The sequence below is a fragment of the Gouania willdenowi genome, chromosome 9 (assembly GCF_900634775.1).
Source record: "Gouania willdenowi chromosome 9, fGouWil2.1, whole genome shotgun sequence".
In the NCBI taxonomy this organism is placed as follows: domain Eukaryota; kingdom Metazoa; phylum Chordata; class Actinopteri; order Blenniiformes; family Gobiesocidae; genus Gouania; species Gouania willdenowi.
The window spans coordinates 40,305,888-40,377,976 of record NC_041052.1 but is presented as its reverse complement, the minus strand read 5'-3'; the positions used below and the strand labels follow the sequence as shown (position 1 = coordinate 40,377,976).

At 36.4% G+C, this 72,089-nt stretch overlaps 2 protein-coding genes across 2 annotated transcripts in view; both read left to right on the top strand.

Annotated features, from left to right (window-relative positions):
* LOC114469224 (putative defense protein 3) overlaps positions 1 to 5,335 on the top strand; it is a 6,495-nt gene extending 1,160 nt beyond the window's left edge. The window contains exons 2-6 of the mRNA XM_028456499.1: positions 1,163 to 1,275; positions 2,719 to 2,828; positions 2,912 to 2,976; positions 4,681 to 4,725; positions 4,765 to 5,335. Coding sequence (XP_028312300.1) covers positions 1,163 to 1,275; positions 2,719 to 2,828; positions 2,912 to 2,976; positions 4,681 to 4,725; positions 4,765 to 4,904 — 473 coding nt within the window. The 3' untranslated portion in view covers positions 4,905 to 5,335. The remainder of the gene's footprint in view (positions 1 to 1,162; positions 1,276 to 2,718; positions 2,829 to 2,911; positions 2,977 to 4,680; positions 4,726 to 4,764) is intronic.
* Positions 5,336 to 16,611: 11,276 nt separating this feature from the next.
* Positions 16,612 to 39,123, top strand: LOC114469214 (melanopsin-A-like). The gene is made up of 9 exons (XM_028456490.1): positions 16,612 to 16,778; positions 24,855 to 24,988; positions 25,134 to 25,337; positions 27,647 to 27,818; positions 29,818 to 29,979; positions 31,182 to 31,289; positions 33,158 to 33,329; positions 34,279 to 34,431; positions 38,722 to 39,123. Exons 1-9 carry the CDS (start codon positions 16,612 to 16,614, stop codon positions 39,121 to 39,123), a joined length of 1,674 nt encoding a protein of 557 aa, XP_028312291.1.
* Positions 39,124 to 72,089: the final 32,966 nt, after the last annotated feature.

Genomic DNA, 72,089 nt, shown 5'->3' with positions numbered 1-72,089 from the left:
TGTGTCCTTAAGATTTACTTATGGGCGTGGCCAACCTGAGAGTTCTCTCTGGAGAAGAGAGTCCCAGGTGTTGGAGAGTAAAATGTAGTAGATGCCTCTGAGGAAGACTGACAGTTTGGCAGTCGAAACATGTCAGGAGACCAACCTTAACACATAATTTCAAAAAGAAAACAAAATGAAGTTGCTGGAAAAAAATGACTGTTTTATTCTGTTTGAAAAACACTAAAGAAAGTGAAGTTTGAATGTTTACATTTATTTGTTTTTTTTAAAATAATATTAGATAGTCTTCAAGTGTTATTAAAAGTATGTTCTGCATTGTTTGTTGAAAAGGTGACACTTTATTTCATTGTGTAAAGTCTTCAGCAGAGGCATAAAGAATACTGATATATTTTACTCAAGTACTTTTATCTGATTCAAATTGTACTGAAGTACAAGTAAGTCATTTATAAAATATTCAATTAGAACTAAAAAAAAAAAACTAAAACTATTTTTTTTTAAAATTAAATAGTACTCAAAAGTAAAAGTTACTAGTTACTTTCACCTCCCCACGTTTATCGTTGGTAATAAATCTTGGTACGGGTCCCTCACGTACAGTAAACCTCTCATGTACAAACTTAAAAAGGCAGAAACCAAATCTACCACAATTCGATCTTCATTTATTTTCCACAAAGGCATCTGTAGAAAATTAAAAAAAAACATAAAATAACATCAATGAATTCAATAAAAAAATAAAATAAAATCTCAGACTAAGTATAGATACATTTATCAACTCTAAAACTGAGAAAATAACCTCCATTCAATGTTGTTTTGGTGTCGTATATTACATTTAATCTGATTGGTCGGCTATGATGTGATTGCATTTGATTGTTGTCTGATTATTTAATTTTTTGTAGTTTTAACAATTTTCGTTGATCATTTTAAAACAAAAAAATCATAATAATTACTCAGTAACGGTTTGTGTTAGAAATTGTAACAAGTTACTGTACTTCCTTTTAGTAAAATTAATGATTTAAATATACTAAAAAAGTACAAGTACCCATAAAAGCAACTGGTAAATTACAGTAACGTGTGAACTTGTCATCCATTACTTTCACCTCTGGTGTTCAGTCAGATTTGATTCTATTTGAGTAACTTTCCCTGTTTATTTGTATTTTTCCTCCAGTAACCATCGCTGGTCCTCAGTATAGAGGTTTGCTGCTGCAAGCTCGGAGTCATGAAAGTAACGACGCTTTGGGGAGCTGGCAGCTTCCACCTCCAGACACTAAGTTCCTGAATGTGAGTTTTTATTCATACTCAGATTAAAGCATCATTATATGAAAACAAAAAAAAAAAAAATAGTGTAACACTTTTAACACACAGGTTTTATACATAAGGCTGACATTACACTGTTATTGTCTGTCATTAGAATGAATAAGGTGTCATTAAGTGTCCTTTGCTAAATTACAGGGGTGGACTGTCCATCTGGCATACCGTGCATCGTCAACCTAAAGTGGGCCGTTCTGGTCCGCTACGTTTTTTTTTTTTTTTTTTGAAGAGTGAGGTGGTCAAAAATGGTCCAAAAGTGGCAAAAGTGTTGCAAGAAAACAGCAAAAAGTGACTAAAATGAGCCAAAAGCAGTCAAGAGTGGCCAAAAAAAGAGCAAATAAAAAGAAACCAGGTGTTATGTAATGGCATAGGGTAGCTTAAAAGGGAAACATTTGGCAAATAATTGCGAAAAAGGGCTCAAATGTGCAACAGAAAGTTGCAAAATGTAGGGGAAGAAGGAAACAATTGGTGTTTATTGGGCAAAAGGAGCTTATTTGGATGAAAAGTGTTCCCAAAAAATTAAAGAAAGGACAAAAAATAAGGAAAAAGCTGTATTTATTGGCACGAGGTAGCTAAAGTCTGAAAAAAGGATAATAGTGCAAATTTACAACTTTAAGACAGACATAAATTAGAAAAATAAAATAATAAATGATAAAAAAGTTAAGGTTAGGGGTTAAGGTTAAGGTTAGGGGTAAGGTTAGGGGTTAAGGTTAAGGTTAGGGGTTAAGGTTAAGGTTAAGGTTAGGGGTTAGGGGTTAAGGTTAAGGTTAGGGGTTAAGGTTAAGGTTAGGGGTTAAGGTTAGGGGTTAAGGTTAAGGTTAGGGGTTCAGGTTAAGGTTAGGGGTTAAGGTTAAGGTTAAGGTTAAGGTTAGGGGTTAAGGTTAAGGTTTGGGGTTCAGGTTAGGGGTTAAGGTTAAGGTTAGGGGTTAGGGGTTAAGGTTAAGGTTAAGGTTAAGGTTAAGGTTAGGGGTTAGGGGTTAGGTTAAGGTTAAGGTTATGGGTTAAGGTTAAGGTTATGGGTTAAGGTTAAGGTTAGGGGTTAAGGTTAAGGTTAGGGGTTAAGGTTAAGGTTAAGGTTATGGGTTAAGGTTAAGATTATGGGTTAAGGTTAAGGTTAGGGGTTAAGGTTAAGGTTAAGGTTAAGGTTATGGGTTAAGGTTAAGGTTAAGGTTAAGGTTAAGGTAAAGGTTATGGGTTAAGGTTAAGGTTATGGGTTAAGGTTAAGGTTAAGGTTAGAGGTTCAGGTTAAGGTTAGGGGTTAAGGTAACGAACGACACTTAATGACATCCTTCATGACACCTTATTAATGCTAATGACAGGTGGTCATGTCATAATAATGACAGCGTAATGTCAGCATTTATGAATAAAACTTACCATCAAAAATGCTGATAATTGCTAATTTTATGTCCACAGTGTTCTAATAACCCACACGGCGCTATGACTCACTCCAACCCTAATCTGAAGGGTGTAACCACTGTCTACAGCTGGGTTCCACCAGACTTTCACGGCCCCATTTACTTTATGTAAAGCAAATATTTTATGTTCAGAGCCCGTTTTGGTAAAGAATGGAGAAAATATCACTAAAAATGAATTGTTTGTGTTTCAGGGTCACCGTAGTACAGGAGCGCACCGTCTTCTGGGTTCATCTGTCATCCATCCATGTATTTAGAGGTAAGTACAGTACGACACACTAATAATCTAAAGCAGTGGTTCCCAAATGAGATACGTGTACCCCTAGGGGTACGCAATGGTACTACAGGGGGTACATGAGAGAGAGAGAGAGAGAGAGAGAGAGAGAGAGAGAGAGAGAGAGAGAGAGTGGAAAATTAACAAATATGAGTATGAAATTTATGGGTTTTATTATATATATTTTTAGCTAAAAATGATGATAATTATAAGATGATGGAAATGATTTTTATTAGAATATGAACTGAAAATACAAAGGTCATTGTTGGTCCCACATCAGGTGGGAGATGACAAAAACAAAACACTATAGAAATAAATTTATTCGGGAAGCACTGAATCAGTAATTTTCAACCTTGGGGTCGCGATCCACACCCACCTGAAATATCTCGTAATTTATTTAAAAAAAAAAAAAAAAAAACTGATTAAAAATCTATTCTTTAAACACACAATCTTAACTGTATTCTATACTTTCCCTTTCTCAAATATAAATCTATTTAAAACACAAATACACAACAAATATATCTGAGCTGTACTTGTTGCTATTCCTGGCTGCTCTGTATTTGTAACACAGTTAATAGAAAAACAAAACACTATCGGTTATCTAGAACAGTGGTTCTCAAATGATGGTACGTGTACCCCTGGGGTATTAGATGACATTACAGGGGGTACTTTAGAGAGAGAAAGGAAAATTAACAAATGAAAGCACTAACAATATAAGGTTTTATCATGTTTATTTTTAGTTAAAAATGTGAATCATTCTAAATGTTATCAGCAATTCACAAAACGACAACAAAAACACACAAAATAAGAGAAAAAATATACTGAATAATAAAAAATAATACAAAATGACACCAAAAACACACGCACTAAGAGAAAAAAATACTTACTATTACCAGCAACACACAAAACGACAACAAAGATACAATAAATGAGGGGAAAGTACATAAGATCACCACAAAATACACAAAAATAAGAGAAACATACAAAACGACACAAGAAACAACCAAACGACACCATAAACACACGCACTGAGAGAGAATAGTTTATATAATACCAACAACACACAAAATAAGAGAAAATATACTGAATAATGAAACAAACAACAAAATTACACTAAAAACACAAAATGATGATAGAAATGATCTTGACTAGAACATAACCTGAAAAAACAATACATTTACAAAATGGGATTCTTTAAAATGTGTTATCATCACCCATTTATTCCATTATTATGCTTTATAGTTGTTTTTTCACAGGTCGTCGGACATAAGGGCACAGGCAGAGTTTGAGATTCACAAATAAGGAAAGAAAACAGATGTACCAATCTAACTGTCTTTATTATTATTTCTAATTTCTGTAACATACGTTTCTAAAGCTGTATCATTAGTAAATAGAGAGAGTAGATTATCACAACAACCTCTCAATCCAGCGCTTTATATCCAGACAATCGTACACTCATGGCAGGGTTTGTCCATTCTCTGTTCTCAGTGAATCACTACAAACAACAGATTTATGACTCTATAGAGTAAATGTTATCACTATTACTGGAATTATGAGAAAAATAATGCAGTCAAACAAAGGAGGGACTTAGATTCAGAAATAAGAGAACCAGTTGGGAACTAGAACCAGTAGAGATGAGGAACCCCTGGTTTAAAGTAAAGTAATGAATCTTGTTGCTGTGTTTTTCAGGATCAGGGCCCCCACCTGGTCCAGTTGCTGGTCCTGGTCGTGCTGGTACTGGTGCTGGTCCTGGTCGTGCTGGTGCTGGTACTGGTGCTGGTGCTGGTGCTGGTGCTGGTACTGGTGCTGGTCGTGCTGGTGCTCTGGCCACAGGCGGTCAATCCGGATTGGCTGAACAAACCTCCATCGTTGCTCTCGTCATGTCTTTTCTGCTTTTTGCCATTCTAGGATAAATACTAACCATTTCTACATATTGATCACTTGATATTACAGTGAGGTGAAGGTTTAACCATTACTTATTGATCACCAGAACCAACAGTTTTGTGAATTTCTGTCCATCCATGAATTTATCCTTGCCTTAATTTAAAAAAAAAAAAAAACAATATTTAGCCTCGACATGTACTCAATTTTTAACCTTTCACTGGTGCTAGCTTAAAACCATGTTCTTCTATTATTTTGCTATAAATGTATGAAAGTATTTCAGTAAATTTAACACACTATCGTTTTTTCTGAGGCCTTACATTGATTGTCAACAAGACATTTACCCTTTATTTTAAAATACAACAAAAGGTCAAATAGAAAAAGATTATAAAAGAGCAAAAACCATCAGAAATACAATGTCAAACAGCTTAAATTAAAGGTGAAAATTACACACTTAACCTTAGGAGGTACTGATGTGCTTTTAACAAACCTTTTGTAATTGGAAAAATAGAATATGATTTCCTCAAAACATATATATGTTTTTTTTTGCTTCGTTCAAAATGCTTTTATATATATATATATATATATATATATATATATATATATATATATATATATATATATATATATATATATATATATATATATATATGTATACATTGATATTTATTTAACATTGAAATTAAATTGCCAATAAATATATTTTTGCAAAAGCCAAAAACATAAAGTAATTACTCCCTCCAAAATCTATTGCACTCTTGGTTGAACTCTTAGATATGAAAAAAATTAAAAATGAATCTACTTATTTGATTAGACAATCTCAGTTGTTGTTGGGCCATTTTAAATTGTCATTTTGTATTTTTATCCTGCATTTGTGATGTATGTATGTATGTATGTATGTATGTATGTATGTATGTAACCACGCTAAGCAACAACTATATCAATAAACATTGAAATCAAACGAGTCATGTTTGTTTAATTTATTTAAGAGGACAGATGGAAAAAAACAACAACCTGTGAATGGAGGGAAAATGCATGACGTGCACTGCAGTGTGACCGCTGTTTTTTATCGACTGAAATTCATTCCACTTATTGAAGAGCATGTTATGACCTGCTTTTTCCACACGGTTTGATCTATAACCCAGATTCCCTGCATTACTGTGAACAGAAACAGTAAAGAGGCTTAAGATGTGCATTGCATGTGACACATAAAGCTCTTACTGAACCATATCCATCATTCTCTGCATCATTCTGCACTGCCATGCTCTACATGCTCTGAGACAGTGTTTTTCTACCTTTTAAAGCCAAGGTACAACTTTTCATTGAAAAAAAACCCAAGGCACACGCCAACAAAAAAAATGTAGAAAAAAAAAAAAAACATGAAAAACTTTGTCGCCTATTTAAACAATATACAGTGATTCTAATAAAAGTGTCTTGAATAGGAATCAAATAAACACAAAGAAAAACGTTTTTAATGTTTAATATTTGCACTTTCCAATAAAAAATTAACAATTAACATTCTGCATAAGTGTTTTTAATAAGAATCAAATGAAAATCAGCAACAAAAATAAATAAAAAAAAAAAAAAAAAAAAAAAAAAAAAATATATATATATATATATATATATATATTATCATATTTTATATTTATTTTGCTGGCAGAATATGAATGGATGGATTTACCAGTATTTATTTTCTCTAATAAAAAGTGTAAATAATGATATGAAAACAAAACATCAATTATGATTAAAAACTACTAATTAAACTTTATTCTGTTAAATATTGTTTTGTGTTATACACTGTATTTTTTTACATTATATTATATAATTTTATATTATATTTATATAATTTATTGTTATTGTTATTGTTATTAATAATAAATACATTTTTATAATTCAATTTTGTTCTGTGTTAAACATTAAGAGTGTTAAAATGTAAAATGTTTTTGTAGACGAATTTAGTGAAACTGAATAATTTCACCTGACGATCTGTCACGACACACGAGTGTGCTGTGGCACAAGTGGTTGAAAAACCCTGCTCTGAGTAACTGATGGTCAGCTGTTCTCTAACGCTAAAACAGAGGTGGAAATAGTAAATATAACCAATGGATATGCATGTTTGGTAAAAAATACATCCCTTACACAATGTGCAAATGTGACTTAAACCTATATATATATTATAAAACACATTTTACCCTTGGGCTCAATCTGACCCCAGGGATATTTGCCTGATTTTTAGAAAATTGTTGCCCAAGTTTTTGTGTCACTTACTTTTTTTGCTGAATCTATAAATAAAACCTTTATAATGAAAACTTCACCTGTTCTCTAGCACCACCATCAGGACACACTAGGTTATGAACCCTATTGGTTGTGGTGATGATTTGACCTTTGACCTTTCCTGCAGCGCCACCATCAGGTTAAATGTTCAGTTTAGTGGAAATTTTTCATCCAAATCTTTTCTAATTTGGGGTAAACATTCATAACTCTGAGAGCATGAACGTATCCTCTAATACAAATATCAATTTGCTTATTTTTTTTTATCTCCTTTTTTCTAACATATTTTGGGTTATTCACTGTAAAGTCCTCAGTCTCATTCTCCTCTATGTCACTTTTACTGTGAAAGAGCTGTTCTAAAACCCTCATTGATGGTAAAACCTCACATGAACACCAATATGTGCAATATGTGGCCAGCACATTGAAAAAAAAACATCATCCTGATAATGTTATGCTTAATCAATTGTACTAAAAGTCATGAAATATGAAGCAAAAAGCATAACGTTAACTATCATTTCAAACACTGAATTGGGTCAAATTGACGGAAGGTTAATGAACGTGACGAAAACAGTGTTTTTATTTATTAAAAAAAGATTGCAGTGCTAAAACATAGATTAGGAGAGAAAAACAACTTCCTCTCTCCATTTAAAAAGGAAAAATAGACACATTTCTGATCAAATCAAATCCATTTCTTGATTAACGCTCCAGTTAGCACATGTCTGAAGAAAGATAAAAAACAGAAAATGTGTGAAAAGTAGCACAAGAGAAACCCAACAGGCATGTTTCCAAGGAGGTTTTGATGCTCTGCGTTGTATTCCACTGTGTATCTGGTAGAGCATTGATCTTTAACTGACTCATGTACCAGAGAACCACTCAATAATAATTAGCCTCTTTTCACTGGGAGCCAAAAGCTATTCCATATTACTACTGGTGGATTCAAACACAGTGGTTCAATAGCTACTGGCTCATTGACATGACCTCCGTGTTCCAGGTTGTTCTACACATTCCTCGTGAGTCTGGTTCTGTTCCACTGACACAAGAACACGCGGTTCAGACCACATTGCATTGACTACGTTTACATCAAAGCTTTAATTCTCTTTTAATTCAGAATAAAATGTAATACCTCTTTAAACTGATTTTAATTCTAGACAAAAATGGCCATTCCAAATGTAACTTAACTCCAAATTAAGTGGCTGGTTTATACAGATTTTAATTCTGAATGGAATAATACCTCAATCCTGTATCCATTGAATTTTGCTTTAAATTAATTCCGGTCGTTCGGCGCATGCTCGTCCTGTGGCGCTGGTGACGACATAATCAGAATCAGAATCAGAATCAGAATCAACTTTATTGGCCAAGAGTGTATGAATACACACGAGGAATTTCTTTTGGTGACCTGTGCTCTCTCAGGTAGTGTAACATTAAATAATAACAATCAACTAGAATAAAGAAAAATAAAGAAAATAAATAAAAATAAATAAAAAAGAAGTATAAACATAAATATAAGAGTAGTTAGACTAATATGTGCAAACTAAATAAAAATAATAATAATAATAATAATAATAATAATAATAATAATAATAATAATAATAATAATAATAATAATAATAATAATGAAATAAAATAAAAATACAATAATAATAATAATAAGATAATAGTGCAGTAGTGCATTGATGAGTAGTGCAGGTGAACATTTAAATGAAAAAATTATGTCCATGAACATTTCGCAGTGACAGGTTGATCCAAGGTTGTTATGTTTAGTTCCAGGTTATTTCACAGTAACAGAAACAGGTCTGACACTCTTTGACTGTTTAGTGTTGATCAGAGTGACAGCCTGGGGGAACAAACTGTTTACTGTTTTTATGGCGGGTAGTTTCCAAGATGGCCGCCAGAAGCAAGTGTTGGACTATTTATTTAATAAGGGCCTCAGAACACATAGAAATAATGAAAAGAGTGGATGGACGGAAGCATAAATATGAGGACATTAACTTATTACATACACAAAGACATTGGTAAACAAAACAGGCTACATTGGGGGACATGAAGCCCTGCACCAGGACCATAGGTGGCAAAAGTACGAGTCTTTAGTACTCAAGTAAAAGTATATACTGTATACTAGAATTTAAAAAGAATACTCTGGTAACAGTAAAAGCAAGTTGCTAAAACAGTACATGCTACTGTTACGGCAATTATTATATTCATCATCATATCATCACATGAGTGATGAGTGACATGACGACTGCATTATTCATTGTACTTTTGAACAGAAACGTTGTTCCTTTGCTGAGTCATGTTAGATTAGATTACATACTGGGGTACAGACAGATTGTGCTGTATTCACCAGCTGCCAGCAAAAACCAGTCTCTACTCAAGGTCTCAACAAAGCTTTGATAAGCAGAGCTCAGTAGAAGCAGTCATTTTCCATTAAAAACCTTCCTCCCTCCCCTCCCCTTCCTCAGCTATAAAATATATTGCTTTACTCTTTCAGGGTTCAGCGTGTCGCCCCTTCACCATAGGAGGGTCATTGTATTTATCCTTTGTTCTTTTCTTAATTAAATAGGTTTTTTTATACATTCCCGTCTCAGCGTGGACTTCATCAATACAGAGCAACTGTTACGGGTCTAAATCAGAGGACAGCTGACATTTTGCCTTTACACGACTAAATGTAATTAAGTAAAAAAGTAAAACAAATGTCTCTTCAATTATAAGACAAGGTTTTCAAACCAGCAAATTCCATATTTTTTGAAGAACATGTAGAAAACTGGTACATGGAAACAAGTTAAATCTGTTACCTGTAAACACCTCGATAATTTAGCTTTCATAATAAATACAATTTGTAAATAAAATGTGTCAAGAAAAAAATGCAAATCCTCTAGAACTAGTACATAGAAATAAATTAAATCTATTACCCTTTAAGAACACCTGGATAATTTAGCACCCATTATAGATACAATTTGTAAATAGAATGTTCATTAAATAAAGCTCTACCAAAAGTTTTCATTTAGTCTTAAGAGAACCAGCATGTTCTCCACGTTGAAAAGCCTTTCACAAGCAGCAGAAGTGGGTAGTGAGGTGTTTAGTTGAGGACATTTAATAGAATCTACTTAGAGTTTTCTTAAGAATTTCCTTGATTAATGAGCAAAAATAAATCTTCCTCCTCGGATGACTGTAGTGTCATTTGGACTCACAGAGGAAGCTTCTCCTCCAGCTCCAGTTGTTGGTTCGCGTCTTTTTACGTCGTGATGTGATCATCGAAGGTCTTAAACGTAAAGAATTCATTTTTAAAATATAAGGAGTAGAAAGTACAGATATCTCTTTAAAAAGGAAAGGAGTGAAAGTAAAATGTTGTTCTACTTTAGGTGTGTAGTATAAGTTTTCAGTGAAATGGTCCTAAACTTTTGACTTTAGGTTGGTTTTTCTTCTGTTTGCGCAATTCTTCTTCACAATGTAAATGGTGAAGCGACACTGCACCCAGCAGGTCATGTTTGGTACTGCAGCAAAAATGAGGCATATTATTGTATATGTTACACACATTGTGGTTGGCGCAAATGTTGAGATGGTCTATATATTTAATTCTATTTTTATTTTGCCCCCCGGTAAGAATCTCAAACTCCACCTATAGTTGTTACTGAAAAGAAAAGGTTTGTTGTGTGTTTTTTCCCAATAGAATACGTCACATACACATACTGTCCTTTCAGAACCCTCCCCAACCCCCAGACCTAAAGTGCAATTGAATAAAGCCGAATAAACATGTTTTCCATGCATACTTCAGTTTAAAATAACCATTTCCATGTAAGTACGAAGCAGAACACTTTAATTCAGAATGTGTGACCCATGTGTATTGCAATTTGCATGTTCTCTCTCTCGCTCCCTCTCTCTTGAAAATGTCCTCTAGGAATAGGTCTATGGCATGTTCACACCGAACGCGTCAACAGCGTCAACAGTGATGGACGAGTTTCGAGGAGCTTTACGCGCGGCGGACAATGCGCATTTTGAGATTTCAAGTTTTTGACGTGCATCCAGCGCCTCCAACGCGGCCAACGGTAGAGTTGGGATTGTTTCATCAGTCAGATTGACCCCAAGGGTAAAATGTGTAATATTTAATGATAACAGGAGGGTAAAAAAACATCATGTAACTGTGAAACTATCACTTCAGATAAATATAGGACAGTAAATGTCACATTAAAGAGAGCATTAAACATCTGATCCATGTGATCATGAGTTACCAACAGTAGAAATCTCCATTCTGTAATCCAGACAGGTAGTTTTTATTCCACTGAGCCCATGTGGAAAAATGTGGAAATATGTCGTACAACTACACCATGCAGGTTTTGAATTTTAATGACATGTAAATCCAGATTAAGAGAAAATCTCCATGTGATCGGGTTTCCTACCACCGCCTGTCTCCGTCTCAGACAGATGCCTTGTGCAGCACAAAATAGTTGAGATATAACATGCTTCTCTCATCTCTCTCTAATCCCTCCACCACCAGAGCTGGTTCAAAGTCAACATTATCTCAGCTAAATGCTGTTTTACTGAATAGGCGTACGTTTTCCTTATTTATAAGTGTATTTTGTGGCTTTTTATGTAGATTTTACTAATAAGGAGTTAGATTTATATGTGGATAAATGTACAGGTTTTTTAATGTTTTTTTTTACATAATTTCCTATTATGTACAAGTGCTAATGAGAGAGGATGGATGGTGTACAAGAACCTTTGAATAATACTGACATGTAATTGTAAACATGGCAGTGTTACCTCTTGTATGTAGTGCAGATATAAACACAACAACACTGTAAGACAAGTGTACTTAGACATCAACAATGCTTGCAGACAATCCCCATTGGAAACCAGAGCGTATTGTCTCAAAGATACAAGATAACAAGTGACACACATGCACATTTGAAAACGCATGGATGCAGAATAACACACACACATGCACAGTATGGTAACATCTAACAAGTAGCTATACTTCTATATCCATAATTCAATTTTGACATGTTGTAATTCCAAGTCCACATATTCATATTGTAGTTTTGACTAGTTACAATTCTAGTTATTGATATCAACAATTCCATTTTCACTAGTGGAAATCGCCATTGTAGATATCTGAAACTTCATTACAACTAGTTGAAATGTTCCATTGGCTTCCATTTAAATTTAATTTTAGAAATCTACAATTCAATTAGGACATGTTACAATTCCATGGCCACATATCCTTATTATGATTTTGACTAGCTGCAATGTTAATTGTTGATATCTACAATTCAATTCTCACTAGACATAATGTTAATTGTTAATATCTACAATTGTTCTTAAATGTCAGATATCATAAATTGAATAACAATTGACATTATAAATTTTATGAATTCTAATTTAATTCTGTCAGAATTAAATGTTAAATGTTCATTTTGACAAAAGGCATTTCGGACATGTCATTTTAACTAGTGGAAAGTCTTTTTTTCTTATATCCAAAATCATACGCCGAGTTTGCGGGGGAAGGCGGAGACTTTAGGTTGATTCTTCTTCTATTGCGCAATTCTTCTGGTTTGATTTTATAATGAATTTACAACAAAAAACAACGCGTCAACACATTTAATTTAATGCTGACGAGTGAGAATTAACTAGTCAGAATTACATTTTAGACAGAGGTGGAGTTTGAGATTCTTGTCGGGGGGGCACAAGAAAAAATCTAATTAAATGTGTAGACCGTCTCAAGCTTTGCGCCAACCACAATGTGTGTAACATATACAATAATGCAAAATGATTAGTGGCATAATTAATATTGTTGACGACAAAAAATTGTGTCAACGGGTCGTTTAACGTTGTAAATTCATGATCTTTCGGCTTCATTTTTACTGCAGTACCATACATGAACTGCTGGGTGCAGTGTCGCTTCATCGTTTACATTGTGAAGAAGAATTGCACAACAGAAGAAGAACCAACCTGAAGTCTCAAAAGTTTGGAACCATTTCACTGAAAACTTAAATGACACACATGAGGTAAAACAACAAATGAATTCATACATATTTTGTACAGTCACTGTGTTTTATGGCACTTAAAATATTTGTACATTATATATTTATTTTTTTTTCGAATAAATTTGTGAAATGTGCACATTGCATATTGTCAAAATTGCTTTTCGTATATGTAAATTTTTGACATTACATTTTGAATTGTAATTCCCACCAGTGAAAACTTAAATTACAACTAGTAAACCCTACTGGTTAAATGTTCAAACGGTTTGCCATACGCACGGACAAACATGCATGCACGCGCCTACAGTACATACTACATGCACACGTCCTATAAGTTCCTTTTCCACACAGATCAAACACTGATCCACATGCATGCACAGTGTGCAGATTAAGGCGATCCCCTTGCTGTAGGGGCTTAGTTGACATCTCTGTCTAAGCGGTGCATTCTTCACCTCCCCTCCACTCCCTTCATCTGCTTTTTATCAGCGTGTCCAGCACCATAAAAAGAAAGAAATGACCGAGAGCTGCAGATTGAGATGGGATCATCTGACCCGTGTCCTTCAGGCAGTCATTTGAACATAAGTCATGGCAAAGTCCCGGAATCTTGTCATCGAGGTCACCGTGTGCTTCATATATAGGAAACAGTTAAAGAAAGGATAATACATGTGCAAATAGGAGAATTCACACATTGGATGTAGTTACAGTAATGTCTTGCCACAGAATGCACATCAAACCATGTAATGACTTTATTATTATTGGCATATTTCATATGTGTTGTTTTTCCTTTTGTCCTTATGTCCCCTCGTGATGAGCTACTTAATTTACATTAATATGTATAATATTATTTATAATACAAAATAATATCAATTCATAGGAACTATTTGATAAGTTATTTAATCTACAAACTATATTTTTATAATGATAAAGTAAATATATTAATATGAACTATTTGATCAGCTTCTTGGTCTACAATGATGTGTATAATATTCATACAATAACAATATAAAATATATTAGTATTATGAAATAGATACCTATCTTTTAAATAGCTATGAACAATTTAACAGTGTAATCTTTATAAAATGATGAATATAATAGTATATAATAGTATAAACTATTTGATGAGTCTACAATGATATTTATAAAATGTTTCATAATGATAGATGTAATACAAGTAAAAAGCAGCTCAATTAAATAGGACTCAAAGTAAAAGTTACTAATTATTTTCATCCCAACACCATTTATTTCTGGTAATAGATCATGTCCAGATCTTGTTGCATACAGTAAAACAACTCATGTAAAAACATTAAAAGGAAGAGATGAAATCTTGCACAATTATAACTTAATTTATTTTTTCTGTTTAAAATAAAAAGGTTTGTCAAAATAAAACTTAAAAACCAAATATGATAATTTACTCATTAACGGTTGTGTTTAGAAATGTAATAAATCACTTTACTTCTTTTGAAATGTACTTAAGTACAAGTAAAACTAAAATATTTGTATTTCCTAAAGAAATGCAAGTGATGGCCCTCGTCATTGACCACTGCATTAGCATTAGCCTAACGTTAGCATTAGCATTTTCTAGCATTAGCCGAACATTCAAATTTTAAAGCAGAACTAAGTAACTTGTGCTTCGCGCTCCCCCTAAAGGTCCCTTTGGTTATGTCACTAACGTAAACACTCCCCCCCCCCGTTGCCTGCCCCACCCCACAGCTACATGCACACCTTTGCTCTCCCAAGACAGTAGCAACTGATCACTGAAAAATCCTACTCCAACAGTGACACTAAGGGTGCTTTCACACATATAGTCCCATGTGACCATGTGACCAGTATGAGGAAAAGAGACAAGTAAAATAAATGAATGATGTGGGAGTAATACGTGTGTGTGTGTGTGTGTGTGTGTGTGTGTGCGTGGACAGAGCTGCTCCTACAATGGATGGATGGATAGATAGATGGATATTTGCGTGTGTGCTGCTTGATGTAGCAAGTGTGTGCGCGTGCCTGTTGTGTAATCACACACACTGTCGTCGCAGTGCCGCAACAACAGTGTGTGTGTTGCTGCTGAGCTGTCACTACATGGAGTTGCTTCGTTCCTCAGACAAAGATCTTCTCTGCGTTTTTTTTGCTGGCTCTGCCATGATATAAAAGTTTGAAAAAAGTGAATTTGTAGACAACCGCGTGTCATCATTTAGCATTAGTTTGTATTGGGCTGTTGTAAAGCACTACGTCTTGTCACAGGGTCGGAGGCAGGAAAGTTGCAAGTGTGGTTTTTTGTCCAGAGACAGTAGGGGGAATGAAAGACCCCAAATCACCCCATATAAACTTGTATTATCCTTACAAGGACAATGAGAAGGATTTATTATGGTGAAAAGTTACTTAGTTCTGCTTTAAGGAGCGGCCTGCAGATTTGTGCAATTAGGTCCACTTATGGCTTGCTATTTCAAAAACAAATTAACCTATCACTAAAAATGTGGTATTATTATTGGCTAGATGGATATACCTGCTACTTTTGAAAAAAATAGGACTCTGTGTTGATTATTTTGGAAGTTATGACAATTTGCTTGCAAATATTTTTTGGTAAAGGATGGACCTGCTCTACTTAACGAACTCGACACTATAAAAATGGGATCAGAGCTGAAAAGTCACTGTGGTTGAAAGGCTGTAGGTTCAAAACAGTTGAAGATAGAGAAAAGATTATTACATTTGAAAGGCAAAAGACAGTGGACAGTTGAGGTTTTGTTTATCCAGACAAGGTTTTTAAGGAAATGTTTTATCTCCTGACATGTTTGACAGTTGGAATGACATGTAATCTGTTACTTTCACAGCTACAAGTGAATATTACGTCTGTTATGTAAGAGTCTAGTGGTTAAAGGGTTAGAGCTGGGTCGTATTAAATGAGAGGCGGGCTGGAGGTGGGAGAGAGAATAGAGGATATAGGAGAGAGAGAGTGAGAGAGAGTAGAGTAGTGTGTGCAGGGCTGTGGTGGAAAGGCAACATGGTAAAGTAAGAGAGAAGAAGAAGAAGCGTGTGTGAGAGGATGGTTTGCAAGGTAACGAGAGGCAGAGCATCATCACAGAAGAGACTTCAGGATAGTAGCGATGTTCGAGGCCTGTGGGGTTTAACGAACCGAGGAATGTAATTAACTTAATCCCTCAAGTATCAAAAGGAAATATTTGGAGTCTACAGCTGGAAGACAAGATTAGAAGATGTAAACCAGATGAGGACCACCACCACAAGTCTGGACTACAGCTTACATTTCTACTTTTTTGTATGACTTTTCTTGAATGTATCATGGGTAGTAACAAGGTGTTAATCCAGTAAGAAGAGAAACTTTTTGCGATCTCTGACTCGTTGGTGAAGTGAAATGTGCTAGACCTTTGATCTAAATGGTACAGCTATGTGGACCGGTCGCTCTACGGTCCCAGTGGATTACAAAGTGGGCGACGTGCGACATGTGGCTCGTCTGGCAGCTCTGATGAAGTCCTGGAACCATGTGGTCCACTGAGAGCATGGAGCCAGAGAAAGCACACACTCAGAGCAGCTTCTTCACCAAGGTAGACGTACCTGACCACGCTCACTACGTCGTTGCTCTGTTCGTCCTGGTCATCGGGACGCTGGGCATCACCGGGAACGCCCTCGTTATGTTTGCCATCTATAGGTGGGTTTGTGGCTAAATGTTGCTTTTATAAATATTATTGTTTTAAGTTTGAGTAAGTCAGTCAATGCAGGGGATTTTCAGTTAAACTATTAACATAAATACAAAGTTTTATCACTCTTTTAGCTTTAAGAGTTTATTATCAAGATTCCAGCATGTTCAGTAATATGTTATGGTTCATTTATTCACTTTTTTCCAGGAACTTTAGTTTTGATCTTCTGACACGTTTTGACTGTCCACTGCCAGTCTTCCTCAGAGGCGTCTGCTGATCGCTTTGATGTGTCCAATGCTTGGACGCAGTTTTGTCCATGACCTCAGCGTAATAATTCCAGAGTTATTTTTTATCTTTTTTTTTTAATAATACTTTGAGGTTTCATTTATAAAGAAAAACTTTTTTTCAGGAAGTTTAGTTTGATCTTCTGACATGTTTCGACTGTCAACTGCCAGTCTTCCTCAGAAGCGTCTACCGATTGCTTTGATGTGTCCATGACTTTCCACTAATAATTCCGGGAAGTTAATTGTCTTTTCTTTTTAAGTAACATTTATTCAGAAACCATTTTCTGAATAAATGGTTTCATTTATTCAGAAAACTTTTTTCCAGGAAGGTTACTTAGATCTGCTGACACTTTTCCACTGTCAACTGCCAGTCTTCCTCAGAGGCATCTGCTGATTGCCTTGATGTGTTCAATTCTTGGACACAGTTTTTTTCCATGACTTATGCATAATAATTCCAGCAAGTTCTAGGGCTGGACGATAAATATTTCTTACCAAGAAAACATTTCTGGTTTAAATTTGCTGATGAAAAATGCCATACAAGCACATTTATTAACAAACAGCAGCACAATATGTGCCACAATGGCTTTTACTCCTCTAAGAGACAGCATGTGTGAGTGAGTTCTGTAGTGTGGCTTGTATAGAGGAAGGTCTGGATTAGGACACACTCTGCAACGACTCCTAAAATGAGTATTTTGGTACAAAATAAACTATAAAAGGAAAATATATATCAATAAAGACGATATAGTTTTTTTCCACATCAACAAAATTGAAAACTCGATATATCTTGAATCTCTTTTTCTAAATAAAAATAAGTTTTCTGAATATACTATTTATTTATTTATTTATTTATTCAAAAGAATAAATGAAACCTTAACATGTTTATTATGAAGGTTGAGTTTTCATCTTTTCTCCATTCTGAGCTGAAATAAATGATTTCAGCCAAAGTACGAGACTGAAAGTCAAACTAAAAGCACCTGTTGTGTGATGTCATTCTTTAGTGTTGAAACAATTATTCATAACTTTCACAATCTACATTTAGACAAAACAAAATAGTACAATTTGAGGGCGTTTTTTTAATTAATTAATTAATGAATTTATTTATTTATTTTTTGCTGCAGGATGAATCCATTAATTTAAAAAAAAAAAAAAATGTTGCTAAGAAAGTTAGCTCATTGTTATTTGGAGAAAAATTAAACATCTAAATTTCCTTTTGCTGTGCAACAATATTCAACAGGTTATTGAAAAAAATAAAATAAAATAAAAAAATAAACATATTGTATGTTTTCCATCTATTATATTTTTATTGGGGGTCAAAAATAAACTATGGAAAATGTGGAGGTTGACTTTGAACCTTCAGTCTGCCTCGGTGTGTGTGTGTGTGTGTGTGTGTGGATTGTTCCAGGCTTTTACATTCCCTCCACCCATCATCGTTGATAGATTAGATGAGTTTTCTATTGTGATGACCTGATAATTTAGTTTTTACTGAATCAGAAATGCATATGAGGTTACGCCGCGTTCCAAGAACACACACACACACACACACACACACACACACACACACACACTAACCAGTGATGGGAATGGTGTAAAGAAAGGCTAGGGGGGGCTGTCACCCAATATTATCATGACTTTCCAGGAAAAGGGAACATGCTGAAGTGATGCACGCACACACACACACATTTTTCAGTTACAATTACGTCTTCTATTACATATTTTCAATTACAACTCAATGATGCTCATGTTGAACAGCATTATTTCAAATTACAATTAGGATTACAATTATTATTTTACCTTTGAAATCAATTACACTTACGGTCTCAATTACTAAAGTTCATTTACAATTAATCACAATTACTGAACCAATATAGAACATAACTTTCCTCTTGTGTTAGCTTTCTGTTAGCATCTCTAATGCTAACAGGTCAGTTTGACTCATGTCTTAAATCAGCTATAAAATACACTAAACATTATGATCTATCATCTCATTTGTTTTTTATCCCTTTGTTACCTTGTTCGGCTTCTTAATCAATGAAAATATAGGTTTTTAATGTGCATCTGAGCCTTTTTTGTGTCAGTATACCCCTAGATTTACATTTTTTATCTCTTTAATGGTAAAATGTGGGAAAGTGTGATATGAAACATATTTTAATAATTATTAACTAAATATGTGTAGAAATGTAAAAAATAACTAACATTGTTGCCCACTTTTGCGTTATATTATAATCAACCATTTTTATAGAATGTTCATGGCAATTGCAATTATAAGTCGTGTATCCCAGTGGGATTAAATGGTAAATGGACTTGATTTATATAGCGCCTTATAACCACACTGAAGCAGTCTCAAAGCGCTTTACATATCAGCTCATTCACCCAATCACTCTCACATTCACACACCAGTGGGACAGGACTGCCATGCAAGGCGCTAGTTGACCACTGGGAGCAACTTAGGGTTCAGTGTCTTGCCCAAGGACACTTCGACACATAGTCAGGTACTGGGATCGAACCCCCAACCTCTCGATCAGAGGACGACCCACTACCACCTGAGCCATGGTCGCCCTTAGGGTTTGGTCTGAGCAGATTTGGTGCTAATTGGTGGAAAAACAGCTGAAATATTGCATTTAAAATGCTTTAGTATTAGCCTAGCAATAGCATTAACCTAGCAATAGCATTAGCCTAGCAATAGCAATAATGTAGCTTTAACATTAGCCTAGCATTAACTTTAACTTAGCATTTACATTAGCGAGCAATAGTTTAGCTATAGATTTACAATTTAATTACAATTACAATACATTTTTAAAATTACAATTACAATAATAACTGAAACAGATGGTGAGAAATGTTCAGACTCACACATTTAAAGCCTTAAACTAACCAACCAAAATGGGATTATTTGGCGTTCATCAGTCAGATTCAGGTCTGGGAAGAGTTTAATTTAGAATTTAGGATGCAAGGAAACAAAAGATCAATAATGAGCTGTGGAGGTAGCAGACAGCAAATCAATACGCTGCTTAATCAGGTTCACACAGAGTTGACTCGTTCGACACACACACTACTCATCTCTCATTACTTCTGACAAATAAATGTAGTGCCATGTTTCCTGGGTCTCGCTTCGCAACAAAATTCAATTTGGTTTGTGAGAAGTAGTGAAAGTGGAAATACACAGCAATTACTGCTCAGTGCGTGAGTTTGTATGATCCTCAACAACATGACATTGCACATTTGTTCAAGTATTTACACTTACACAGATTATTTCCATGTTTTCACATATAGGATGCAAAAAAAGCACAATTGAAAAGCTGGAAAGAGAAAAATATGAGTAAAAATGTCAAAGTCATTTTGGTTCAGGGGCCAAATACGGAGCAGTGTGATCTGAAAAGGGCCAAAGATTTTAATTGGGGGGAAAAAACGAGAAATTGTAAGAAAATCATGCTCTCGTTTGTACGTCTGCATATAACTGATTCATTTATATCAGAGGTTGGCAACCCTTCGCACCCATGCCACAGGTGGCAGCACCACGGCATAAACACTTGGCACCGCGTCCAGAGTCAGCGCCAGACAAAATTCATTGGGGGGGCATTAAGAAAACTGCGGGGGGCATACATTTTTGTTTATTCCTGGAGTTATTCTATATATAAATACAGTAAGTTTGCTATTCAAAAACACTGCACCAAACAGATGAAAGTATGGCAGCATATAACTTTTTTGTGAGCGGGTGGGTCCATATCTGTACCAAACGGCTCCACGATGATTATCGTTTGGTCTACGCCAGGGTGAGTGTTTGATGCTAGCAGCTAGCAGTAACGGCTATAATGTAAACACACATGCAAAACATCTTAAGGACGACGTTATCCTGACGGCCCAGGATACAAAAGGTTTGTTTGTCACATACATACATATATACTACTACTGAATAGTACTTTATGACATGTAGTGATATAGTTCAGCTTTGTGTGCACAGTGTGCAGCAGGGGTGAAAGAAAGAAGCTGAATAATATAGTGAAATTAGCATTTAATGACAACCTAATGCTATATAAACACAACCACAAAAACAAAGTTAGCTTGCTAACATACCTCTTACCAAGTGGTCGCGACAGACACGGGTATCAGCAGACTCTGCTCCTCCCGACTGCAGACGTAGGTTTAAAATCCACTCTTTACGGCGTTGTTCTGTGAGCTTTTTACATTTCTCACCTTTGTGAACGACAATCTTTGGTACTCTATAAAATATATTTTTCTTTTCTCGGTTAGAACGATTGGAGCAGCCGTAAACTACACAAAACATGGGCATTCAATGTAACCTCGAATTTAGTGAGCAGCCAATACAGAGGTGTGTTCAATCGCCCAGGAAATACAATATCTAGAAATCTAGACAAGAGAAGTCTCTACTCCCCTCAACTGGTTAGCTCATGTAACTGCACCAGAGAGGCTGTTCTCTGAACGCAAAAAGAGGTGATAAAATTATCACCTGCCATCATCCGCCCATTCGGACCGAGTACAGTATGTAAAAGAATCCTAAAAATAAGTCAATTTATACCAAAACACATGATCCCAGCCAAACTCCTTTTAACTTATATACACATCATTCATTATTCAACAAGGTAGGCTGTGGGAGGTTGTTTTATTCTTCCTAAATCAAGAACATCAGCATCTCAACGCTCAGTAACATACAGAGCCATGCTGGAATGAAACGACCAAGTCAGGTTAAACAACAAAGCATTGTATACAGTTTAAAGAACATTATCTCTGCATTATCTCCATTTTTCCCCCTGCTTGCTCTATTTGTCTTGTTTTAATCTAACAGGTACCTCTGTTTGCATCCCGATCCTAAATCTAGATCATGGAATTGATCTTTCTTAGCTTTTGGTCAAAGACATCTGGCATTTTCCTGATTTGTCACAACATTTGGATTACGTTGGCAGTAACATTGTTTTTTTTTTTTTTTTTTTTTTTTGAACTTTAAGAAGTGTGGAGAGTTTGTCTCAAGGAAATGGCCACATTATTGGATTATTGATTGAATGACCAGGAACAATAGAGCTAGCAGTCATGCTGTGGCTAGCCCATCTGAAAACATCTTCTCTTATCTCATTCGGCCCCCTCTGAGAACAGCCTGTCAAGGTCTGTTTTTTCTCCACACTCTCTATGGATGGATGTTGATTCGACACTCTGACCTTTCCCTTACTTTCAATGAACACCTGCGATCTGGCTCAGCTAACAAACTATTGAGGTCATCTCTACGGCAACGCCAACCCACGTACTCAGCTGGAGGACTATGAGACCCTAACCCAAACTCCGCCCATCTCTACAAGGGCCTAGTCTGCTGTGGCTGCTCCGCAGTACTCCCGTATCTGTCCCCCATGTGATATGTTATTGTCTTTTACATTTCTTGGTTGGGATGTAACTGAAACTGATTTGCCCCTCGAGGACAAATAGTTTTCTGAATTTGAATCTGATTCTCAGAAAAACTTAAGTCAGTACTGATAGGACTATATGCAGTATATATATATATATATATATATATATATATATATATATATATATATATATATATATACCTTTTTTTAGGTAACCATGTTTATCTTTTAGATGCTGAAAATCAGACGGAGCCTTTGTGATTGTTTGTTGTGTTTTTTATATAAAAATGTTCTGTCGTTGTCGATATAATTTATGTTATGGAATGTTTTGCATAATGTGTATATCAATGTGTAAAATGTATTGTCAGTGAAAAACTGCGTACCTCAGTGAGAATAGCTTCTCGCTATGCGGAAGCTAATGGGGATCCATAATAAACACACAAACAAAAGATCGATCAAACAATAGCTACGGATTTCAAACACTTCTCCATTAAGGAGGACAAAGGTTTTACGGGCAATTATAATAAGGCTTCTCCTAAAAACTCTGAACGTAAAACTTTAAATTTTTGCCAAGTCATTGTAAAATATTAGGCCACAAAATGTCCTAAATAAAGAGCGTTCAGGAGTGGAAAGAGTGTGGTACTCACCTGTTAACTGGCTGTTCCCTCAGCCCACACATGGTTTTAGATTGATTGGTTAAAGTGTTTATGTTGAATTGATCAAGTTCACGTAACAAGTTTAATTGTCTGTTTACATCTTTGAAAAGTTGGGGCATCTCTTTTGTTGATATAATACAAATGTACTGGTAGTACTGTTATGGCTCTGTTTTTTTATGATATAACAGATATAGTTGCACTCAGGCCTCGATTTCCAGTGCAATATGTTTGAAATGCATTTCTGAAAGCAGTGTTTTGTGTTATCAATAAGAGAAAAATATCTGTAAAGAGGACATATTATACCCATTTTTACCTTTTAAAACAGTTCCCTGTGCTGGGGTTTGGTCAGAACATAACATGAATCAAGCAACAGGGGAGGTTTATGACCCTGTATAAACCAGCTGCTTCAGAGCGCTCCATTTTGGAGTGGGGGTGTCCCTGGAGTTGCAAAGACCTCCCCCTCCTCCTCGATTACATTCAAAATCAATGTAAATGACGCAACTTCAAGCAAACTCCCTTCAAGCGACCCGACTTGCGTGATTCCAGCGACTATGTCCTGCGCGACCTCGTCGCTCAAAGTTGAAAAATTTGAACTTTTCAAGCGACAACCCCCCCGGCCATCACTGTCTGTAGAGCCAAGGCAGCAGCCCCTCCTACAGTGAGACGGCTGCAGTGGCTGTTCCTCATTTTATGGGGGCAAAATTAAAGTGGTTACCTTCTTGAATAGGCCTACATTCTGAGTGAACTCATCCTTTAGTAACTCTGTAAGATGCTGTAAATGTATGGCCGCAGAAGATTTGATCAGCCCTCTCTCTACCCTGTCACTCGCTCCATACTGGAGTGATGAAGTGACTGCAGTTGCATTCAATGTGAACACACCATCACTCCTTCGCTAGCGAGAAAAGCAATGGCGAACTTTAGCAAGGGGATGGAGTCCATGGGTGGGGATACCAGCGGAGGGGAGGGTATTTTCTTTCCCGATTGAGCTTGTGACGTCACAAACCAAGACATGATCTGAACTGAGCTGTTTTCTCTGTGTTATAAGACTTACACAGATCACAAACAAACTACTGGATGGTTTTATTTCACATTTTGTGTGCTGGTGGACACTCAAGTTCCCTCATATGTGTTCAAAAAGACTGTAAAAGTGGATTTTTCATGATATACTATATGTCCCTTTTAAAATATGATTAGCTGTGCTTTATTTGACTGCAATCAAATTCCCTGTATGTTGGAAATGTTTTTCTATTCTGTCATAAATTTACTTTGCACATATCAGTCCCCGCAGGAACTTTATGTCCTACTGTTTTGACAAATTGTTGTGTAATTAAAGGTACATTTGTGTGGTTATTTGTGAGAAATTACAAGGAGAATTATTTCAACAATGTGGGACTGCAGTAATGTGATAAAAGGCCCTGTAAATACTGTGGAGTTTAATTCAATTCATGACTTTGGAGGGACAGCGATAACTACATTTGTATTGTTTGGTAATTTACACAATTATTTATGTTTTTTCTGTTCATTATTGATGCTCTAAAGGGCTGGATTTGGTCCCTGGGCCTTGAGTTATATAATCCATTCAAATATACCATATTTTGCAAAGAAAAGCTCAACTAACAACTTAAATCTTGCGTTTCAGTGAGTTCATAAAATGTAGGTGATTTTTTTTATATTATTATTATTATTATTATTATTATTATTATTATTATTATTATTATTATTATTATTATTATTATTATTATTATTATTTTATGTTCCTTATGGTTAAGCCTTTGTGTGTATTTGTGTATTTTTAGCAACAAGAAGCTTCGAAACCTGCCAAACTACTTCATCCTGAACTTGGCCGTCAGTGACTTCCTCATGGCTTTCACACAGTCTCCCATCTTCTTCATCAACTGTCTGTACAAGGAGTGGGTGTTTGGAGAAATGGGTACATTTTGTCATCCTTAAAAAACAGAGCTTAGTCTTAGTTTGGTGTGTATATTATAGTAATTACATTAAACAAAAGGTAATTAGTAAAACAAAATGTCTGTTATCATTATTTTTTCATGAGTTTCTTGTATGTTTTATTACAGGGTGTAAGGTGTATGCCTTCTGTGGAGCCTTGTTTGGAATAACCTCCATGATTAACCTTCTGGCCATTTCCATCGACCGTTATCTGGTGATCACCAAACCACTGCAGACCATTCACTGGAGCTCCAAACGGAAAACCACGCTGGCCATCCTGGTGGTCTGGCTCTACTCGTTTGCCTGGAGTCTGGCTCCTCTGATTGGATGGAGTAAGTCACCTCCATCTTTGGCTTCTTGCTCATCATATCTTAATTATGCTGCACATGGTGGAAGATTGTTTTACCAAACTTCATTCTGCACCAACAATTGTTTGTTACAGAAAAATATTTTTAGAGAGAGAAGGGGAATATACTGTACATTTCATGATGCAATATGCCATAAAAACAGTGAAAAGGACGAGCATAACAATAGCAGGGGTTTAATTATGGAAATGAAACAACCATAAAAACATAAACCAGTTTAAAAAGCTTTTTTAATCATATGTTGTTAGTAATATAAGAAAGAAGAGCAACAACTTTACCTCACACAGCAATAATATATAATATGTATATAACTATATAAGAACAGAAACAAGAGGGTCAGAAAATGGATGGATGGATAATGATATATAATATATAATACTTAATAAATATAATAAAATATATGTATTGGAGAATATCATTCATTTAAATTTACATATTTTGTATATACATATGTACATATACTTGTTTTTGTTGTATTAATTATTATTTTAATAACAATTAAAATGGTGAATTAATAATTAGTTTTAATAATAATGTAGCGCTTCAAGATGATTAGTTCAATTGAATAAAGTCTAATTAATTTTTTGCACCTTATCTTTCATTTGCACATTTTCTTTGTGTAGTCTTGCTGCATGTGTATATAATTATTATTATTACTGTTGATTTTAATGTGTCACTCTTTGCAGTTCTACTCACCCCTAATAATAAAGTTATTTTTTCTGATTCTGATATTTAAAATGTAATTGATGAAATGTAAATAAATATAAAATAGTATATTATTGATACTATGCACATATCATGTACATACATGTGTATCTATGTATGTATGTATGTATGTATGTATGTATTTATGTATGTATCAGGGTTGGGGTCAATTACATTTTTCAGTTACAGTTACATTTTCAATTACCCATGTTCAATTACAATTAAATTATGATTGCAGTGACCAGCATTTTTTCCAGTTACAATTAATCACAATAACTGAGCCTGAAATAAATAACCTAATTAAAGGTAGGGTAGGTAATTTTCTTCAGATAAACCTTTTAAGTTTTTGGTTGAAATTGTCTTTATGTCCTGACAAATTAATTATCTTATGTGCTCTGAAAAAGAAACAAAGAAAATCAGTCATCTGTAGCAGCTGTAAATCTGTAAAAACTTTAACAAATGAAAAAGACGGAACGTTTTTTTAATTAACCAATCACGTCTCCCAGCTCGTTCTGCACGAGCCCACACTCAAAGCGTGTCAGTGGTGACAGAGTTAAAACTGAGTTTTTAGTCACATTTTTAAAGATATATAATGATAAAGTTTAGTGTTTACGATGTACAGGTAGTTTCTACACAATACAAGCGATGATGAGCTGAGGTCTACGATTGGAGCAGCGGCGCTCATGCATGTGAGTGAGGGGCGTGGCTTTAGAGGGAGCACAGAGGGGAGAGGGCGGGTAAAAGCGGAGCGCTCAAAGGATGCTACATTCAAAATCATGCTAGTTTTTGAAAATTACTACCCTGCCTTTAACCTTCCTCTTGTGTTAGCTTTCTGTTAGCATCTCTAATGCTAACAGGTTCTAAATCAGCTGTAAAATACATTCAAAACAAAAATCTATCATATAATTTATTTCCTATCTATTGGTTCCTTTGTTAGGCTTCCTAATCAATGAAAATATAGGTTTTTAATATTTTTGATGTGGACGTATGAGCCTTTTTTGTGTCAGTATATCCCTAGATTTGTATTTTTTTAAAGGGTAAAATGTGTGAAAGCTTGATATGAAGCATACTTTAATAATTGTTAAATAGAATATGTGTAGAACTGTACATATAGAACTGTAATATGGTTCCCCAGTGTTGCGGTGAATTATATTTGACAACTTTTATAGAATTTTCATGGCAATTACAATTACAACGTCAATTATCTGAATTCAATTACAATTGCGATAGCAACAGATTTTTAAGATTATAATATCAATTATAATTATCCCATAATTATTTATCAATTACGCAATTACAATTATAATTGACCCCATTCCTGGTGTGTATATGTGTGTATGTCTATATGTTTGATGTGCATGTGTAAACTGTATATATAATGCATATTGAATGTGTATTGTAAAAATAGTAAGATTAATTTCCTATTTGTTATAATGTATATTTTTAATAGTATATAGACAATTTACAGTTGTTTGTTCTGTTTTTTGTTTTCTGAAGACTGCTGAAATGAAATTAAAATTAAAATGTGCTCCTTTATTTAATAAAGTGTTTGTGTTTATTGACTGTTGCAGGCTCCTACATCCCTGAGGGTCTGATGACATCATGTACCTGGGACTACGTCACGTACACAGCAGCCAACAGGAGCTACACCATGATGCTCTGCTGTTTCGTCTTCTTTATTCCACTAGGAATCATCTTTTACTGCTACTTACGGATGTTCCTCTCGATAAGGAAGACAGGCAGGTACTGTGACCTCCTGCATCAGAACATATGTTAACATGTGTTTAAAAAAAAAAAAAAAAAGAAATAGGTAAGTAATCTTGAGAGGTTGTCTTCTGATCGAGAGGTTGGGGGTTCGATCCCAGTCAATACCTGTATGTGTCGAAGTGTCCTTGGGCAAGACACTGAACCCTAAAGTTGCTCCCAGTGGTCGCCTTGCATGGCAGCTCTGTAACTCTCACATCTAGCGAGTCAGGCAGGCCAGCCTCCTTTGTCTTTTGATTGTGTTTGCAGACAGTAGTTCACCTGGTGGTTGAAGAGAGACCATCGACTCACTATTAAAGAAAAGTGAAGTTAGTTTACGTAAGTAGGAATCTGTCGCTTGCATGAAATGCCTGAAGGTGCGTTCACATCGAACGCGACTGAAGTGACTGAAGCGACTAGATTACATTCAAATCAATGTAAATGACGCAACCTCAAGTTTCCCCCCTCAAGCAATGCGACTTGTGTGATTTGAGCGACTAGGTTAAGCACAACCGTGTCGCTTGAAGTTGAAAAATTTGAACTTTTTAAGGACAACTTTACCGTTCTTCACTGTCTGTAGAGCCGAGGCAGCAGCCCCTCCCTCCCACCGCAGTGCAGAGGGCTGAACTACACTTCCTCAATTTATCAGGGCAAAGTTAAAGCGGGTAACTTCTTGAATAACCCTACATTCTGAGTGAACTCATCCTTTAGTAACTCCGTAAGTTGATCATTTGAACTTTAAAATCAGAGCTGTCTATGATAAGTGCTGTAAACGTACGGCTGGAGAAGAAGTGATCAGACCTCTCTCTCACTCCTCTGTCACCGCTTCTACACACACACACACACACACACACACACACACACACACACACACACACACACACACACACACACACACACACACACACACACACACACACACACACACACACACACACACACTGTTCCATAAAGTGATGGAGTGACCAAAAATCACCACTTAGTGTAAAATACTAGCAAAAGTCTTAACTCCATGAGTATATCAGAGCCTGTTGTCACGTAATTGCTGTAAAGTGAAAAGTTCCCCAGGCATTCTCCAGGTCACATGACCTGACCAAAGACGGTCCGTCTTCTCCAAACTTGCATTGAAACTGTGAGCGCTTTATATTGGTCTGAGGAATCATTTAAAATAACTCATATACGTCAACTCTTTAGGTCAAAAATGTGGCTTTAGGGTAAAATTACTCATATAGAAATATACTAAAAAAAGTACCCATAAAAACAACTTAATTATAGTAACGTCATTACTTGAAATCCATTACTTTCACTTCTGGTTACACACAAGTAGTTGATAGTTTTTAAAACATGTTATATATCACATTTTCCTACTACCTGAGTGAATAATTACACCCATACAGGTGGTAAAGGTTAGAAGAGTTAAGGGTTACAGTTACAGAATTTATTTAATTAGAGACGATACAAAGAGTTACAATGCTGTAGCTTACTGATAATTTGTACAAATAATTTACAGTTACCGCTAAATTCTATGACATTATAATAAATGCACTAAAATATAAACATAAAGATGCTAAAACTATAAGATACAAACACAAAAGACACAGTCATCAGAACAGGCCTATAAATGATAAGCATACACAGTATACACCAAAATAAATTCTACATGAGATCATTAGTAAAGCACTGTGGGCTGTTTTTAAGCTCCATATAAATAAAAGTTAATACAATTGTAAATGTACCTCTGTAATTGAGAAAATAATCATTTTAATTCAATTGTAATCGGGAAATAATTATGGTTACCGTAAACGTATTTAAATTCGAATTGAATACGGTTAATTGAAAACGTAATTGTCACTGAAAAGTGTAATCCCAACCCTGGTTAAGGTTTTTTTTCTAAGTATGTTTAAGTAATGCTGAAGTCTGTGAAATGTAATGAAATGGTTTAAAATGAGGCATTTTATTAACTTTATGCTCTGATAACTGTGTTCCATTGGATCCACAGGGAGGTGGAGCGTTTGGGGACCCAGGTGAGGAAATCCACTCTCATCCAGCAGAAGTCCATCAGGAGCGAGTGGAAACTAGCAAAGATTGCGTTTGTGGTCATTGTGGTTTACGTCCTCTCCTGGTCACCATATGCCTGTGTCACACTTATTTCCTGGGCTGGGTAAGAAGAACATCATGATATTTGTGCTCAGTTCACACTGAAATATAACTATTCTGTTCTTGATTCTTATGATTCAATGCAAATAATTACAGTACAAATCTACCTTTATTTTCAGCACTTATAAACCATTTCCACCACTTTTCCACCTAATGTCACATATGTTGACTCATTATTGTAATTTTTAACCTCTTTTCATCATATGTCATGATTATTTTTTTGCCAATTCAACCACATTCACGATTGGTCACGCCCATTATTTGCCAGTTTAAACTAATTGTTCCAATGTTGACACTTTGAACCCTTTTTACCACTTTTTCTCTCTGTTTTTGGCCACTCTAAGTTGCAACTTTGAACCAATTAAAATTTTGTGGTTTTTAAAATCCTTTTTCACCATTTTTGGTCATTTTTAACCCAATTTGTTTCTGATTAAAGCAATAATTTCCATCTTTAAGATGACTATAATAATAATAGTAAACTTCCTGGATAACAGTGGATATTATTCAAATGAATAAATAAATGTGGTTATCACAGATTCATAGAACAATGGACCATCATTTTGCTGACTTTGCTGACACCTTTGTTTAAAATGAGACCCTGTGTTTACCTAACTGGTAAAAGAGTAGATTTGGATTAAAATCCCAAATGCTTTCCTTATATAATGTTTTATCAACTAGAGGCAAAATAATCCCAGACGTTTGCCATTTAACAGATGCCGTAGATGCTCATTTGTCCTCTGTTCATCCATTCGTTGAGACGTGCAGGATGTTGGGATGTATTATGTAACTTTAAAATAGATTTTTTTACACACACACAGCCGCCGCAGGGTAATGGTGGTTGCACACACACACACACACACACACACACACACACACACACACACACACACACACACACACACACACACACACACACACACACACACACACACCAAACAAACACTAACCAGTGGACTTAACCAACCCTCTCCAGCAGCTGCTACATGCCAGCTAATCCCTGACCAAGATGCCCGTCATGATGTTACAAAACAAAGAGGGATGGATGTAATGTAGATTTGTGGAGAGCTTTGTGGACACTGTGTGCAGACAATTAACCATTTTTAAAAGCTGACAAAGAAATTAGGACTATTTAGAATTATGTTGATGAACATCTGTGTTGATATATATACTGTATATACTGTATATTGTTGTCTTCTTTTAAACCAGGCATGCAAACATCCTGTCACCATATTCTAAGGCTGTGCCTGCAATCATTGCCAAAGCCTCTGCTATCTACAACCCTATCATCTATGCTATCATACACAACAAATACAGGTATGGAAATAATAGAAATTCACAAAGATACACGCTTCATTGGCCCTTATTTATCAACCGTTGGTCCATTCAGATCTGAGTTTACGATGTGTGTTCGACCAAATTCACGCAAGCATCTGTATTTTTATTTGTATTTTATTATTTATAATTTGATTTTTGTTTTGTTAATTTGACAGGGACAATGTACATTCATAAATCATACAGTAAATGTACCAGAGTTCGCCTAATGGCTATTTTTCATCTGCTGTCCCTGGACAGATGTTAAAAGTCACCTTAAAAACTAAATCTATCAACATTATTAGGCTACAATAATAAAAACAAAATGTCACATTCTAAAACATTCATACAACTTTAAAATTCACCCTTACTAAAAATGTGTAATTGTGTTTCAATAAATAGATACAATACATATTTTAAATATAAATATAAAATAAAATGCATCAGGGCTGATGATTGCAGTTCTGATTATTCAAAGACATTTTCTTAGCTGAGTTTTAAATGAATTATTTGTGGGAGTGTCCCTAATATTTACAGGTAACACATTCCTGTAATGGACAGATGGAAATGCAAAAGATGACAGGCCAAATGCACTTTTTCTCATTGGTATAGTGCAGTCTTGTGTTACGCTGTGTGACATTTCTAATGTTTACAAATTGATTAAGTGGAGGAGAGGACAGATGCTACGACGAGATCTAACGTCAGGTCTGAGATCCTGTACGATAATCCCAGTGAATCTGTAATAGTGAGTCTGAATAATGTATTAAACAAACCTCAGCTTTCATTTGAGCAATAACAGACACGTTATTACTGATACCACTTTTTTTGGCTTTTCTTCAACCAAACACTTGATAAACCCACTGATAAACCCTGCAAATGGACAGAAGTGCACGGGCTCGTGCTCACCAGCCTGACTCGTCCACTTTTTCTTGACCAAAATGTAAAGAATTGTCTTGATCAAATAGCAGGGATTTACGCTTTAAACCATCATTTGCTGTTATTGAGAGTTTAATTCAAACCTCAGCCCAAGTTTGTTCCAATTAGAGCTGCACAATTAATATAATTTATTCGTGATCATAATTTTGGCCTCCACAATTAAGTTCACCTAATCGTTGTCGATTTTTACATTTAAAATCCGGGCTCTGCTGCACATCTAATCAAGCACTTTCTCAACTACAGTAGTCATCCAACCACCAGGGGGCGAACACACGATTAAGGCTACCTTAATAACTTGCCCAAAACCTGTATGTTCTTAACTTTTCTTCATACGCTGTAATTGTTTTCTAGGAGTTGCACTCTGTAACAGTATATTTACCCCACAGTATATTCTAATGTATCTGGTATTTATCATTATTCTTGTTTAAATCTTTTCTTTTTCACAATAAACTGTTCACATATTGTTTGTTAAAAAGTACAGACATTTTCCCAAACAGGATGAATAATCCTGATTAATAATCGTGATTACAATATTCATCCAAATAATCATGATTATCATTTTGGCCATAATCGTGCAGCCCTGGTTCTGTTACAGAAACGCTGTTCAGTGCCTCTGTTATTTTCTACAGATCGTTTAAAATGAGTTCCTTAAATTTCAGTTTTCTCTGAAACATTTATGTCCTTACCTCAGTGGGCGGGGCCTCCGAAACAGGAATATTTGAGGGTGTGACATGTTAATGACAGTCGAACTCATTTATCAACACCTGATCATTTGTATGCTAGGATTGGTCAGATACCAATGTTTGATGAATCACATGTTGGTCATGTCGCACACAATGTGAACTCAGATTTACACTCGTTTTCAAACATGGTTGATAAATGAGGGCCATGGTGTGAATATTTTTGGTTATTTTGCATGAATCTGTGTGTAACAGGATGACGCTGGCAGAGAAAGTTCCCTGCCTGAGGTTTTTGTCGCCCACTCCTCGAAAAGACTGCATCTCATCCTCCATCAGCGAGTCCTCGTTCAGAGACTCTGTCATCAGTCGACAGTCCACCGTCTCCAGGAATCATTGTATTACTGCTTCCTCACAGTCTTCTGACATGGTCAGCATTCACAAATATCTCCCTCTGGACTCTGCAACTAAATCAACAGTCTATAGACAGTGTGTAGACATTATCATTTATTTTAAATCAAGACAAAACAATGTAATTCTGCGACGCCACAAACCATGGAAAAAAAACATCCTATTTTAAAAAATTGAATAATACACTAATACAATATAACACCTACAGTTATAGTAGAAATGTATGGATGTACAAAAAAAAGTTCTTGTTGCCAAAGTTTTCAGAATTAAATGAAAAATGTGTTTTAAAATTTTGTGTAATAAATTTGTAAATGGACGAGTAAAGCAAGGTTGATGCCTTGCAATAAAGTAACATTTTTCTAGCAGATCATACATTTTTTAACCTTGGCTGGAAATAAAATGGGGTCATCTGAATTGTCTAATAATAATAATAAAGAACAAATATATTTAAAAAACAAAAAAAACCGAATATTAAAATAATATTTTTACGTTTAAATATATTTTGTATTTGTATCTATCCATTTAAAAAACATTACATATAAAAAAGGGCAGAAAGCTAAAAGAGCTTAAATTAATTATTATTCTTTTGCAAATTAAAACACCACAATCTCAAATAACTGTATTCTATAACTTTCTCAAATATGAATCTAGGTAAAATAAAATGCAATATAAACAATATCTGAGCTTTTTGCACTAATGGCTTCACAGTATAACAAACGTGTTTAATTATAGAGAAAAAAGTCCCCGGGGTCACCAGAAATTTGTCATATAAAAATATCGTCATGTAAAGAAAAAGGTTGGGAACCACTGTGTTAAGTGTTTTGTAATTGCATTGAATGTGTTTTTTGCTGCTATAAAGAAAATATTGTTTTATTTGAGGTTGTTCGTATCGTTGTTTGAGATGTAAAGCACAAACTTAACTCTCTGAGTTTTGGTAATATGCCACACATTCTTTCTTTCCCATGCAGCCGTTCAAGGATGTAGAAATGGAGCCGTTGGGCAGAAAATCTGGCGACTCGTTCCGCAGCACATCATCATCATCATCGTACAGTCAGTACTGTAAAGGCCAGAACTACAAGAAACAATTTGATCAACAGAAAAATTGCTATTCAGCAGAAAGGGTATGTGCTTTAAAGTGTACCTGCAGTGAAATGTATATAAAAAAAAAACAGTGTTTATTGTATTACCAAACATTTTTAATTAAAAAAAAAACACATTAAAAGGACTTTTTAGAATGGTTTTGTACCTTAGGGCATAAACTATGGAGAGCCGCCATTTTGGACAGGAAATGACTCACGTTCATTGATTCCTGTTAGCTGTTGGTCTTACAGTTTGTGGACAACGGTGGAGTGTAAAGCCGATGGTTGTTATAACAACAAGAGAAAAACCCCACAGAAACATTTTGATTGTGTCTCTGAGGCAAATAACGACACTAAGTCAGAATTATCCAAACGTTGGCTCCATAATATCAGTACGGGATACACACTTAAAACATTTACGTTCAGACGAAACTCTGTGGTATGTGAGGACTGCTTCATGCTGAGCTGCTATGAGACGGATCTGTGGTCTAAGCTAATGGGCTAAGCTAATAAGCTAAGCTAATGGAGACAAAGCCAAAGTTGTGTCTGAAATCAGACGCAGTTGCGACAGAATTTCTTCACAGAAAGGCGTTGAATGCAGCTTGTAAACGTACTTGTTCAGAGCAGTACTACGTTTCTGCTTACAGGGGTTACTATGGAGGGTGTCATGGCACTAACCACACCCCCACCACATTGTTCTAAGCCTTGTGGATAAATGTTACGGCGCTGATCCTCGGCGCATCCTCCCGTCCATGAACACATATCCTTTCACGCAGCTTTCATCACAGTTTCTGACCATATTTTTGCACTTCCTAACTACTCAGCCATGGCTCATTTCTGCTGCTAACAATTGCTCTATCCGTTAGGCTAATTCTGATGCTGAGTGGGTGCAGGGAGGCTCACGAGGAGCAGGAAGTTGGTGAGAAAGGTGATATTTAACCATTAACAACCAGGATGCTGCACTTTATCAGTGAAGCAGAGGTGACACACTACTGCTTAGCGCAGTTTGCTAACAGAAAAACGACACTTCCCACAATGTAAACGGACCTGTTCCACCTCTATCTCCCACAATGCAACATTTAAAGCAACAGGCCGGGATGATGAAAGAAAATGCGTCATATTCTGTCCAAAATGGCGACTCCCCATAGTTTATGCCCAAAGTTATAAAATCATTCTAAAAAGTCATTTCAATGTGTTTTTTTTTTAACGTTTCCACTACAGGTACCCTTTCTTTGACCGAAATCAACTTTCTAAATAGTGTAATTATTATTGTTTTAATGCATGAGTTTTTATGTCACAGGGTGGTGGTAGACGATGTTACAGATCCCGCTCATCAGCCAATCAGGGAGATCTCCTGCACCTGTAGAGTTGATCATGGCTGTGAGCCGTTGATAATCAACAGGACTGGAGTATATAATGAGTGTTTTCACTCTTAGTTTTCTTTGTTATGTGGAATGGGATTCAGAACGTTCTGCACCATATGATGGCCTTCTTTAACCTCTTCAGCCCCACGGGACCCACCCGTGGGGGCAGCGACTCTCACGGGTCTAAATGTTGTAAAGAATGAATGAAATCACACATTCTGTACCTCTCTGTAATTCTAAGAATTCAACTAAAACTGCAGCCAGCCCAAAGTCAGAACAAAAGACCACAGCACACACACCAGGCGATTATGTTCAAAAAGGGAAAAGTTGACAACTCGGCAAACTCTGCCTTTTTCAGTCATCTGCTTCACAAAATAAACACAGAGCTCTGTACCAAGATACTTCCACCTATACATTTTAGTACAAAAAGTGCATCTTTGGCCTATTAACTATTATCACCAAACTTACTGCAGTTGATGTCCATTAGTTCAATTTGGTTTTTTATTTTTCTTTTGTAGCCTTCCCTAATGAGAATTGTATTTACCTTTGATGTAAATCTTTAAGTATTTTTAGGTGTACTACTAATTTCCGTATTTAAAACATGATTTATTATCACTCAGTATCACATCATTCCAAAATTTCACACCATCTGTAACCACCAGGAGACGTACTTGAAAATTTTAACAAAACAATAGCCATGTAGGTCATGTAGAAACTTTGAAAAATGTTATTGTTATGGGTAAGTGATTACATTGAGGTTCCCTGTGAATGTGTGAAGGCTTGATTCAAATACTTCATTGATGGTTTGTGTTGAACAACTCCCTTCTAGTTTTGCAATAATTCAGGTCCTAATTTTATCTATAATTTTCATAGATTCAGTGGGTGATAATGGAGAACAATTCCCCCGTCAACTTTTAGAGAGCAGAGGCTCATTTTTTTTTTTTTTTTTTTTGGTGTGCAGTTTTTTTTAGCTTCAACCATGACTGACCTTTCTGATCATTTTTGTTGTGCTGAGTTCTGAGGAGGTGAAACGTTACACTTTGGGGCGTGTCCGGGATTTGTAAATTCAGATATGAATCTTGTTTTTACAGGTGTTTTTCAGTTGACCGTTTGTGAATTAATATATATATATATATATATATATATATATTCATAACATTTTGATTTACTGCACAAATAATGGAGTTCACAGTGGTGTCTTTTATTTATTAAACACCACTTGGGAAGTGCTCAATGCTTTAAAGAAGGTCAGCATATGGTACAGAACCTTCTGAGACACCATCATCCTCATTAAATACTCCAGTTTAGCTGATTGCCATGAACACACCTGATTATTTACTGTTCTGAAAGACCTTGAGTTTTTTGTTATAGTTTTACTTGCTCGGAGGTGATGTTTCTCATTATTTCAATAGCTATGTTTCCACTATAGATTTTCACAAGATAAAAGCGATATTTCTAAATGTCCACAAAGTATAATTGTGCTTTGAACGTGTTTCTAGTGAAGGTTGTTGTGGAGTCTGGTAACTCTGGTAAAATCTCATCCCGTGAGACTTCTCTACAGGAAGATGGATACTCCAAACTAACTTAGAACACTCTGCATTCCTTTGTTTTTTCACATCTAATTTAGCACTAATCATTTTTAAGTCTAAAGATGTGTTTACACCGAACACGATTGTAGCGACCGCAGTCACTTCATTTGCCCCTGAGGAGTCCCTTGAACATAGTTGTGATTTTTGGTCACTCCATCACTTCATCGCTCCAGTGACGCGAAGACCAGGGAACAGTGTGTGGGTTTGTGTGTAAAGCTGGTGACGTGGGGGAGAGAGAGAGGTCTGATCACTTCTTCTACGGCCGTATGTTTCCAGCACTTATCATAGACGGCTCCACTTTTACGGTTTAAATGATCATCTTACGAAGTTACTAAAGGATGAGTTCACTCAGAATGTAGACTTATTTAAGAAATTAATCACTTTAATTTTGCCCCAATAAATTGAGGAAGTGTAGTACAGCCCTCCGCAGCAGCCATGTCACTGTAGTGGGAGGGAGGGGCTGCTGCCACGGCTCTACAGACAGTGACGGACGAGAAAGTTGTCGCTTGAAAAGTTCAAATTTTTCAACTTTGAGCGACTACATAGTGCTTGATCTCGTTGCTCAAATCACACGTCATGTCGCTTAAGGGGAGATAACTTGAGGTCGCGTCATTTACATTGATTTGAATGTAATCTAATCGCATCAGTTGCGTTCGGTGTGAACTGTCTCCTCTTCTGTCCACACGTACCGAGCCATGTTTTCTCGGAAAAGAGTGGTCATGTGACCAGGTACGTCACGTTCTGTGATGTGTATTTGCGGAAAAAGTGTTTCCATATTGCTTTTGCGATCAATATAGAAATGTCTGAAAAACCTCCTCATGAAAGCATAAAAACCTTTCAGTGATATTTTTAGGTGTTTCCATTCTCAGTTTTTATTACGCTATTTAGATTTTTGTGCATTTCCAAGAGTAATGGAAACGCAGCCGTTGAGTGAAAGATTTTAAGAAGGCATAGGTGAGACTTTTGAAGGACAGATTGTCAAAGTGCATAACAAAGCCACTGATTTCTGTTTTTTTTTGTCTTTGTTATAAAGAGAAATTCATTTTTAAACCTTATTGACAAAACTAATTTATCTACTGTACTAGATAGTACTTTGAGTATGACGAGGTCAGCCCAAGTGTTTCTGGAAATCAAAATATGGCCACCCTAATTCAGTTCATACTCAAACTGATACATATTTATGTTGAATATGAATGAGCACACAAAATAAAACAAACATTAGGACCTGCTGTCTGAACATTAAAAACCCAACAAGGCTGAAAAAGACAACCCCACATAATGACATCTCCACCTTACATTCATTAATAAATTTAATTTAATTTTGTTTTGTGCATGCTTTTTGCTTATTTTCAATTGTATTATTTTTTATTTATCACCAGCATTTTTCCACCTCGAGTGACCCATTGAGCAGCTGTGACCCCAATATGGTTTCCACTCCTTTGACATTGGCCAATCTTCCTCTGTTAGTTCTTACCAAGAAGCGAAGCCAGAGTCTGACCAATGAGCTATCAGACGCTAACAACTCCATCACCAGCGACAACAGCAGCAGCTACAGGAGCAACTCCCTAAAGTCCCTGAACTATGAACAAACCCCACCCACCGACCCTGGACCAGCGCTGGGCGTTCCAAGCATCGTCGTCATGAGTCCAACGATGGAAAGTCGTCTCCATGACGATGACAGCGTCTGCTTTGAAGAAAGCATCGAGGCAGCAGAGAGGGACATTTTTGTTAGCGTTAGCTTCTCATCTGAGGTATTTGAAGCAGTTCAACTTCTCTCTTAAATCACCAGATTTCATGATTGTGTGTTTTTAATTTTACCCTTCTATTATCCTTGGGGTCAATTTGACCCCATTTAATGTTTATTAGTGAAAAATATCATATTTCATGACTTTTCTCAATTTGATGTCAGAGGTGTAAAGAGTACAAATGTATTTTACTCAAGTAGAAGAACTGTTACTTGATTGAAATTGTTCTCAAATACAAGTAAGTCTTACATAAAATACTCAAATAAAAGTAAAAAGTAGCTCAATTAATGTCTGGTTATTTCATTTTATGTAGTTTCACAATGTCCGTTGATCATTTTAAAACAAAATTTATATAATTTACCCAGTAACGGTTTGGTGTAGAAATGTAATTAATTACTTTACTTCCTTTAAAATGTACTTAAGTACAAGTAAAATTACTGATTTAAAAATAAATGTACAAGTACCCACAAAAGAAACTCAATTACAGTAACGTGAGCACTTGTAATCTGTTACTTTCACTTCTGTTTTATGGGTACAATTGATTAAGCATAAAATTACCATCATGATATTTTGTCAGTGTTCTGAACACATTTTGCACACATTGGTGTCCCTCTGGGGTCAATTTGACCCCATGCTGTTTTATCTGTGTAAAACTCGTCTGTCTGTGTGTGTTTCATCTGAAGTAGTAAATAAATATGTTTATGAAAGGAAAGGGGAGGGGGCTCACATGTGTCAAACTCAAGGCCTGGGAGCCAAATCCGGTCCTTTCGAGCATCAAATTCGGCCCACTCAAGAAAGTAAAAATGAAATTCAGCTGTAGATATATCACACCCTCCAAATCTAAAATCTAGCAAATCTTTCTCAAATTATTCGACAAAATTTCCAGAAATTCCCTAAACCAGTGAAATTTAAGTGAAGATCCTGCAGGGACTGATATATTACTGACATGCTTTATAGTGGAAGAGCAAACCAGGGCACAAGTTGAAATTCCTATTTTTCTCGCCAAAAATCTGTGGCCCACTTAAACTCAAACTGGTTCGTATTATTAATTATAATTTCAAAAGTTTGTCCTGATGGTGGCGCTAGAGAACAGACCAATTTTTTATTATCAAGTTTTTTTTTTAATGTATTCAACAAATGAACAAAGTGTCAACAATTTTCTGAAAATCATTTTCTGGAGGCAAATATCCTTAGGGTCAGATTGACCCCAAGGGTAATATGCATTTGTAATATTTGAGGATAATAGGAGGGTTGATATAACTGCATTTTATTTTATATTTGTTGGCAGAATACAGAACTGTTCTCTTCTAATAGACGAGGCCTGTTTCTTAAAAAGATTACTGTAGCTAGCAGTTAGCGGCAAATTGTGGTAAAAGTAGGGAACATGTTGATTAGAGACATTTTTAATGTGCTGATTCTGAATATTAATATTCCCAAGCTGAATTCCAAGTCCTTCATGCTCAAATTCACCATTTAAAACTGCTTATGGACACAGTTAGCTTAGAGATGATTTCATACTGAACATTGTGATGCAAAATTGTAAATTAATGATTTAATTCACAAATATTGTTAATATCATCAACGATTATCTTTGTACAATATGTTGCATTATGGTGGTATATAGTTTTTTCTGTAATGTAACAAACTTTAAGGACATCCCAAATTGATTTGACTAAAAATGACCAAATAAACCGACATGATCACACTGAAAATCACCTGTTTGTTTGTAAAATGCTAAAGATTGGCCAAAATCTGCTGTTTTGGCAAAAATCTGCTGTTTTGGCAAAAATCTACATTTTTAATTTAGGAGGTATAGGGCTCAAGTTACAGCGTATGAACATTGATATTCTGAATGAGCAAACCGTATACTGTATATACCCAAATTGACCAAATAAGCTTAATTCTACACTTCTACCCCCAAATGCTTCTAACATTGACCTTTTTGAGAATCAGGCCAAGTTGATCAGTGCAAAACAAAGCTTCAGTGATGAATAGAACCATAGAACCTGATTTTGGTGTGTACTAGTGTGCAGGGTTAGTAGAACTTTGGTGGGAACATGTGCAATTGTTCACCATCAGGGGCAGAATGGATGCTTTTGTTGGATTCTTTATAACTAACAGGTGTACGAATGTGTTTGAGGCTCAGAAAAGGATGTAATTCACCTATAAAGACAGTATTTTACCGTACACTTAATTGTATGTTTACTTTTAAAAGTGGAATAATATCTTTTTATTTAATACTAAAAAAAAGTAACGTTAAATTACTGTGTTATTACAACAAAAATGTATATATAAGACTGTTAGGTTGTAAATCCAGTGTTTGTCTTGTGCTATAGAATATTTTTCAGACAATGTTTATCTCTATGGTTTTATATCTACACTGAAATATATTATTATTAATATCTACACTTTGTTTTTCCAGGATAAACGTAATGGAGTTAAACACTTTTTTTTATTATTAACCAATGATGTTTTTCTTCACCTTTTGACTGTTGTTGCTTGATGTGTAACCACTGTATATATCTGATGGATTATTTCTGTATGTGACAATAAACATTATGAGGGAAACAAAAAGGATTAAAGGAACAGAATCAGTTCAATGAAGCACTTTTCTCCAAATTTCTTTTTTTTTTTTTTTTTGCCTTTTAAAGTCGTTTTTGCTTTGTTTTCTCGTCTGCACATGCTGCACACCCGCCGGACCCCAAGGGCACCACCCCCCCCACCCCAGCCCACGAACAGGCCACAACCCAGCAAGACCGCACTGCCCCAGGCGGTGCAAGAACAGCAGCCCAGGCCCCGCCCCCCACCGGACAGCGCAAGCCACGGGGCAATGCCCCCCCCCCCGGCGCAAGGGCGACCGGCGGCCGCCACCGCGGGAGCGAGGCACCCCAACGGCACACAGCCGATGCAGAGCAGCAGCCCCCCGCCAAAGGAGCAGAACCCACCCACCTGCCAGCCCGCAGATAGCAGGACAGACCTACAGTACCAAGCGGCCGATACCGACCTCAACCACCGAAACAGCTAGAGCCGTCCCCCAGCAAAGAGCGCCATCCCAGAGTGCCAAGCAACCCCGGCGCAGAGGCCAGCACCTCCCAGCGTGCCCACCCCCCAGCTCGGCGCGGCAGGCCACCCCAGACCCACACGCCGCCCCCAAGGCAACCAGGAGACGAGACAAGCACCAAGCCTTACCCGTAGGGAAGGGGCACCCCCACGCCCCACCAGGCCGGCACCGCCCAGAGAGACCCCGCAAAGAGAACACCCAGCAACACCCCCCCACGCCCCCCAGAGACCCACCGCCACGCCCGACCGCAACCTCCCGGTTCCCACATGGCGGCCCAGCCATCAACAGAGGGGCCCGGCCCCCACCCGACAGGCCCAAATGTGTGAAGTTACCCACCACCCTGTTATGGTGCCTCTCCATTCCCCAATGGAGAGGCACTTACCCATCCCCTGAGTGAATGTATGTGTTTAGTGAATGTATGAAGTGTTATTAAAAAGGGTGGATGGAGGGGAGCACTGCGGGCCCCAAGGACGCGCCGAGCACCTCAACCGGAAACCCCCCGCGGCACCCCCCTGAACCATGCCGGCCGTACGGAGCACGGCGGGACCCCCAACCCCCAGGTGGAACCAGGCACCAGCCACATCCCCCAGCAGCCCAGGAGGCGACCCCCGCCGCCAGCCAGCCCAGAGCGGCCCGCCCGGCCAAAGCAGGCGTCGGCCACACCAGGGCCAGCGCAGGCCCGCACGACACCACGACATAGCACCCTCCACAGGTGGGCGGCCCCGGCCCCCCCGGCGAGAGAGGACGCCACCGACCACCCCGCCAGCCACGAACCGACAGGCAGGCGAACCCATGCACCCCAGCCAGGCCCCGCAACCCCACATCAATGTCGCCAGCAGAGCCCCCCCCGGGGCCGACAGGAGCCCCCCACGCCAAACCCAACGGAGGAGAGCTGGCGCCGAGCGAAGGCGGAGGAGGGGGGGAGGACGAGACAGGGGGACAGAGAGCAAGAGGAAAGAGTGGCAGAGAGACACGCAGGCCCCCAGCCCCAAGGGCCACCCAGACGTGCACGAAGGGGGCAGGAGAGCAACACCAAACCACCCAGCGACCACGAGAGCACCTGAAAGAAACGCACGTCCCCACAGAGGCACCCAAAACACCCCAGCAACCCACTCAAGCCACCCAGGTCAAGGCCAACCCACAAGCCCATGGAGGTCCAGGACTACAGTTAGATCAGTGTGTTAGTAAAGAGTGGTGCTGGCAGTTGCTTGCAGGCTAGATCATCAGGCTAAAAATGAAAAATCAAGATTCAATGCAATGAGAAAAGGAGTCCAACGCTCCTCAAAGCAGGTTATTTTATTTTTTTCTGAGAGCAGACATCTTTTCCATGGGAATAAATTCTATGAGGAGATTTCGCCATTGGTTTATGCTTAACGATTTTTTATCTTTCCAATTCACTAATATTGTTTTTTTTGCTATGGCAAGTGCCGCAAGGATGGATTGTGATTGGTTTACTGGAATATCAAGCATAGTCAGGTCTCCTAACAGACATAGATTTGGAGATAGAGGAATCCTGTAGTCCAAAATGGAGGACAGTTATTCAGTGATTAGAAACCAAAACTGTTGAACTGGCGAACAAAGCCATACGGGATGTAAATATGAATCAGCTGTTCCCTGGGTGCACTGAGAGCAGATGTCTGTTGGGGAGAAGCCCATTTTATTTTTTTTCTCGCTTTTAAGACATTTTCAGCACTTCCATGCGCTTTCCACCACTTTTTACACTGAATATCACATACTTTGACCCATTATTGTCACTTTAACCTCTTTTCACCAGCTTGAATTTTGTTGCTTTATGCGTAACCACTGTATATATCTGATGGATTACATGTTGATACAAGTGACAAAAACTATGAAGGAAGCAAAAAGGGTTAAAGAAACAGAAACCTTTCTCCAAAGGTTTTTTCTCCTAGGAACGCCCCCCCCAGAGACACATCGGATCTTTCGTCACCAGCCAAGTTAACGCCCACCACTCCACAGCCGAGCCCCTCCCCCTCTTATGTTCTCTTCCTTAGTTCAGCCCACAGCACCCGGCTCTGCAGATTTAGCTTTTCATTTCCTTATTTTAAATACTTTTGTAAGAAACCCAGGGCTTATGTTGTCAGCACTTTGACCTTAGGTGGACCAAAGGTTGTAGGTGGTAAAATATGAGTAATTTCAACATTATTAACCCTTTGTTTGTACTTCCACATATAACTGATATGTAAAGTATGTAATATCCCAAGCAATAAGAGACAGATATCAATCCCAAAACAAATTTCACTTAAAAAATCCTTTTTTTTTTGTTATTTTGAATCTTGCATGGTTTCAGAAAAAAAAAAAAAAAAGGAAAATCTTTAAATTTCAACAGTTTGCGATAAAAATTTAAAAAAATGAATGCCATTAAAAGATATAAGGATGAGTTTGACATGTGCCCTAAAGCAGTGGTTCTCAACCTTGGGGTCAGGACCCCATTTTGGGTCACCGGACAAGACACTGGAAGGGGGTCGCGAGATGCCTTCAAGAAACTAAGAATATTTTTTGAACAATTTGAGCTCACTTTTGCTTATTTTGCAAATACACCAAACTTGCCATATTTTAACCTATTTTAATTACTTTTTCTTGTCATATTTTTGCTCCTTTTAATGCATTTTTGCTACATTACTCCCATTTCTGACACTTCTTCATCAAATTTCAATGCTTTTTCTGCACATCTTATCCCCTTTCAACATGTTCAGCACTTTCCACCTAATGTCACACATGTTGACCCATTATTGTCACTTTTAACACCTTTTTTACCATATTTCATGCTTATTTTTGGCAATAACCACATTCACGATTTGCCAGTTTAAACTATTTGTTCTAACTTTTCAACTTAAAACTTTGGGGGAATTTCTTCACTTGCCAATACTTAAAATCCTTTACATGAGGTCATTGTAGCTTGTCTCTGTGTCTTATAATATATACACTTAACTAAATAAAAATGTACAATGTGCCAATTGAATTATTGCTTGGGATGTCCTGAAAATTTGTTAAAATGACATGAACGACCCTTTAGAGAAACGTGCTCTATTTTCCACCGCTGTATTTCAAACAAATTGAAAGCTTTTGAATGAGCTTCAGCAACATCTTGACAACTTTCAATGTGATCCTGCAGCGGAGATTGTCCTGAAAACAGAAATGGTTAAGCTAAGGCACATGTGTGAAACTCAAGAGCCGGGGGCCAAATCTAGGCCTTTAGACCATCCAATTCGGCCCACGTGCAGGAGAAAGTAAAAAAAAGACTGAAAAAAACATGAATCATTGTGTAAGTTACTAAAAAAAATCAATTGTAGATATCTCAGCCCTTCCAAATGCAGTAATTCAATGAAACTCCACAATATTTGGAGGATCGTTATTTTTTTAATGCCTTTATCACACGTTTGCAGTCATTTTAAATCACAAATTGTTCAAAGTACTCAATTTTCCTGAAATTATTTATCATAATTACTAATGGTCACTTATTGCTTGGATATTGTCTGCGCCTTACATACTTTATGTATCATTTATGCATCAAAGTGCAAATTTGGGCAAATTATTTTTCAAATTGCTGGTTTTCCTCCCTAAAATCTGCAGCCAACATGAGATCAAACTACTTTATATTTAGCAACTGAACTAAAATGAGTTTAACAACCCTGATCTAAGGGGTTTAGTCATGAAAATAACCTGTGATCAAAGAAATGCGATATCAGACATCAAAATACTCTGAGACATGTAGTTACTAAGAATATAAATACTGTGAAAAACAAGATTAGTTCTTGTAATGGCAAAGAAACTCCACTAGAGGGACACAGTGAGTCATTATTATAGAGCTAGAATGATTTTATTTTTTTCTACAGCAGGAGATCAAACCCAAACCCATTATTATTTAAGACTTTAACGGTGAATGTTTTTATTATCTTTAGATTAAACACATGGTTTTCAGTTTTGACTGAATTGGAAGTGACTAATCTTTACAATAACTGTCATTGAAATTCTTACCATACTGAAATATAAAACCTCTTTAGAGTGATCCAACCCAAAAACAAATCTGAACCATCTGTTTATAATCGTGTTAGCATGTCCGGCTATAACGTTTCCATAGAAATGAATTCATTGACATCTCTGACGGCAACGATCCAAAGTCGTTGGATTCAAACCAAACATTAAATTCTAAAAGCTGCCAGATGATCTGACCTCAGGGTGTGGTTTCATCTGTTCTGTCCTTCCAAACCTGTAAAACTCAAGCTTTATAATAATCACCATTTGTAAGACTAAAAGCTGAGGTGTAGGAGCATGACCACCCAGTCAAACCAGTAAAAGACTGACCACACACTGAAGCCTTTGTATCTCCACGTCCAAATCAACCCCATCAGATTCAAAATGTTTTAAAATCAGGTGAAACCAAACTGATGAAGTCATCATCATCTTTATCATCATCATCATCACTTCAATGAAAACTGGTACAACAAAGCACTTGTTGAATGGTGATCTTAACAGTGTCTCTGATAACAGAAGGAAAAACAAACTGGGAACGTCACATTATCGGTGTTGTGAATAAAATCAGACGCTTTCAAACTTCAGGTTGAGGAACATTTGTTTTTGCAGGGCACACTGATTCTACCGGATAACTGACTGTGTTGAAATATGAAGTAATGTTTGCAAAAGTACACTATAGAACAGTTTGCACAGTACAGAAAAGAGCAATAAGAATAGTCAGAGGAGAAAGTCATGGATTACAAGTGCTCACATTACTGTAATTGAGTTGCTTTAATAGGTACTTGTACTTTTTTGAGTATATTTCTAAATCGATAATTTTATTTGTACTTAAAGCTGATATCCAGAGTTTCTGAGAAATCTATGTTCATATACGATTCTTTTGATATGCGAAAAAATACCTGACTAGTTTTTTACTATGGTCTACTGTCGGTGGTTATTCATATACATTAATGTATATAAGCCCCTCCTTCATCCTATAGACAAATGGAAACGATCGTTGAGTGCACACAGCCAATAGGCTTTGACTTCCTGTTTTTGAGACTGTCAATCAAAGTGAATGTAGAACTGTGAACGGAAACAAGGCCGCGCGTCACCACAGCAAACAGATAAATATGATTTTGGTTCTTATCTGACCCATAGACATATATCAATGACGACCTGATGTGACCTTGTTATGTTCCGTGCAGAAAAATAAAGGCGTTGCTTCTGGTAGATTGGTAGAGGCAGGGGGAGGAAGTGGAGCTGTTGAGGGTGGGATATCGAAACGTTTCTCAGAAACTCTGGATATCAGCTTTAGGTACGTTTTAAAAAACGTAAAGTAATTTGTTACATTTCTACACCCAACCGTTACTGAGTAAATTATTATTTTTTAGTTTTAAAATGATCAACGAACATTGTGAAACTCCAAAAAAAAAATTAAATAACCAGACACCAATCAAATGCATCACATCATAGCCAACCAACCAAGTTTTAGAGTTCATAAATGTATCAATACTTAGAGTGAGAGATTTTTTCATTTCGAATTGAATTCATTGATGTTATTTTATTTAATTTTTTTTTTAAATTGTACATTTTGACAAAATTCCTTCAAACAGAAATCAACTAAATATTTCAGTTGAAAATTGTTATTCAACCAAAATTACCAAAATCCTGCAATTTCTTTCAAATTATTCCACAAAATCTCCCCAAAAAAAATAAAAACTGATAAAATAAACTGCTTCTCTCATCTCCTTTTTTGGCATGTACAAAAAGTGAAATAAATAATAATAAATAATAATAATAAATAAACTGAATAAATAATCAAAAATGGACATTTAAGTATTTGTTACTTACTGCTTAGATATTAACCCTAACCCTAACCCATACTTTTTTCTAATTCATAACTGGAAATGTAAACTTTGGACACATTAAAGATTAAATTGTTCATTTTCTTGCCATAAATCTGTGGTCCACTTGTGATCAAACTGGTCCATTATTAACCCTTGAACTAAAATGAGTTTGACACCCCTAAGTTTTTCCACTTGAGTAGGATATATCAGTACTCTTTACAGCTCCACAAATTGTGAATGATGTTGATTTTTGTGATAATTCCAATTTATTATTTGTCAAGTAAAAACACTTACATTCATGAACCTGGTGGAACAGAAAACAGCGCTAATATATACAAAATTAAAGATAATCTACTTCTTTCCAGCAAACAAACTATGTTTAGAGAAAGAGAGGTGGGGGTCATGCCCTCAGAGGCAAAACTAAAATGGAAACAGTCCATCCAGTACAGTTATGAAAAGCAGCTGTATGTCCGTTTGGGGCGTGAAGTTATGAAATGCGTTAACAGAAGAAATACATTATAGTAAGGATGTGTTGACATTTTTAAAAAAAAGTTTAAAGACATGTTGTTCAAAAGATGCAATCTAGATCAAAACTATCCAGATTTTAAAAACCTTTTTTTTTTTACTATCCAGGGTCACGTAATCTGTCTTAATTTTATCCCAGTTGTTGTACAACTGGGATCCAAACGTTTTAAGATTACATAATCCAGATAACGAGTGTTCTAAATGATTGGGTGTGTGTAAAATAGTGTGTGGTAGATAGCCAGCATGGGGTCACTCAAAGTATAATTATTTGAAGAAACAGAAAGAAAACAAAATAGAAATACCTTTAAAAATATAACATCTTTTGACCAGCCAGACCATATCTGCGTCCTAAAAAGAAGAAAAAAAGCAAATATTAGAAGTGTGACGATACACTTCTGGCAGGCTAGACATAGCAAAGGCACATTACTGCCCCCACAGGTCCCGAAGAGAAGTTTGAATAGCTCACAAAAAAATAAAAAAATAAAAACATTTTAACGCGACGAGAAATCTCGTTGAATTTAATCTTGCGAGATCTTGTGGCACGAGATCACCCCTAGCAAATATACATTCCATATACTTCAAATTCAAACTTAAAATTTAATTCAGCAAAAAACACATTCAGCCGTTTTCTTCTTCTGTGGTATTTTACTACAAAGCAGAATGTCCGTCTCTGTGAGGAGGTCAATGATGACTATGAACAGCTGAAAATGAAGACATTCCTTGCTCTCAGAATGAGAAAGTGAAGGACGTACAGTAAGGAAACGATTTTTGTCAGTCGAGAAATCCGTCCAATAAGCACATAGCATCCTTGCGTAAAATGGCAAGTCCCTCCTTTATCCAGCTCTGATTGGACAGGGCTAAAGCCCACCCCCATAGTGATTGATATCACCAATTTCTACAGGCTCTCAGCTTTACAACGCTGTGTCAAGCATTTTGATTGGTCAAAGCATTGCTGAAAAACACCCATGCCTAATGGCATCAAAGAGTGAATAGAAAAATAGCATTATGCATAGCACAGCAGAAACCTTGAATAAAAATGTGTTTATTTTAAGCCAAAGTGCAACATCTAGCGGTCAAAAATAAAACTAATAATGATTAGAATCAATTTGACTGACAATTTACAGTTACACTTACACCCAAACTTGTGGAAACCTTTAAGTTGTGGCATCGTGGGATTCCGCCTGAACTTTTTTGTAAAAAAAAAAAAACATCCGTATTTGGTCCCTGAACTAAAATGAGTTTGACACCCCAGGTATAGAAGCTGAGCTGCTGAAGAACAGAATAATGTCTTCCTATCAGTGGAACAACAATGTAATTTTTGTTCACATGTATACATAAAACAGAGCAGCTGTTTTCTACTAGTGCAGCAGAAAGTAACACATCTGAGACTCACAGAAGTTTACTCAGTGGATCAAAATGTGCTGCATATGTGTTTTCACTTATTGTTCCTTTAGGTTTATGAATGTATGTTGTACACCTCCAACACACCCAGGTATAATTCATTACCCAGCAGCACTGTGTCATGACTGGAGGCTCTATGTCACGCGTGGAGTGTGATGAGGGCACGTTGATCATAAAGTATTCTAACAAACTGTCTGTGAAGTCCAAACCATCCAAAAAAGAATTAAAAATATTTACTTTCTTATTTCCGCCTTTTCCTTCTCATCTTCTTTCTTTAAAGTAAATAATTTTCTCATGCTGGGCTGTCTAGTTGCGTGGGACAGGGCCTTAAAAGGGCGGTGCACCATCAGGTCGGGTTGGATCAGCTGCGTAATGGGCATAGGACATCACCTCAGAGCAGCAGGATGCACAGCGCGAGCAGAGCCATCCAGCTGACATGAGAGTGCAGTGCATGAGAGAGGAGCAGAGACGGTATGTAAATCATTGGTTAATGTGCATCAAGGATAAAATGCTGGGGTTTGACAGACAGGTCAGTGCGTGTTGGACAGACAGGCGGAATGGTCTAATCAGTGAGACGTCATCCTTTCTTATTAGAATCATTTGATTTGAGTAGTGTTTAAGTTAATAAAATGACTATTTGGTTAAATAACTAAAGTAAAATGATTAAAAGTAAGTCTTTAGTTAAAGATAAAGAAAAGTTCCAGGTGATGTCATAAGTTGAAAATTATAATAGTTATTTTAAAGTGATTGATAATAATACTTAGTAAAATGTGTGTTTACAATTTAATTAATAAATTAACAATGAATAAATAAGTAAATACATTAAATAAATAAACAAATAAATGCAATGCAATTTGAGGAAAATGTAAGTGAGAATACAAGTATTTCCAAGTTTAAATACATTTCAAACTAAGGGTTTATAATAACTATTTATAAATTAAGTACATTTTAGGTTTGATTTTTAGTTGTGTATTGGTATATTAGGTGAGTATAATTTGAGCATACTGTTTAATATTACAAAAGCATTTAGTTTAAATTAGGAAAATGGATCAAGTTAACTAAAAATTACAGTGCTGGTAAATTTAGATTTTTTTATTTAAATGCATGCAGAGATAAAATCCCAGCATGAGAAAATTGTTAATTATGCTTTGATTCTAACTTTCCTTCTTCTTCCTTTGTCCAGGTTAACAACCTGCTTAACCTGCTTAACCAAGGAACAGTTAAAATAAACTGTCAACCAAGCACAGAGATGTTCTCAGCGTCCTCTGTCTTCCTCTCTGGTCCTTCAAGTTGGGCAGTGGTGTTACAAAGACATACAAACTTGACACTGTCAGGGCCAAAAACTATCATTAAAAATTATAATTATGGAAGCCATTACAGGCTTGTTTCAGGGAGAAAAGCCGTGTGTATGCCACGACTCTTTCACAGTAAAATGACCAAATAGCCTATAGTGAACACAGTAGGTAATTCCATTGCACAATATAATGTGACATCATTGTGTTGCTGTTGAAAACATAAAGGCCCCCTTTATGCCCCCGTGTGGCAGTATAGCTGCGCTGGCGTGTCACCTTTGAGTTCTGTTTCGTTAAACAGCAGGGTTTCTATTGGCTGATCCACAACCCCTTTAAGGATGATCGCAGCTGATTTCAGACGAGGAGAAGGGACCACGTTTTGGTCTGCGATGCAGATTATGGAAGGTCGGCTTTCAGGCACGCGCTTTTGCGTCTTACGCTTTCGCTGCGAGCAAGGTTCTTAAAAAGTTTAACTGATGCAACTACAAATAAAAGAAAAATGAAATGAAAGACTGGAAACATGAGGGACACGTGTGAGCATGAACACCCACGTCCAAAAGTAAAGTTTCTGGAGCGTGTCTTTTTTTTAAAAGAATTTGGAGACGCCTTTTGGAGGAGGTGTCTTGATTGATCATTGTGAGATCACATCGGTGATTGGTCAATGTCTCTGTTTTCAGCTTGTGGGTGTGTCTCAAGTGTGGGTGTGAAATGGAATGACATAGACAACAGAGGGAGTTCCTAAACATAGAAGAATGTCTAATAATGAATTCCACATATTTCAAAACACCTTTTCAACATCATATCTTAACATATCATGTATTATGAAACAGTTTGATACCAGACATGGCTGAAAAACAGCATAGTTAGTACTTCATAAACCTGAATGTCTAAATTCATGTTAGGTGTTTTCTTTACCATATGGTTAACTGTAAGTATGTTTAAGACTGGCATAGGACAGACAATATTTGCAATTTAAATTTCTGCAGGAACCGTTTCAATAATGCATCCTTTTGTGACTTTTCAAACAAGTACATTTTCTTTGTTCTAATTTGAGCGGGAAACAAAAAGCTGGTATTATTCCAGCGTCCTGTGTGACCTCTGGTTTGGGTTCTGGAGGTGACAAAATCCGCAGAGGGTCAGAGCCCAGAGTTTGAAAACTTAGCTTGTAAACACTTCCTTTTGATTTTAATGTAACGGAGAGGTGATAACAGGAGCAAAACTGTTCTTGGATTCTCCTGTTCCTTTGTTCGGACAGGAATTGGGAGAAGGTGCCCCTGTGGTGCACGTTTGCATTTCACAGTGGGAGACAGACATTCTGACTTTGTTCAATGGTGAGACTAGTATCCCAGTTAGAGTTCAACTTGGAGGATTTTATTCCCTACAAACACATCAATGATTATCGAAGCAACCACTGACAAACGCCGATTCACCAAATACACGCTTGTTTATTATGTTCCACAATTTTCCAAAATGTTAGGAATACTCTTTATTTACAGATTGGACATACTCATTGAAAAACGCTAACAGGCGCTATAGGTACAGGGCGCCAGGGTAACACGGAGCTAACATACACACACACACGGAGAACATGTAAACTCTACACAGAAAAGAGATTCAATTATTTATTGATCTTATTTATTTATTTATTTTTTTAATGTGTTTGCTTGGTGTTACATGCAACAAGTCCAAAATGGTTGATATTTACAGTTCTAACTTCTTAAAACCATTTTTTTACTTGTCTGTTAAATAGGAGAAGACACGTTGTTTCTTTAATGTTTTTTCAACTGTTTTCATATTTAACATTAAAAACCAGTATTACCTAATAGTATTCCTTGTTTTTAAAAACAAACCTGTGTACTTCCTTCTTGCTTATCGTCCAATACAGTGTTTTTCAAATGGAAGTACGTGTACCCCAGGTGTACACTATAAGGGGTACCTGAAAGAGAGAGAAAGTTGCAAATTAACGAATGAAAGCATTAAAAATATGGGGGTTTTGTTAAGTTTATCTTTAGTTAAAAACAAGTCATAATGTTGATGAAAGTACAAAAGTCAGTCTTGGTGGAAAATGATTGGAAATGATGCAAACTATAGAAATAAATCCATTGAGGAGGCACTGAATACTGTTTCATTCATTTATTTACAAAATGAGATTATTTAAAAATTCCACCAGTAGCTCCATGGTTGTTTTTAATAAAATTCTGAGCAAGATGTTGTAATCAGACAAAGGGGGGTTTGGATTAAGAAAAATGAGAAAAGGGTACTTGAGCCCAAAAAATTTATAGAACCACTGATATACTTTATTCTACCTCAGTGATAGATCTAAAAATCAAAGATATGTTTATAATAATAGAGAACATGCATGTACTGTACCTTTGTAAGTTCATAACAGAAAGGCTGTGACATTGGATTATCCGTGTAAAAATGGTAATTTATGCCCTAGAGTAAAGGAAGCACAAAGGATGGGTCAAGTGTTAACATACATCACTCAGAGTCTACCTTCACTGAAAACATCTGAGCCATAAATTATAGAATAAAAATGCAAAGGCTGGTGACTGGTGTGCAGAGGTGAAAGTAATAGATTACAAGTACTCACGTTACTGTGATTGAGTTGCTTTCATGGGTACTTGTACTTTTTTGAGTATATTTCAAAATCAGTAATTTCACTTGTCAAGTACAGTAATTTTTTACATTTCTAGACCCAACTGTTTATGATCATTATCAGTCCTGGCTCTTTGGCGCCCTCGGTCAGATTTTTTTATGGCGCCCCTTTTTTTAAAATTTTATACCAAGTAGATGACTATTTACATTATTGTTAAACTATTATTATTATCAGAATACTTTCTAACACTTGCATAGTGGTCTTCACCATACCCACAAAGACACTTTACATAAAGGAGAAAGCATGAACAAAATTACTTTTGACATTTTTTCTTATTTTGATAAAAATATTTCACATAAACAAACCGAACACAAACAAGTAAATAACTGAACTGAAATATTTGCACCTTGAAGACTTAAGTGCACACTGTAACTTTGCTTCAAAAAAGAGAGATACATTTAAAGTGCCTTCTAGTGGTAGTTTGGCTCATCAAGTTATAGAGGGTTTTCACGGCGTGTCATCAACCCGGAAGTCGCCATTTTGGAGATAAAACAGCAGGTTTACAAACAGAACGCACACAAGAAAATCCCGAATTTCGAGACAAAATGGTGAACTATTGCTGTGTTTTTGGCTGTACCAATCGGTCAAACAGAAAGACACATTTGGAGTAGTCTGCACTGTATTTACATCATATATTTGTTTGGACCAGGAGAGGGCGCTGGTAACCCAGTGGTCGGTTAGGATGTAGTTATTCTAGCAGTGGAGAAGAGATGCTATGCTAGCAGACAGAGCTAATAGAACAACGTGCCTTTTACAGATATTCACATAATATTACAGATATTCTTTGGGTGCTATAGAGGTAAGGAATCATTTATGAACATGTTTAAGAGTAGAAGGCGGCCAGAAAGAAAGTAGTAGCAGATTCCGCCTGCCACCAACACTTCTGTATACCGCCCTCTGCTGTTTAAAAAAAGTACTGCGATTCAATTTTCAGAAAATCACTATCAACCGTGATACCTATGAATCAATTTTTAACAGCCTTACGATTAATCGTTACATCCCTACTGGACAACATCCAACTTTGTTCAGCCCATTTCTTATCAGGTAAGTAAATTGGTGTTTGCAGCAGCTCTTAACTAATTCTGTAGTGTGATGATAATAATATAATTCATATCAACGCCAAAACAATTAGTCATAAGAACAGTTTCTTCCCCCAGGCTGTCACTCTAATAAACGCTAAACAGTCAAAGAGTGTCAGACCTGTTGCTGTGAAATAACCCTGGAACTAAATTGTAACTGTGAATGTACAAACACATATTATTTATTTTAAATGTACGTTTACGCACACTCATTAATGTAAATATTGGAAAAGATAATCACATATTTACTTCATCATCCTTTTGCACTACTCAAAATTGCAGGTTAGTTTTTACCCTACTGATGGTGTGTTGTTGCAATATTCGGATGTTGTCCAGATTTAAACATAATTAAATATATAGAAAGTCTCCAGATTCACACCAACCACAATGTGTGTAACATATACAATAATGCAAAAACGATTAGTAACATAATTGGTAATGTTGACTACAAAAAATTGCGTCGACGCATCGTTTATTTTTGTAAATTAATGATAAAATGAGGCCGGCGGCCGCTTTCTGCTTCATTTTAGCTGCAGTACCAAAACATGAACTGATAAAATCCAAAATGCAGCTTGAAATGTTCAGAACCTCCTGTTACTTAAAGAATGAGAGAGTAAAGTAGCTCAAATTAAGCAGTTATTATTATTTATGATGTTCTACATGATATATGATACAACACTGAATACATGTGCTTTAATATGTGAAAAACACTTTAACATGGAGGGATAGACTTGCTGTCAGTTGTAAATCACTAAGTTAGACACAGGTAGGATAGAATCAAATGATACATAAGGATGAAAAGCATTTAAAAGTCCAACAACAGATTATGGCATTAGAAAAACTTTATTCCACCTTTGCTGAACGCTGAATGCATGCACACTCCCGGCTGCTGGTGGACGCTGATTTTGCCAGGGAGGGGGGAGCAGATTGGAACAACAACCGCTCAATCCACTACTTTATATCCAGACAAGTGCGCACTGAGTGCAGTGTTTGCTCGTTCTCTGTTCCAGTCGCTTGTTTTCTCTGTGCATCACTACAAACAACAGACTAATGAGTCTACGGAGCACCCGCAGTGTCCGCCATGTTGTCAACAACTTTTAGGTTCATAGGAACCAGTTAACTCCAGCCAGGGATGTAGAAGTAGATCCTCTAAGGTTGGACGTTGATTTGGGTCCAAGGCCAAACACTGGCTCAAGAAGTCATTGCATTCCATTGATACATTTTCCAGCACCTTGTTGTCTTCTGTCATGTACACAAATGTATCAAAACAGTCCCTGGTACAGGTCATATACAGCATGGCTCCGATTTGCCATACCGTAGTAGCCTCGGCCATGTAAGTTTCCCAATGATAAACTTCTGGTGGTGCATATTCTGGAGTTCCATCGAACTCACTGAAGGGCTCGTTTTCTACGAAATCCCCACATTTAAAGTCGATGACTCGGATCTCAGGAGTTCCTTTGCTCCTATCAACCAGGATATTATCCAGCTTCAAGTCCCGGTGGAAGACGCCATTTTTGTGCATTAGCAATGCGGCGTTGATGATCTGTTTAAAGATGACCTTGACCTGGTCCTCTGGTATATATTTTACTTGAAATAAGTAATTGTGCCCGTCCACTGTGCCCGGCGGTCGTTCCATGACGATAATCATCTCTGTGCCCAGGTCAAAGATGTCCATGAGGCCAATCACGGCAGGGTTTTCAAAGCTGCCGTCGCAGAGATGACCGGCCGCCTGCTCCATGAGGAACACCTCCAAGATCTCATCATAAACATTTCCCTGACAGTTCACTTTCACAAACTGCACGTTCTTCTTGCGGATATGTTTAATGGCCACAGGTGTAGAAGTGGACCGACGTTCTCCAGCAAAAACCTGTGAAAATCGATCTACATCGAACAGTTCCTCTTCTTTGTACCTGAATATGAACTCCTCGAAGCTGCTCAGGACAGCTGAATTGCGGTGGAATGTTGTTTTTGTGGCATCAGGGTGATGACAAGAATATTCCAGCACTTCAAGGAAAAAGTCATTTGAGTGGGTACCAGTTAACTCCAACCAGGGATGTAGAAGTAGATCTTCTAAGGTTGGACGTTGATTTGGGTCCAAGGCCAGACACTGGCTCAAGAAGTCATTGCATTCCATTGATACATTTTCCAGCACCTCTTTGTCTTTTTTCTTGTACACCAATGTATGGAAAAGGTCCCTGGTACAGGTAATATACAGCATGGCTCCGATTTGCCATACCGTCGTAGCCTCGGCCATGTAAGTTTCCTCACGATAAACTTCTGGTGGTGCAAATGCTGGAGTTCCATTGAACTTACTGAAGGGCTCGTTTTCTACAAAATCCCCACATCCAAAGTCGATGACTCTGATCTCAGGAGTTCCTTTGTTCTTTTTTACCAGGATGTTTTTCAGCTTCAAGTCCCGGTGAAAGACGCCATTTTTGTGCATTAGCAATGCGGCGTTGATGATCTGTTTAAAAATTACCTTGACCTGTTCCTCTGGTATATATTTTAATTGAAATAAGTAATTTTGCCCGTCCACTGTGTCCGGCGATCGTTCCATGACGATAATTATCTCTGTGCCCAGGTTAAAGACGTCCATGAGGCCAATCACGGCAGGGTTTTCAAAGCTGCCGTCGCAGAGACGACCGGCCGCCTGCTCCAAGAGGAACACCTCCAAGATCTCGTCATAAACATTTCCCTGACAGTTCACTCGCGCAAACTGCACGTCCTTCTTGGAGATATGTTTAATGGCCACAGGTGTAGAAGTGGACCGACGTTCTCCAGCATAAACCTGTGAATATCCACCTTCACCGAGCAGTTCCTCTTCTTTGTACCTGATTGTGAACTCCTCGCTGCTGCTCAGGACAGCTGAATTGCGGTGGAATGTTGTTTTTTTGGCATCAGGGTGATGACAAGAATATTCCAGCACTTCAAGCAAAGAGTCATTCAAGTCTGGTGAAGATACATTAGGGTTTGAACCAGTGGAGGATGAAGGGAAAGACGGTATAGTTTCCCAGTTCCAACTCTTTGGATTTATGATGGTCTGACCACAACCAAACCCGGATGAGTCTGAAGATGTGATTGACAAGTCTGGAAACAAGATCATGTCCTGACTGAATATTTCTTTGTTTTCAATGTCTCCCTCATAGTGCTCATCATCCTCCTGCTGTGGTATCTGCTGTGGGATGCAGCTCCGCTTCCCAGCTTTGGATTTGTCCTTTTTGAACTTTTGGACAAACTTCTTTAAGTGTCTTTTAGTTTTCAAAAAAGCCCTTTGTAAAAATGATTCATTATTATTACTATTATTTTTTCTATTATTGTTTCTTTGGAAAAGTTTCCTCACACAGCCAAACATGGTGACAGATAATTTAGAACTAAATGAACATAAAAGGCAACGAAAGAACCAGTAGCATCATCACCTCAATGACATCACAGAACATACACATCAAAGGCCGACTGTTGATGATGTCATAGGTTCATTTCCTGTGAGCTCATTTCATGATAAATACTGTAAATAAAAACAACAAAACACAAAACGACTAAGATCGCACAATAAACAACTCAAACACAAAATGACTCCATTAAGACATAAAATAACAAAAATACAAAACAGGCTGAGGCAGAAAAATATCCTCAATTATTTTTAAACATGTATTTATTTTACATGTATCTTACAGACTTAATTTGCACTGGATGTGAAAATAACTAGTCCTTCTACAACATTATGTACAGTAGTTTTATTTCTTTTCTTCTTAAAATGTAACAATTTCATAAAATTCTACTTACCTTAAAGTAAATTAAAGTAGATAAAGGCAGTCTTTATGAAAGAGTGGTATAATTTCTACTACAGAATTTCTCTGTAACATTAGACATTAAACATTGAATGTTGGCAAAATCACAGAGGATTTTATATAAAACCTCAACACAAGTGCAAAAAGTAGAGGTAAAAGATTTGGCAGTTTTTATGGGTGTCACTGTCACCCACATAGTCAGCGCTGCTGCTCATCACCTTTAAAATGTGGCATCATTTAAAAAGGAAATGAACAAAAACACATTTCCTTAGTTTGTGTGCTAAAGATTATTTATTTTTAGTCTTACCTATTGATAAGAACATCGACAGACATTGTGAAACTACAAAAACTGTGTATCATAGCCTGTATCATAGCCGACCAATCAGATTAAACGTAATGCACGGCACAAAAACAACATTGAATGGAAGTTATTTTATTTGTTTTAGAGTTCATAAATGTATCTATTTTTAGAGCCTGAGAATTTTTGTTTATTTTATTCTTTGGTGTTATTTTATTTGTTTAAATACTTTTACATTTGACAAACCTTTTATTTTATATAGATGCCTTTATGGAAAATAAATTTAGTTCCAATTGTGGTACATTTGCACTCTGCCTTTTCCAGTTTATACATGAGATGTTTACTGTATGCAAGGGAACTGCACCAAGATTTATTACCAACAATACACATACAATTTCAATCAAGTACTTCTACTTGAGTTGGATATATAATACTAATAATAATGATGCATCAATTTTATACAGTGTTTTTTTGGAACTCAAATCCACTTCACAAAATTAAGAAAAGTAAAGAAATAACAATAAAGATACAAATATTAGAACTATTTACACCTCTGCATAGTGTGTCTACTTTGTAGTCATATTTCCTCCCTAATCTTCAGACAATGATGAAGCCTGACTTGTAGTATTCATCCCTTCTGTGTGTGTTCACTAGTCTTTCTATCTCTGTCTAATGGCTTATTGAGTCGGGATGAATATTTTGCACTGTGAAATGGAGAAGTTTTAAATGGGGAGTGAGCTGAGACCAAAGGTGCAGCCCTCCAAAATGCTCATCTCTGGTTTCCAGGGCATGTCACTCACTCACGGAGATGTTGAAGATTTATAAAAGTCAATCTCTAAATCATTGTTGTGATTGTGACTCACTTTCTCCTGTCTTATTGGAAATATTGACTAAGACGATGAATTTTTAATTCAGGCATACAGTTTGTGAGAAAATTGCACATTTTCTTTTGGGTTCGTGAGACACTGGGAGGGGTCGTCAGATGCCTTCAAGAAACTGAGAATATTTTTTGAAAAATTTGAGCCCATTTTTCATCACTTTTTCTGCCTCTTCTCCATCAATTTACGGCACATTTTTTTTTACTTTCAAGACATTTTCAGCACTTTTAAACTATTTCCACCATTTTTACGAGCTAATTCTGCATAGGTTGACCTATTATTTTCACTTTTAACCTCTTTTTACCTTTTTTTTTGCCAATTTAAACACATTCATAATTTATCACGCCCATTATTTGCCACTTTAAACCTCCCCCCATTTCTGCCACTTTTAAGACAATAATTGCAACTTCATACTTCATCCATACTATAAAGAATGATGTCTGTGTTTACACTGACTTTTGTTCATCAGTTTTAGTTTGTTGGTGTTTGTCTGACAGAAGGAAAATACATTAACTTCAATCATCCCATTTCATTCAAAAGATATATAATATCATCAAACTCTTATGTGGTATATTTTGGATCAGTGGTTCTCAAACTTTTTTTGGCTCAAGTCCCCCTTTTTCTCTTATTTCTGAATTCATGTACCCCCCTTTGTCCCGCTACAATATTTTGCTAACTATTTAAAAACATCTATAGATCATAATGATAAAATGAATGAGTGAAAACACACATTTTAAATGATCTCATTTCGTAAATAAGTGGAAAGAAACAATATTTAATGCAGTGGTTCACAACCTTTTTGGATCGTAACTCCAGTTTGATATCAAGAATTTCTGGCAATCATAATCATGTTTGTATTTTATTTATGTTTTTTTACTGCATTTTACTTGAACTAGATTCATATTTCACAAAATGAAAGTATAGAAATAGTTAAGATTATGTGTTTTTACATTTTTTATTTAAAAAATAACAATAATAAGAAAAAATAAATAAAATCTATTTAAATTTTTCAGAAATTTCAGGCGAGCCCATTTAAATTCCAGGCAACCCCACATGGGGTCCCTACCCTAAGGTTGAAAAACACTGATTTAGTGCCTCCTGAATAGATTTATTTCTATAGTTTTATCCTTTCTGGTTATCTCACGCCTGCGGTGGGACCAAGACTGACACTTTTTTGTTAATTTTCCACCGTTTTTCTCTGTAGTACCCCCTGTAGTGCCATCACGTACAGGCTGGGGTACACGTACCCTCTTTTGAGAAACACTGTTTTGGATAACACAGCATGCATTTGACTCTGCAGGTAAAGCAATAATGTATATTTTCTCCTATCTTTTACATATTTAACTCTTTATTACTAATATTTTTCATTGCCATAGACTGAGATAATAAATCAGCGCATCAGGAGATTTTAAGCATTGTTTAATATTATTTTCTAGGTGAACAGCTGGCCCCACAGCTTCATGTGGATGATGCATTAAATGCCATTTAAAAGGATAGATTATAGTGGGCGGAGCTTGGGTGTGAGGGAGCATGTGTGTTTGGCTGCAGGCTGTTAAGCCGTGGTCATTAAGCATGTGGCGAGGTGAGCATATGGCCACTGGAACAAAAGACTGGCAGAGTGACTCTATTGTTAGTCTTTGATATTATGATCCTTTGTTCTCTCTGGTAAAGATTGTGGCCAAAGGCAATGTTTGGCAAGACAATCGATTGGTCACATTTCTCATATAGTTCAGTATAAACTGATGTTTCAATATATTAGATTTTGTTACATGGGAAACAATCTGTGACACAATATCTCTCTTGATAATACAATATATCTATTATTTATATCCATCCACACTATCTGAGACCAAGGTTGTGTTTGAAATCACATTAACGCACTATGCACCAGTGGTTCTCAAACTTTTTAGGCTCAAGTACCCCCTAATATCCTACATATTACATACGACATTTTGCTCAGAATTCTGTGAAAAAACAACTATAAAGCATAATGTTGGAATGAAAATAAATAAGTGGAATCAAACAGTTTAGTTTGTCCTGAATAGATTTATTTCTAAAGTTTTTATTATTTCTGGTCATCTTCCTCCTGATGCGGAACCAGGACTGACTCTTGTATTTTCAATTCGTGTTCTAATCGACATCATTTCTATGATCATTTTGTTTGTTTTTTGTTGTTGTTTGTCTTTTTTTTTGTGTTTTTATCGTCATTTTTGTGTGTTATTTTAATTATTCTGTGTGTGTGTGTGTGTGTTTCTTATGTCGTTTTGTACGTTTCTCAGTTATTTTTATGTATTTTGTCATGATCTTGTGTATTTTTACTCTTATTTAGTACGTGTTTTTGTTGTCATTTTGTGAGTTGCTGGTAATATTCAGGGTGATTATCATTTTAAACTGTAAAAATAAACATAAAACCCCATATTTTTAATGCTTTCCTTTGCTAATTTTCCACATTCTCTCTCAATTTCCCCCTCCTAAACTGCCATTGCGTACCCCCATTTGAGGAACACTGCTATACAGTACACACTCATTGAGTTCATACTGTCTATTAGGATGATGAGCGTTTCACTGAACTATACTTCTAAGTTCCCCATGATGCATTTGGAACCTACAGCTTTAAAAACCTTGTTCACACTGAGGCTAAATATCTCTGTTGATTCTCCACCTTTACTTTGAAAGTTCTGACGTGTTCATTTTATCCATAAAACTCACGTAGACACATTCCAGATACAGATTTTCAGAGACTATGCATTGTGCTACTGACTAAACTTCCTGTTAACTTCAAAATAAGAGCCCTATTTACAAACGAGTTTAAAAAAAAAAAAAAAAAAAAAACCCAAGGGAAGACAAGGAGATGCTTTTATTTTGAAAAGGGGATGTTTGACTTTTAGCTTGAAGCTGGTCCCAGGACCATTTTACTTTCCGCTCGCAATGCATCATGGGACGGTTGAGTATGCGTACTTAAAAAATGTCCCCATATAGTATACGTCCTGGTATTTTTCATGTAATCTTTTTATACTATATAATGTGAACGCACTACATACTTATTTTGATGTCAGATTTTCTTCTTCTTCTTGGTTATTGGCGCATGTTGCAATTAACTTGAATAAGTGCAGATCGCCACTTACTGTACATGTTTGATTTTATTACTTTGAGTGTGCTCAACAACAAGTTAGCCTACCGATGGTAATAGATATTCCAGCATCATACTTAGTATGAGTTGTACGTTAGTATGCCATTTCGAACACAGCCTGAAACCAGAATCCACCAAGACAAGACCAAGACTTTTGGGAGTCGAGACCAAGACCACATCAATAAATGTTTAAAATCCTGACAAGGTTTAACATTCAAAAGCATTCTCTATAATAATAATAATAATAATAATAATAATAATAATAAACGATTAACAGACAAAAACTCTCAAATTTGTTTTTATTAAATTCTTGCAACAACAAGAAATCCAAGGTGTATATATCTTAAAATCACAGATAAATTCAGAATAATCTGAAAATATTTCGGTATTTGCAGATGTCACATCAGAAGCAGAACAATCAGTGAGGTAACGGTAAATGTTTTAAGTCAAATGACAACATTAGTTAATTAGCAACAGTTCCAAGAGTGCTTCTCCTCATTATCATATTAATGATAATCCTGAATCCTGCCAATCCCAGTCTGAGACAAGACCAAGATCTTCAAAATGGTGAGTGGACACCAAGTCTGTGTCCGAATAGACTCTTGTCACGGCAAATTTGCGGTTGACCTCATTTGGAGACATGATTTATGCTCTGGTTGAATGATGGAGTCCAGTCGAAGCATGATGATTTTATAAAAAAAGATTTATTATAAAATCTAATTAAAAAAAAGGAGTGCAAAGAAGCTTCCATCCTGTAAGAATGAAAGGCAGCCCCCAACAAGGATGGTCAAAAGGCTCCTGGCAGAGCATAAAGCAAGACCCACTAACTAACAGTTTCACAGCTTAAGCTTTTATACAGATAACAGAAAAAGTTCCACCCTGAAATGATTCCTTACCCCTTTAGCACCAAAAGAATATCTGTAATATTACGTGAATATCTGTAAAAGTCACGTTTTTTCTATTAACCCTGTCTGCTAACATAGCATCTCTTCTTCACTGCACTTAGCTGCATGCCAACCGACCACTGGGTTACCAGCGCCCTCTGCTGGTTCAAACAAATATCTGACGCAAATGCAGTGCAGACTGTTTTTTTTTTTTTAAAGGTCCAATTGTTAAGGCACAAAATACATTTTCAGTTGCACTTTTAAAAAAAAAAACTATTATGCAGTTTTGTATTGTTTACTATAGAACCAGAATTTAAATGAATAGGCTTCTTCATTTTTATTATTCCTTTATTTATTTCATTCAAGATTTATTTTTAAATTTGCATTGTTTTGAATAGTTTATCAAGGGATTCTTTAAACAATGAAAAATAAAAGGAAAATAGTACAGTATTTTCTAGTTTTTATAAAATAAAGGAATATTTTTCAGTCATTTAAGTACAGTCCCATTTTGTAAAATGAATCGTGAGAGAATCGTATCGTGAACCCAGTATCGTGAATCGAATCGCATCGGGAGTTGAGTGAATCGTTACATCCCTAATTAAAACATGACAAATTGTACACATGAACACACATTTGATGATATGATAATGAATATAATAATTGCCATAACACCCTCTTATCTCCATTCCTATCCACCGTTCTTTAACCCCTGGAAGTGTTTAAGTGGCGACCATGATAAAAGAGCGTTTGAATTGTAGGATTATTACGTCATCTAGTGGAAGTGCGTCTGATCGTCAAAACAAACGTGATCACCTTTTCATAACTCCTCTCCTAACACCTTTCCTTAACTCCGTGACGTCTTCCACGGGGTTATAGAAAAGTGGATAGGAAAGGAGATAAGAGGGACTATTCAGATGCAGACCAAGTCTTGGGTATTACAACAGTCAGGTTCTGTTTGCTTTTAGTTGTCTTTAGCGCTTGTTGTCCGCTTTTGGTTTTTCTGAGTCTCTGTTTGTTCTGTTTTCAGTTCTCATTCCATCTGTTAACTCTTGTCTTTGTGTTTCCAGGTATTCCTGCTCATGGCTCCTCCTCCCAGTGATGTCATTGTGTTTGGGTTGTGAGTGACTAGCTCCCTCGTGTTTTCCACCCAGGTGTGACACATTCTCAATCAGGCCTCCTGTATTATTTAGCTGGGTGTTTGGACAATGAATGATGGCTGGATCATTGTTGATGTTCTAATCCCTGGTTTCCTCGTGCCTCCTTGTTTCTATTTACATTTTTGGTCGTTTTTTTTTTTTGTCATTAAACGTAGACTTTTATATGAAGTTCTTTCTCGCTGTGCTTGGGTCATCCTCAACTCCAAGGTATGACAGCAACACGATTTCAGGGTGTTGAATGGAAGTTACATTTTAAAACTCAAAGATTGAAATCATAATAAAAAATATTATGAAAAATAATTTAGCCCATAAGAACAAATGAGATGGCTTAAAGAAAAAGAAAAAAATGTTAGGAATATGACTATTATGCAGTGCTGTTGTGCAAAAAGTATTTCTGCAGTAGGTTGTTTCCAACGCAACATGTACTTAAATATGAAACATGACTGTGTATTAAAAATACAATGTACTGAAGAGACATTTAGCGTTTACCCAATTCTTAAGGCCCAACGGGACACGACTAGTACGTGGGTATACGTGTGAAAGCAAGGCTCTGACCCTGAAAAAGAGTTGTTTGACTCTACAACCTACCATGATTAGTAACAGGTCCAACCCTAACGCTCCAGTGTGAAAACCAAAGTTACCAGTTACACTCAAATGTCCCATCTTCATGTTAATGTCAATGAGTACACATCTAGCACTGATGTGAAGACAAACTGCTGTTATGACAAGAAAATCCAACAGTAGGTCAGTGTTTTATTTGTATGACATTTATATCGATATCTGTAACTATGCAAAGCCATTATTGATCTTTGGTCTAAAAAGAGCCTGGAAAACAATCACTGCAAAATGAGAACAATTTCCCTGTTTTGTGGACATGAATAATGAAGCAGCTGATAAATAATCAATGTACAGTGTGGCTTCGTCTTTGGCACTAAACGACTTAGAGAGTCGGTGTCAAACTCATTTTAGTTCAGGGATCAAATACAGACCAGTTTGAGCTCATTTTTTAGGTTGAAAAAGAGCAAATTCAACATTAATGTGCTGAAGTTTGCACTTTTCCATATTATTGATAATGTATATCAGTCCAGCTTTTATTTTCACTTAGATTTCCCTGATTTTGTGGAATAATCTGAGGAAGATTTGCCAGATTTTGTAAAAATTGAGTTCTTTCAACAATTTGAGATTAAAAATGACTGCAAATATTGTGTCAGTGTTTTTTTTGTCATTCTTAACTTTGTTTTTGTTTGTTTAGTCGACAGTGATTCCCTTTTGTCCTATTTTTGTTCTGGGTATTCCCCATGATTTCACAAAGAAGTAAAAACTCTTCTGTGCATCTGTTTACGAGACTCAACATCCCACAATGCAATGAGGGTGGATATAAAAACAATTTTGATCTTTTTTGAGTAAATTGTTGATTAATTGATCTAAGAGGCCGATACAATGATTATATCTAATAAAAAAATTATCAGGGGAGCAGCTTGAAATTTCTTGTTTGTCAAGGTTTAAAATGAAAGAGGGAAAAAAAACATTAAATATTAGAGTATAAATGTAAGAATTCAGGTGAATGATAGGCTTGTCACTGTACGACCTTGATGGTTGCACTATTTGTGGTTTTGATGTTGATCTGGAGTTTTGCTGCATTTGAAATTGCATACTCACCCTAACGTACTGCTCACCCTAACGTACTACTCATGCTAAAGTACTACTCACCCTAACGTACTACTCACGCTAAAGTACTACTCACCCTAACGTACTACTCATCCTAACATACTACTCATCCTAACGTACTACTCACCCTAACGTACTGCTCACCCTAACGTACTGCTCACCCTAACGTACTGCTCACCCTAACGTACTGCTGACCCTAACGTACTACTCCCACTAACGTACTGCTCACCCTAACGTACTGCTCACCCTAACGTACTGCTCACCCTAACGTACTACTCACCCTAACGTACTACTCACCCTAACGTACTGCTCACCCTAACGTACTGGCTCACGCTAACGTACTGGCTCACGCTAACGTACTGGCTCACGCTAACGTACTGGCTCACCCTGACGTACCGCTCACCCTGACGTACCACTCCCACTAACGTACTACTCCCACTAACGTACTACTCATAATAAGTGTGACGTCTAAATAAGTATGTAGTGCGTTCACATTAGATAGTATGGAAAGATAGTATGTGAGAAATACCAGGATGTATACTATCTGGGGACATTTTTTAAGTATGCACGGTGGGCACATTAGTCATACTCAACCGTCCCATGATGCATTGCAAGCAGAATGTAAAATGGTCCTGGGACCGGCTTCAACTTCCCCTTTTCAAATTAAAGCATCTCTTCTTGTTTTAACTCTTTTGTAAATAAGGCTCTTATTTTGAAGTTAACAGGAAATTTAGTCAGTAGCACGATCTCTGAAATGTGTCGACGTGAGTTTTTTGGATCAAATGAGCACATGTTGATATTCTACTTGGTCACTTTCTCACTTCAAATGTTTCAGAACTTTCAAAGTAAAGGTGGAGAATCAACAGAGATATTTAGCCTCAGTGTGAACAAGGTTTTTAACGCTGTTGGTTCCAAATCCATCTTGGGAAACTTGGACATATACTTCAGTGGGAACACTTTATTATCATTATTAGCGTTAGCATGTTAGCAGTGACCTGTGGGACGTACAGGTAGGCCTTGATCTGTTGATGACTGGTTTCACTTTAAATCAGGGTTTTTCAACCTTGAGGTTGCCTGAAATGTCTAGTAATAATAACAATAATTAAAAAAAGTTATATTTTAAATTATGTTTTAAAACTTGGTGGTGCCTATCTCCAGCTCTCATTGTATGTTAGGTGGGGTACACCCTGGACAGGGCACCAGTCAATTTAATTAAATTATTTTTTACATTGTATTTTTATTCATTCATTTTGCACAATTTAAAAAAAAAAAAAAAAAAAAACCTTTTTTCCCATATGAAAACCCCACACACAATCTCAAATTATAGTATTTTTCATTTTCATATCCTGAAATACAAATCTATTTAAGATAAAATGCAGATTAAAAATACCTGAGCTGGTGCATATTGTTACTTTGTGCACTAATACTCATGTTTACTCTGTATTTGTAAAACAAACATGATCAGAAAAACTAAGTTTAGAGGAAAAACAGTCTCTGGGGTCACCAGGAATAGTGATATAAACAAGAAAAAGTTCTAGAACCTCTGCTTTAAATGTTAAATGACGCCGTCGGCTGCAATGAGCCCATGTTCCCAAAATATCTGAAAGATAACCCCCCCCCCCATATATCTCTCCCTACCAGCCCCCCCCACATGCTATTTTCCATAATCCCAACCATCACCCCTCTATCCATCACAGCCCCCCCCATGTTAGCCCCTCCCCTCCATATTATCTCCTTCAGTCCCCCCCTTTTATACTCCACCCACATATGGTTTCTCCTCCTCTTTCTCCTCCCACATAACCTCTGCAGTCTTCCTGCCCCCCCCACCCACACACACACACCCATCATTAACTGGTATATAAGAGCATTGCATCTTTCTCTGCCTCTCTCACACACGCACTGTGTGTTTACTAGACCAAAGGAAATACACTAAACCGTCCTGACAAAAAAGGCTTTTTATTCTTCTGTGGAAATCCAGTTCAGAAGGTACATTTTATATCAATACTTTTATAAGTATGTGCTTGATATGCTGAGTTTTATGAAGGGAGCTCACGCACAGTATTTGTGTTTAGTTATAATCTAGTCAGATTATGTATTCATATCATGCTATCATGTAGTCAAATATATTTTCTACTAATGTTCTCCTGCTTCTATATATTACCTGTACCAATACCTCCTTAAACATTTGTTTAATCTCATTATTTTCTAATATATAATGTTACTTTTTTAACAACTCTCCAGTCTATTCTCTATTTTATTTGTATCCCAATTAAAATATACATTATGCATTTTTATAATCATGTGTTTTGTATGGAAGTCAGTTGACGCCACTAATAAAGAATAAAAAACATCACCGCCGAAGGTCATACTTATGAGTTGAAACTCATAATTATGAGAAATAAAGTCATAATTATGCGATAGAAAGTCATATTGTGAGAAAGCAAGTTACATTTATGAGAAATAAAGTCATAATTATGAAAAAAAGTCATAATTATCATTAAAAAGAGTCATAATAATGAGAATGAAGTTATGATTATGAGACAAAAAGTCCTGGTTATGAGATAAAATGTCATGAGATAGAAAGTCATAGTTATGAGAATGAAAGTCATAATAATGAGATGGTCATAATTATGCAAAAGAAGAAAAGTCATTTATGAGAGTCATAATGAGATTAGAAGTCATAATTATGAGAAAAGTCATAATTATGAGAAAAGTCATAATTATGATAGTCATAATTATTAGTTAGAAAGTCATAATTATGAGAATGAAAATCCTAATTATGAGATGAAAAGTTATTATGAAGTAGTCATAAATATGAGAATGAAATAATGAGATAAAAAATCAATTATGAGAATGAAAGTCTATTAAAAGATAGTCATTTATGAGAAATAAAGTCCTAATTATGAGATAAAAAGTCATTTATAAGAATGAAATTCATAATTATGAGAATGAAGGTCATTACAGTATTATGAGAGTCATCATTGAGATACAAACTGTTACCATTCTTAATTACACTACTAATCAATACAAATGAATTCAAAACATATTTTATCTGTTTATTCAGTTTTGAGAATTAAAAACATGGTTCATAGTTTAGAAAATAGTGGAAGTTCATAAATACATCTTTATCGCCAAATTAGTCACATTTTTGCATGTTTCTTTGCCAATTTATATAAAAAAAATGATTTTCTCAATTATGATGTATTTTCTCATAATTATTACTTTTTCCTCATCAGTATGACTTCAATAACTCATAATTATGACTTTCCATGGTGATTTTTTTGTATTTTTTCAGTGGCTGAAACAGGCTTTTATAGTTTTGTCCGACTTGTTTAATCTCAATAATCATTCCTCAGATCTCCAAACAACATTTGACCAGGAGCCTCTTCTTCCTCATCTTCATCATCATTATCATCTTGAAGCTTTTTACCGTTTCATCAGGAATCATCAGAGAAATCATGAGCAGCAACTACAGTGTGACACTCTTAAGCCCCGCCCCCTGGGGCTTTAGGCTGCAAGGGGGGAAGGACTTCAACATGCCCCTCACCATCTCCAGGGTAAGACTCAAACACTGATGCTGTAGATGTATGTAATATATATAACTCGATTTTATAATAGACTATAGTCAGGCACTGCACTAGCTCCTCCCCCTCAGGTCCAGGGACCTCCAGCATCTGGGAACCATATCTTTGGGGGTCTGTGAAGTTTAGCATTAAATCTGGATGAGACAACAATGGGGTAAAAAACCCAAAAAAAAACCCAAAAAAAGTTAAAATGTACTGCTGCACAGATCCTTTAGATCAGTAAAATATAAATAAACATTTCCATGCAGTGATTGGAATGTTGAGTTATGGTGAGGTTGCAATATTATCTATTATTATCAGCTTAAAAATATGTTACCTGTCTTTTTACTTTTTTTTTTTTTTTTTGTTGCAAAACATTTTAAATTTGCATATTTTTTACCTGGAAAATATTTAAAGTAGCTATTTGACTTTAAGGCTATAGAAACTCGTAACCAGTAAAACCTCTCGTTACTTTTAAATATGGTTTTTTTTTTTTTTTTAAATAAATATTGTTACTTTTCAATAACTTTCTGCTCCTCTTTGATTTTTTTTAATCTATCCTTTTTTTCTGATCCCATTTAAAATAAACATTTATGCATTTTTATAATATATTTTTTCCAACTTGGGGCTCTGTAAATTTCAGGATTAAATGTCAGACAACTGTGTTACCAACATTTTTACTTTATTTATTTATTACTATATTTTCAAATTGCTGATTTTTTTTTTTTTTCCCTTGTAAAATATTTAAAGTAGCTTTTTGACTTTGACCAGTAAAACCTCTTAGATTTACACTGAACACTACCAAAAAATAAATGTACTTAAGTATTGTACTTATGGTGTATTTTCAAGTATATGTACTTTACTTGAGTATTATTTTTGGGGGTTACTTCTTACTTTCACTCCAGTACATTTAAAAGACAAATATTGTATTTTTACTTCACTACATTTATATAGTTTCTCTTGTTACTCAGTATTTTTTTTTTTATTTCTTGTCAGCTCAGGTTTTTTTATTTTATTGCTTCAGTTCTGATACTAAAAAACTTCTGTGTTTCCTCATACCACAGTGTTTTTCAACCTTTGGTGTTGTGACCCCACGTGGGGTCACCTGAAGTGTCTATTAATCTACCTATAAAAGCAAGAAAGTTCTGTGTGTGTCTGTTCGACCTGAAACTTAGTCAACGGCTTCCAAATACTTCAAGTGTGCATGTGTTATTTTGGAGTAATTTGGTGTTGCAAAACGTGCAAAACGTAAATTTTACTTTTAAGATTACGGCTCCCTCTTGGTATTGAGCGCGCTACTTCCGGTTCTGGGTCATCGGTTCATGACGTCACTGTGTCGCAGTTTGTTTGGGTTTAAAAAAAAAATCAATATTAAAAACCTTTTTGTGCTGCTTTTAAAAGCTTTTTTCTCTATCGTCTCTAGCGCTGTCATCCTGACTGTAGTGTTATCCCGCCCACGAGCTAGAGAACGTAGCAGCAGCGGTCACATGGGATCAATTCACTAATGTACTATGAACTTACGTATAGCATTTAGCACAGCACGGTAGAGCGTAGCGTAGAGAGCTGCCTTTAGACGTAAATGGTTGTCATCTTGGGGAAACACGAAAAAACACGCAATGTGCTTTTGGGAGGGGGCGCGGCTTCCCTCTGCCTTACAGTCCATGTCTTTGGAGGGACATTGTCGTCAATTGACTAAAAACTGTTTTTACCACCTGAGAAATATCTCTAAAGTGAGGCATCTTTTATCAAAATCAGATCTGGAACTGGTCATACACACATTTATATCATCACGTATTG

Excerpts from the sequence above, each read along its gene's own strand:
- LOC114469214 (XM_028456490.1), top strand. The coding sequence starts at position 16,612 with ATGTGGTCCACTGAGAGCATGGAGCCAGAGAAAGCACACACTCAGAGC. Across the intron at positions 16,779-24,854 it reads GTTATGTTTGCCATCTATAG|CAACAAGAAGCTTCGAAACC; the intron begins GTGGGTTTGTGG and ends GTGTATTTTTAG. Across the intron at positions 31,290-33,157 it reads ATCATACACAACAAATACAG|GATGACGCTGGCAGAGAAAG; the intron begins GTATGGAAATAA and ends TGTGTGTAACAG.